At 44.9% G+C, this 72089-nt stretch overlaps 2 protein-coding genes across 3 annotated transcripts; both read right to left on the bottom strand.

Annotated features, from left to right (window-relative positions):
- Positions 1 to 31459: 31459 nt before the first annotated feature.
- CCDC97 (coiled-coil domain containing 97) lies at positions 31460 to 39114 on the bottom strand. Its single transcript, XM_077285695.1, has 5 exons — positions 38973 to 39114; positions 35581 to 36078; positions 34052 to 34303; positions 33513 to 33639; positions 31460 to 32078 (listed from the first exon to the last, which is right to left on the bottom strand). The coding sequence occupies exons 1-5, from the start codon at positions 39040 to 39042 to the stop codon at positions 31922 to 31924; spliced, it is 1104 nt and encodes a 367-aa protein (XP_077141810.1). The 5' UTR covers positions 39043 to 39114; the 3' UTR covers positions 31460 to 31921.
- A 2584-nt stretch (positions 39115 to 41698) lies between these two features.
- Positions 41699 to 65337, bottom strand: HNRNPUL1 (heterogeneous nuclear ribonucleoprotein U like 1). 2 transcript variants are annotated; one of them, XM_077285693.1, is made up of 16 exons: positions 65167 to 65336; positions 62183 to 62323; positions 61646 to 61790; positions 61428 to 61510; positions 55841 to 55980; positions 55661 to 55760; positions 55206 to 55318; positions 46834 to 47100; positions 46626 to 46748; positions 46096 to 46224; positions 45834 to 46002; positions 45402 to 45722; positions 44053 to 44252; positions 43641 to 43965; positions 43006 to 43483; positions 41699 to 42494 (listed from the first exon to the last, which is right to left on the bottom strand). In XM_077285693.1, exons 1-16 carry the CDS (start codon positions 65231 to 65233, stop codon positions 42308 to 42310), a joined length of 2988 nt encoding a protein of 995 aa, XP_077141808.1. In that variant the 5' UTR covers positions 65234 to 65336; the 3' UTR covers positions 41699 to 42307. The 2 variants fall into 2 exon arrangements, with proteins under 2 accessions (XP_077141808.1, XP_077141807.1); XM_077285692.1 differs by having other exon boundaries at positions 43006 to 43965; positions 65167 to 65337.
- Between the last annotated feature and the right edge of the window lie 6752 nt (positions 65338 to 72089).

The following is a 72089-nucleotide window of genomic DNA, read 5'->3' as shown; positions in this document are numbered from 1 at the left end:
AGCGAGAGTGCCGGGGTCAATGACCGCCGGTAAACTCGCTCGCGCATGCGCAGTGACACACCGACAGGAACTATGGCTCCTGTCAGTGTGTTGCTGCAGCCGTGGAGAGCAGACATATCTCTGGATGTGTCTGTTCTCCATGGAAGATCTTCGTGGGACCCTCGATGGATTTCTGCGGACAGGGCCAGGGAGTATGAATTTGTTTTTTTATTTTGCGTCTTTTTCAGGTCGAGGGTCTTCAGGACGGATTGAGCGTACAATAAAATATGGTCAAAAAGTGGGTGTCTTTATTTCATTAAAATATTTTTTTTCTAGTGTTTGTGGTTTTTTTTTAACCCTTTCATTGGATTAATAATGGATAGGCGTCTTATTGACGCCTCTCCATTATTAACCGGGCTTAATGCCACCTTACAATAGCAAGGTGGCATTAACCCCTCATTACCCCATATCCCACCGCTACACGGGAGTGGGAAGAGAGGGGCTAAGTGCCGGAATTGGCACGTCATTTTGATGCGCCTTTTCTGGGGCGGCTGCGGGCTTATATTTGTAGCCGGGGGGGGGGGGGCAAATATCCATGGCCCCTTTCCTAGGAATATCTAGCTATGAATAAAAGCCCACGGCTGTCTGCGTAGCCTTTCTCGCCTAAAAATATAGGGGGACCCCAACACTTTTTTTTTGGGGGGGGGGCTCTCCCTTTATTTCTGAGCCAGAAAGGCTACGCAGACAGCTGTGGGCTTCATATTCATGGCCTGGGAACAGCCATGGGTATTTTAACCCCTTCCCAGGCCACAAATATTGGCCCGCAGCAGTCTGCCTAGCCTTTCTGGCCTAAAAATATAGGGGGACCCTATGTCATTTTTTTTTTTTTTTTTGGGGGGGGGAGGGGGTCCCCCTATATATATTTTTTTAAAATCATTTTTTAAAATCATTTTAATAGCATTAATAATGGATAGGCGTCTTATTGACGCCTCTCCATTATTAACCGGGATTAATGCCACCTTACAATAGCAAAAATACATGCAACTGAAATACGTGGCACTTAAATACGTGATACGTGGCACTTAAATACGTGATACGTGGCACTTAAATACGTGGCACTGAAATACGTGGCACTGAAATACGTGATACGTGGCACTTAAATAGGTGGCACTTAAATAGGTGGCACTTAAATACGTGGCACTGAAATACGTGATACGTGGCACTGAAATACGTGGCACTGAAATACGTGATACGTGGCACTTAAATACGTGATACGTGGCACTTAAATACGTGGCACTGAAATACGTGGCACTGAAATACGTGGCACTGAAATACGTGGCACTGAAATACGCGATACGTGGCACTTAAATACGTTGCACTTAAATACGTGGCACTGAAATTCGTGATACGTGGCACTGAAATACGTGATACGTGGCACTAAGTCTACGTTCACATTTGCGGTCTGCGCCGCAGCGTCGCCGCATGCGTCATGCGCCCCTATATTTAACATGGGGGCGCATGGACATGCGTTGCACTTGCGTTTTGCGACGCATGCGACACTGCGGCGCACGCGTCCGGGCGCAGAGGACGCAGCAAGTTGCATTTTTGCTGCGTCCAAAATCAACCAAAAAAAGGACGCATGCGTCGCAAAACGCAGCATTGTGCATGCGTTTTGCTGCGTTTTTGTTTGCGTTGTGCGTTGCGTCGCCGACGCTGCGGCACACAACGCGAATGTGAACGTAGCCTTAAATACGTGGCACTTAAATAGCTGGATAGAGCTGGATCCGCGGGCTGTGATCTGGCCTACGCTCAGCACTCTGCGGAGCGCTGTCATTCAAAACACGTCCACTCATTTTGGTGTTTAGTCCCAAAATGGAGGATGGAAGAAAAAAAGGGTTGGACAAGGAAATGACATCATTTCTTTTTTTTTTTTTCCCCACTGCAGTTAAAGCTTTATTTGTGTCAAACACAGACAATCTGCAGAGAAAACTGCATAAAAAAAACGCACTAAAAACCGCATCAAAAACCGCACCAAAAACGCACCAAAAACCGCACCTGCGTTTTCTGCCAAGAGCTGCGGTTTTTAGTGCAGAAAAACAGCAGGGAAATCAGGAACGTGTGAACATGGCCTTAAGGGCCACTGTCACCCCCTTCCAGCCGTTATAAACTAAAAGAGCCACTTGTGCAGCAGTAATGCTGCATTCTAACAAGGTGGCTCTTTTAGTTTTAGGTTCAAGTATACCCAAAATAAATTTTGATACTTAAACACAATACCGGTCTTTAGCCAGGGAGGCGGGTCCTCACTCCCCAGCTTGAACCGCTACTCTGCCGTCACTCCAATCTTCATGGTCTTTCGGCGCCGCACCCTCAGCGCTGTTTACGTTTCAAAACCGGCGCCTGCGCTGTGTACTACTGTGCTGCGCAGGCGTAGTCTGCAAGCCTGGCTGGGACGTCAGACGGCCAGAGCTTACTGCGCCTGCGCAGCACAGTAGTACACAGCGCAGGCGCCGGTTTTGAAACGTAAACAGCGCTGAGGGGGCGGCGCCGAAAGACCATGAAGATTGGAGTGACGGCAGAGTAGCGGTTCAAGCTGGGGAGTGAGGACCCGCCTCCCTGGCTAAAGACCGGTATTGTGGCTAAGTATCAAAACGCTTTATTTTGGGTATACTTGAACCTAAAACTAAAAGAGCCACCTTGTTAGAATGCAGCATTACTGCTGCACAAGGTGGCTCTTTTAGTTTATAACGGCTGGAGGGGGTGACAGTGGCCCTTTAACATAGTCAATATCTTTATAAATCCGAACGTCTTAAAAAAAAAATAATTAATTCCTGCTATTCCATTTGATTGGATTAAACCTCTATGCCTTTAATGTCTCCTCCACCTCCCCCAATACATTCTACATTATTCTTAGTTGTTTTCCTTCATGTAGAATTAACCTACAAGGAAAGAAAGGGTTTATTTTTATTCCGATATTTGTGTCCCATTGACTTGCATTGGTTTCCGGTATCGGAATCGGCGATACCCGATATTTTTTGGGTATCGGTCCGATCCAATCCGATCCGATATTTCCCAATATCGGAAGGTATCGCTCAACACTAATGGTGACGCTTCCCACAGGTGAAGTGGGGTCCCCAGGGCTCCCAAGGTTTGTGGCAAGGATGTTGTATGCCGACGAATAAGTGGAGGATGCAAGTTGTAATGTCTTTACCTGGTTTACTGGTGGTAGTAGTCCGCAGTCCAGGGTACCAGGTACAGGTGTCCTGAGGTCCAGCCGGCTCAGAGGCAATGGGAGAATCTCCTTCCCAGTTGAGGTCCGTGAGCCTTTCCTCCTTGCGCTGTTGTATGAGGTCCCTGCTGCCTGAAGCTTACTGGCAAAGTCCTCTTTCCCCTGTCCTGGAACAGGTACCTGCATGACTGGCAGCTTGAACCATTTTACAGGGACTCTATCATGCCCCAGGCTCCTGACAGGTGCTGCTGCGTCTCAGGTGTGGTGCGGGCTGATCACTTAAAGTTCTTAGCCCTCCGGTTCTGCTAAGTGTCCTAGAATCCCAATAAAGCCTCGGGCTCCCGATGCCCGGTTGCTGTGCTCTGGTTCTGAGGGTGCCTGGTTCCCCTCAGAGCACTTTATATCTCCTCTGCTCCTTTCCTCTGTAGCTCCACCACATAACCCTTCGGGTTCTCTGTCCTTCCTGGAGCTGCAGCTCAATCCTGGCTGCCAGCTCTGCTGTCTGCTCTGCGTCTCTCCTAGATGTCTGCTCTCCTTGGCCTCCCTGGACCAACTGTCTAACTCCTCCTCCAGACCAGGAAGCCTATAGCTAAGGGAAGCTCCCCTGAATCCGGGTCCTGAGCATCCCCTTCTGGCCTTGATTTGGAATGTGTTGTGTGTGGGTGCCTTACCTGGAAAGAGAATCCCTCTTGCCTCCAAACATGATATTACCCTCCCCGAAGGGAAGGCAACATCACTGTAACAATGGTACCTGGGGTGTTACATCAGCTCTTATGGGAAGGGGACTCCCTCCTGTAGAGTGTCAGCTCTTATAGGAAGAGGTCTCTCTCCTTTAGTGTCAGCTTTTATGGACAGGGTCCTCTCTCTCCTGTGGAGTATCAGCTCGTATGAGCAGGACCCTCTCCAGTCTGCTCTTATGGGAAGGGGCATCTCTCCTGTGGTGTGTCAGCTCTTATAGGCAGAGGCCTCTCTCCTTTAGTGTCAGCTCTTATGGACAGGGTCCTCTCTCTCCTGTGGAGTATCAGCTCGTATGAGCAGGACACTTTCCAGTCTGCTCTTATGGGAAGGGGCATCTCTCCTTTAGTGTGTCAGCTCTTATAGGCACAGGCCTCTCTCCTTTAGTGTCGGCTCTTATGGACAGGGTCCTCTCACTCCTGTAGAGTGTGAACTTTTATGGGCAGGAGCTTCTCTCCTGTAGTGTCCTCTCTCTCCTGTAGAGTGTCAGCTCTTATGGGCAGGGGCCTATCTCCTGTAGTGTCAGCACTTATGGGAAGGAGCCTCTCTCCTGTAGAGTGTCAGCTCTTATTGGAAGAAGCCTCTCTCCTTTAGTGTCGGCTCTTATGGACAGGGTCCTCTGTCTCCTGTAGAGTGTGCACTCTTATGGGCAGGGGCCTCTCTCCTATAGAGTGTGAGCTCTTATTGGCAGGGGCCTTTCTCCTGTACAGTGTCAGCTCTTATTGCAAAGGCCTCTCTCCTTTAGTGTCAGCTCTTATGGACAAGGTCATCTCTCTCCTGTGGAGTATCAGCTCGCATGAGCAGGGGCCTCTCCCATCAGCTGATATGAGCAGGGTCCATTCTCTACTGTCAGCTCTTATGGGACCTCTCTCCTGTAGTGTGTCCTCTCTCTCCTGTCCTGTAGGGTGTGAGCTCTTATGGGAAGGAGCCTCTCTCCTGTAAATTGTGAGCTCTTGTGGGCAGGGGCCTCTCTCCTGTAGAGTGTCAGCTCTTATAGGAAGGGGCCTCTCTCCTGTAGCATCGGCTCTTATGGGCAGGTTCCTCTCCCTCCTTTCGAGTGTCAGCTCGTATGAACAGGGTCCTCTCCCTTCGGCTCCTATGGGCAGGGTCCTTCCTCTCCTGCTGAGTGTCAGTTCTTATGGACAGGGTCCTCTCTCTGGTAGACCTCCTCCCATATATTCATAAAACAGCTGATCCCATAAGACTGGGTAAGTCTCTATTGAGTGCAGCTGCCCCTTATACACAAACAGAAATAAAACCACATAAAAGAGGCACACCTGTCATAGTCAGAGGTCCAGACATTGTTTGATTATAGGAAATAAGACTTCAAAAGTGATTGTGACAGGCAGCCTTGCCGAACCCCCAGGAGTTTCACCCACATCTGTATGGAATTATCAGGCACGGAACAACTTCTTAGGTTTTCCAAGTAACGAAATCAGCAACGTGGATGTAGCGTGCGTGTCGTCATCATGTATACACTTACTTAGGACGGTGGAGCAAAAGCTATGTTGTGATATGATGTGTTTCATATACAATATGGCTGACCTTATGGCTATTAGGGCTCTTTGCGATATCTTCTTGTACCTTGATGATCCTGCCTTTGGATTAGCAAATAATACAATCATATAGTGCCTATATGATGCTCAATTATTCAGAGAAGTGTAGGTACTTGTGCTGTTACCGCATTTTCATAGGATTGGGCACATAGTACGGGAATAGTCGGCTGTTGAGGTCTTTGGTTTAGCATCTATGTTCCGGCCTAATGGCTGCGCTTTAGTTAAAGAGGCTTCTTCTCTAGACTCTGCAAATCTCACTAATGAAAAATATAAGACAGGAATCAACATGACTTTGTTGTTGCAAAGGTGCTTTAAAGCTTATCTGTCAGCACAATATCAATACCCACGGGCCTGTAATGAACAGCAATATCTGACAGTATGGTTTCTATGGATGTATTTCCTAAGAACCAGTCTTTTCAATGGGGTTAGGGAGCAGAACCATGTTATCTCACACCTTTAACGAAAAGAATTCCCAATGGACTTGAGCCGGCCATAAATGCGAGAAAATTGCTGGACAACCATTTGTACAAAAGGCAGTGATCTCTCCCGGCCCCTACACATATGCACGTATAGAGAGATGCCTTTGGCACAGGCTTATTTCCCCTGGAAACAAAAGGATCGGCTGTTGAAATTCCAAGATCCTTTCCTCCCCTAATAGATGAGGAGGTCCATGTACACATCAGGGATTTGGCCAGTCCCATCGAAATTGGCAATGTCATCTCTTTGTATCGAGGCCTTTAGCACTATTAAAGGGAAAGAAAGTTTATTAGGACCTAAGTCAGGCTTCACTTTATGTATTAGTCCAACCATATGCTTGTAAGAGAAGCAGGAGAACCTTTTTAAGAACCTGTACTATTTGCTACTCATAGGTGGATTAGAAAAACAGAGTTGGCGCAAACTGATTAGCACGACCAAGTCCACTGGCCATGACAGAGGTCTGTGACTGCTAGATAGGAGCAGGAGAATCACCTTTTTCCTTATGACATCCGCAGCATTCCTTTTGATTAGCTAACCTAGTGCGACGTCACACATGCCTCAAGCCTCAATGATGTTGGGTCATGCCGGCTAATCAAAAGTGTCGGGAGGTAAGCGGCTCTTCAGCTAGCTCAAACCTTTAAACGTCAATGGAACAGAACAAGGTACAATCCATAGACAAGTGTGAAAATGTTTTTTTTTTTAGGAAAAACGTAGTCATGTCTTAATCATGTACAGTCCCTTAAATGCTTTTGCAATATACTGACATTCATGATGAATACGATGGTCATATTCATCTCTGTGTACCGAGGCTAGTTAACCTAAATCAGGACAGAAAGTGGAAATAGAAAATGAGATTGATCTATCATAAAAGACAATGTGACAACAACCCAGGCGTATGGAGATTTGTCGAAAGCTAAATACCAAGGGGGATATGCTGCTTGAAAACAAGACTGATGAATGACGAATGAGATTACACAAAGGCTTGGAGAACTCCTTGAGAATTCTGAGCTGGAGACTTTGTGATTTCCTAACGACAACACATTTAGGCATTGTGTAGGTCAGTGTCATGATCAAATCAGACTATAGGAATGCTGTATTCCAATTCTTTCCCACATCTCCCTATCAGAACCACCAGCTGAGATCTTATCAGCTAATACTACTCTACCGCAGACCTCCTACATCTTCTGCTCCTTCCCTATAAGAAATCTCTGTTCTTCAACTTTAGAAAACCAATTCCTGAACCTTGAAATACAACATCTGTATTCTCGAGAACACTTGAAGAGTTAACACTCTCAACTTATCTGACCTCATGATGAGCTGGAGAGAGATCATTTTCTTTCCTAAATTCGCCTACTGTCCCCTCAAGGCTGTGAGATGTGAGGGCTGAGGTTTGCGAGGAGACATGAAACTTTCATTAGTTAATTATCAAAATTGTTTTAAGATATATGACACAGACATCATGTGGGAGACCACCCAACGAAACAGGTATTTGAAAGAAAGACCACCAACCACTGAAGCTTTATTTCCCACCAAGATACTGCCAAATTCCAAAACTCTTCACTAAAAGATTTAAAGTTCCAGTAACACCATCAATGGTAGTGGATTTAGGTAATACTTGGCAGGTTTGGGTATGGTTGATCTAGAGGTCTCTACAACAGCTGAGAATTTAATGTGGCCACATGTTAATATGTCCTCCCACATATGCCTGCAATATTGTAGTACAGGAAATACTGGACTTTCTATATTTCTTACATGGGTTCTTTGTCACTTATTCAAGAATAGTGCCACAACTATTTGTACACCAAACTTGCCAATTTTTCTGGAAGACTTCTTAGACTTTAGGGAGAGCTTGAAAATTGCACAGGCAGTGCCTAAACCTTCCTTGAAAGCAAGCAACTCTGTAAGGCTTCCCATTTGTGGCACTGGGATGCCCTATCATAAGATGCTAATTAATTATCTGGCTTCTGATGGATGAGTTTGGGTTTGATGACTGCCAGGAGAACGTTACCTGCACGACTGCATTGCGTCCACTGTATGGTTTGGTAGAAGAGGTGTAATGCTGGGGAGATCACGTATCATGCCTCTTGTCCAACATCAATGTCTGACCTTACAAATAATCTTCTGGATAACAAGGTAAAATTCCCACAGACATCTCCAAAATCTTGTAGGAATCCTTCTCAGAAGAGCAGAAGTTGCTAGGTCTACAGAGAGGCCAACTCCATATTAATGCCTCTGGATGTAGAATGGAAAGTCAAAAAAGACCTTGTTAGGGTAATGTATGGGTCTTCAAATACACTGCTCAAAAAAATAAAAGGGAACACTTAAACAACAGAATATAACTCCAAGTAAATCAAACTTCTGTGAAATCAAACTGTCCACTCAGGAAGCAACACTGACTGACAATCAATTTCACATGCTGTTGTGCAAATGGAATAGACAACAGATGGAAATTATTGGCAATTATCAAGACACACTCAATAAAGGAGTGGTTCTGCAGGTGGGGACCACAGACCACATCTCAGTACCAATGCTTTCTGGCTGATGTTTTGGTCACTTTTGAATGTTGGCTGTGCTTTCACACTAGTGGTAGCATGAGACGGACTCTACAACCCACAAAAGTGGCTCGCTCAGGTAGTGCGGCTCATCCAGGATGGCACATCAATGCGAGCTGTGGAAAGAAGGTTTGCCGTGTCTGTTAGTGTAGTGTCCAGAGGCTGGAGGCGCTACCAGGAGACAGGCCAGTACACCAGGAGACGTGGAGTAGGCCGTTGGAGGGCAACAACCCAGCAGCAGGACCGCTACCTCAGCCTTTGTGCAAGGAGGAACAGGAGGAGCACTGCCAGAGCCCTGCAAAATGACCTCCAGCAGGCCACAAATGTGCATGTGTCTGCACAAACGGTTAGAAACAGACTGCATAGGGACCGCTTTGGCAGTGGGTCAGTAATGGTGTGGGGTCGCATTTCTTTGGAGGGCCGTACAGCCCTCCATGTGCTCGCCAGAGATAGCCTGACTGCCATTAGGTACTGAGATGAGATCCTCAGAGCCCTTTTGAGACCATATGCTTGTGCGGTTGGCCCTGGGTTCCTCCTAATGCAGGACAATGCCAGACCTCAGTGTGTCAGCAGTTCCTGCAAGATGAAGGCATTTTAGCTATGTACTGGCCCGCCCGTTCCCCAGACCTGAATCCGATTGGGGCATCATGTCTCGCACCATCCACCAACGTCATGTTGCACCACAGTCTGTACAAGAGTTGGCGGATGCTTTAGTCCAGGTCTAGGAGGAGATCCCTCAGGAGACCATCCACCGCCTCATCAGGAGCATGCCGAGGCGTTGTAGGGAGGTTATACAGGCACGTGGAGGCCACACACACTATTGAGCATTATTTTCTTGTCTTGAGGCATTTCCACTGACGTTGGATCAGCCTGCAATTTGATTTTCCACTTTGATTTTGAGCATCATTCCAACTCCAGACCTCCATGGGACATTACACCGTGTTCCAAATTATTATGCAAATTGGATTCAACTGTCATAAAGATTTAATTGTTTTGTTTTTCAAATAAACTCATGGATGGTATTGTGTCTCAGGGTTCAATGGATCACTGAAATCAATCTTAAACACGTGACAATTAGTTTTCCAGGTGATTCTAATTAAAGGAAAACTACTTAAAAATGATGTTCCATATTATTAAGCAGGCCACAGTTTTCAAGTAACATGGGAAAGAAAAAGGATCTCTCTGCTGCCGAAAAGCATCAAATAGTGCAATGCATTGGTCAAGGGATGAAAACATTAGATATTTCCTGATAACTTAAGCGTGATCATCGTACTGATAAGAGATTTGTGGCTGAATCTGAGCACAGATGTGTTTGTGCTGATAAAGGCATAATGAGGAAGGTTTCTGGCAGGCAAGTTCATCGGATTAATAGAGCAGCTGCTAAAAAGCCATTACAAAGCAGCAAACATATATTTGAAGCTGCTGGTTCCTCTGGAGTCCCTCGAACCTCAAGGTGTAGGCTCCTTCAAAGGCATGCTGTGGTGCATAAACCTACTATGCGGCCACCCCTAAACAGTGTTCACAAGCAGAAACGGTTGCAGTGGGCCCAGACATACATGAAGACTAATTTTCAAACAGTCTTGTTTACTGATGAATGTCGAGCAACCCTGGATGGTTCAGATGGAAGGAGTAGTGGATGGTTGGTGGATGGCCACCATGTCCCAACAAGTCTGCGACGTCAGCAAGGAGGTGGCGTCATGTTTTGGGCCGGAATCATGGGGAAACAGCTGGTAGGGCCATTTAACCCCTTAATCCCGTATGACGCACTATCCCGTCAAGGTGACCTGGGACTTAATTCCCGGTGACGGGATAGTACGTCATACGTGATCGGCCGCGCTCACGGGGGGAGCGCGGCCGATCGCGGCCGGGTGTCTGCTGCCTATCGCAGCTGACATCCGGCACTATGTGCCAGGAGCGGTCACGGACCGCCCCCGGCACATTAACCCCCGGCACACCGCGATCAAACATGATCGCAGTGTACCGGCAGTATAGGGAAGCATCGCGCAGGGAGGGGGCTCCCTGCGTGCTTCCCTGAGACCCCCGGAGCAGCGCGATGTGATCGCGTTGCTGCGAGGGTCTCCTACCTCCTTCCTGGCTGCAGGTCCCGGATCCAAGATGGCCGCGGCATCCGGGTCCTGCAGGGAAGGAGGTGGCTTACCGAGTGTCTGCTCAGTGCAGACGCTGGTAAGCCTGCACCGATGTAAGTGAGATCGGTGATCTGATAGAGTGCTGTGCACACTATCAGATCATCGATCTGTGATGTCCCCCCCTGGGACAAAGTAAAAAAGTAAAAAAAAAATTTTTCCACATGTGTAAAAAAAAAAAAAAAAATTCCTAAATAAATAATAAAAAAAATATATATATTATTCCCATAAATACATTTCTTTATCTAAATAAAAAAAACAAAACAATAAAAGTACACATATTTAGTATCGCCGCGTCCGTAACGACCCAACCTATAAAACTGCCCCACTAGTTAACCCCTTCAGTAAACAACGTAAGAAAAAAAAAAAAAACGAGGCAAAAAACAACGCTTTATTACCATACCGCCGAACAAAAAGTGGAATAACACACGATCAAAAAGACTGATATAAATATCCATGGTACCGCTGAAAACGTCATCTTGTCCCGCAAAAAACAAGCCGCCATACAGCATCATCAGCAAAAAAATAAAAAAGTTATAGTCCTGAGAATAAAGCGATACCAAAATAATTATTTTTTCTATAAAATAGTTTTTATCGTATAAAAGCGCCAAAACATAAAAAAATGATATAAATGAGATATCGCTGTAATCGTACTGACCCATCGAATAAAACTGCTTTATCAATTTTAAAAACGCGGAACGGTATAAACGCCTCTCCCAAAAGAAATTCATGAATAGCAGGTTTTTGGTCATTCTGCCTCACAAAAATCGGAATAAAAAGTGATCAAAAAAGGTCACGTGTCCGAAAATATTACCAATAAAAACGTCAACTCCTCCCGCAAAAAACAAGACCTCACATGACTCTGTGGAGCAAAATGTGGAAAAATTATAGGTCTCAAAATGTGGAGACGCAAAAAATATTTTGCTATAAAAAGCGTCGCTGGTTTCACACTTGCGTTTTTGTCTGCAGCGTTTTTTGCACAAAAAAAACGCATGCGTTTTTTCCCTATATTTAACATTGAAAACGCATGCGTTTTTTGGTACGGGTTTGGTCGCGTTTTCAAATGCATGCGTTTTTTTTCTGCATGCGTTCATTTTCAGAAATACAACCTGCAGTATTTTCTTGCGTTTTTAAGCACATGCGTTTGCGTTAAAAACGCATGCGTTTTTATTGAAAAAAAAACAGAAAACACACTGAAAAGCCACCCACCACCATCAAGGTGATAAAGAGATCCAAACCCTAACCCTAACTCTACCCCTAACCTCACCCCTAACCGTTTAATGAACATTTTCTGACAGTCATAGTGCCACGTATTTCAGTGCCACGTATTTCAGTGCCACGTATTTCAGTGCCACGTATTTCAGTGCCACGTATTTAAGTGCCACGTATCACGTATTTCAGTGCCACGTATTTAAGTGCCACGTATTTCAGTGCCACGTATTTCAGTGCCACGTATCACGTATTTCAGTGCCACGTATTTCAGTGCGACGTATTTCAGTGCGACGTATTTCAGTGCCACGTATTTCAGTGCCACGTATTTCAGTGCCACGTATCATGTATTTCAGTGCCACGTATTTAAGTGCCACGTATCACGTATTTCAGTGCCACGTATTTCAGTGCCACGTATTTCAGTCACGTTTAGGGTTAGGGGTAGGGGTAGGGTTAGGGTTAGGGCTAGGGTTGGAGGTAAAGTTAGGGTTAGGGTTGGGGCTAAAGTTAGGGTTAGGGTTTGGATTACATTTACGGTTTGGATTAGGGTTGGGATTAGAATTATGGGTGTGTCAGGGCTAGGGGTGTGGTTAGGGTTACCGTTGGGATTAGGGTTAGGGGTGTGTTTGGGTTAGGGTTTCAGGTAGAATTGGGGAGTTTCCACTGTCCAGGCACATCAGGGGCTCTCCAAGCGCGACATGGCGTCCAATCTCAATTCCAGCCAATTCTGCGTTGAAAAAGTAAAACAGTGCTCCTTCCCTACCGAGCTCTCCCGTGCGCCCAAAAAGGGGTTTACCCCAACATATGTGTTATCAGCGTACTCGGGACAAATTGAACAACAACTTCTGGGGTCCAAGTTCTCTTGTTATCCTTAGGAAAATAAAAATTTGGGGGGCTAAAAATCATTTTTGTGGGAAAAAAAAGATGTTTTATTTTCACGGCTCTGCGTTATAAACTGTAGTGAAACACTTGGGGGTTCAAAGTTCTCACAACACATCTAGATAAGTTCCTTGGGAGGTCTAGTTTCCAATATGGGGTCCCTTGTGGGGGGTTTGTACTGTTTGGGTACATCAGGGGCTCTGCAAATGCAACGTGACGCCTGCAGACCAATCCATTTAAGGCTGCATTCCAAATGGCGCTCCTTCCCTTCCGAGCTCTGTCATGCGCCCAAACAGTGGTTCCCCCCCACATATGGGGTATCAGCGTACTCAGGACAAATTGGAAAACAAATTTTGGGGTCCAATTTATTCTGTTACCCTTGTAAAAATACAAAGCTGGGGGCTAAAAAATCATTTTTGAGAAAAAAAAAAAATTATTTTCACGGCTCTGCGTTATAATCTGTAGTGAAACACTTGGGGGTTCAAAGCTCTCAAAACACATCTAGATAAGTTCCTTAGGGGGTCTACTTTCCAAAATGGTGTCACTTGTAGGGAGTTTCAATGTTTAGGCACATCAGGGGCTCTCCAAACGCAACATGGCGTCCCATCTCAATTCCAGTCAATTTTGCATTGAAAAGTCAAATGGCGCTCCTTCCCTTCCAAGCTCTGCCATGCGCCCAAACAATGGTTTACACCCACATATGGGGTATCAGCGTACTCAGGACAAATTGCACAACATTTTTTGGGGTCCAATTTCTTCTCTTACCCTTGGGAAAATAAAAAATTGGGGGCGAAAAGATCATTTTTGTGAAAAAATATGATTTTTTATTTTTACGGCTCTGCATTATAAACTTCTGTGAAGCACTTGGTGGGTCAAAGTGCTCACCACACATCTAGATAAGTTCCTTAGGGGGTCTACTTTCCAAAATGGTGTCACTTGTAGGGAGTTTCAATGTTTAGGCACATCAGGGGCTCTCCAAACGCAACATGGCGTCCCATCTCAATTCCAGTCAATTTTGCATTGAAAAGTCAAATGGCGCTCCTTCCCTTCCAAGCTCTGCCATGCGCCCAAACAATGGTTTACACCCACATATGGGGTATCAGCGTACTCAGGACAAATTGCACAACATTTTTTGGGGTCCAATTTCTTCTCTTACGCTTGGGAAAATAAAAAATTGGGGGCGAAAAGATCATTTTTATGAAAAAATATGATTTTTTATTTTTACGGCTCTGCATTATAAACTTCTGTGAAGCACATGGTGGGTCAAAGTGCTCACCACACATCAAGATAAGTTCCTTAGGGGGTCTACTTTCCAAAATGGTGTCACTTGTAGGGGGTTTCAGTGTTTAGGCACATCAGGGGCTCTCCAAACGCAACATGGCGTCCCATCTCAATTCCAGTCAATTTTGCATTGAAAAGTCAAATGGCGCTCCTTCCCTTCCAAGCTCTGCCATGCGCCCAAACAATGGTTTACACCCACATTTGGGGTATCAGCGTACTCAGGACAAATTGCACAACATTTTTTGGGGTCCAATTTCTTCTCTTACCCTTGGGAAAAAATAAAATTGCTGGTGAAAAGATCATTTTTGTGAAAAAATATGATTTTTTATTTTTACGGCTCTGCATTATAAACTTCTGTGAAGCACTTGGTGGGTCAAAGTGCTCACCACACATCAAGATAAGTTCCTTAGGGGGTCTACTTTCCAAAATGGTGTCACTTGTAGGGGGTTTCAGTGTTTAGGCACATCAGGGGCTCTCCAAACGCAACATGGCGTCCCATCTCAATTCCAGTCAATTTTGCATTGAAAAGTCAAATGGCGCTCCTTTCCTTCCGAGCTCTGCCATGCGCCCAAACAGTGGTTTACCCCCACATATGGGGTATCAGCGTACTCAGGACAAATTGTACAACAACTTTGGGGGTCCATTTTCTCCTGTTACCCTTGGTAAAATAAAACAAATTGGAGCTGAAATAAATTTTGTGTGAAAAAAAGTTAAATGTTCATTTTTATTTAAACATTCCAAAAATTCCTGTGAAACACCTGAAGGGTTAATAAACTTCTTGAATGTGGTTTTGAGCACCTTGAGGGGTGCAGTTTTTAGAATGGTGTCACACTTGGGTATTTTCTATCATATAGACCCCTCAAAATGACTTCAAATGAGATGTGGTCCCTAAAAAAAAATGGTGTTGTAAAAATGAGAAATTGCTGGTCAACTTTTAACCCTTATAACTCCGTCACAAAAAAAAATTTTGGTTCCAAAATTGTACTGATGTAAAGTAGACATGTGGGAAATGTTACTTATTAAGTATTTTGCGTGACATATGTCTGTGATTTAAGGGCATAAAAATTAAAAGTTGGAAAATTGCGAAATTTTCAAAATTTTCGCCAAATTTCCATTTTTTTCACAAATAAACGCAAGTTATATCGAATAAATTTTACCACTAGCATGAAGTACAATATGTCACGAGAAAACAATGTCAGAAACGCCAAGATCCGTCAAAGCGTTCCAGAGTTATAGCCTCATAAAGGGACAGTGGTCAGAATTGTAAAAATTGGCCCGGTCATTAACGTGCAAACCACCCTCGGGGCTTAAGGGGTTAAAGTTCCTGAAGGTGTGAAAATGACCTCTGCAAAGTATATAAAATTTCTGACTAACAACTTTCTTCCATGGTATAAAAAGCAGAAACGTGCCTTCAGGAGCAAAATCATCTTCGTGCATTACAATTCACCATCTCATGCTGCAAAGAATACCTCTGAGTCATTGGCTGCTATGGGCATAAAAGGAGATAAACTCATGGTGTGGCCACCATCTTGCCCTGACCTTAACCCTATAGAGAACCCTTGGAGTATCATCAAGCAAACGATCTATGAGGGAGGGAGGCAGTTCACATCAAAACAGCAGCTCTGGGAGGCTATTCTGACTTCATGCAAAGAAATACAAGCAGAAACTCGCCAAAAACTCACAAGTTCAATGGATGCAAGAATTGTGAAGGTGACATCACAGAAGGGTCATATGTTAACATGTAACTTGGCCTGTTAGGATGTTTTGGAGTTAAATAGCTTTTTTGTTCAGTGGATGTGACCTCCTAATGCTGCAAATTCAACAAATGAGCATTTTCAGTTCTTTAAAACGTATCAAATGTTTAGAAATTCTACTGTGCCTAATAATTTGGAACAGTGCATTTTGAGTTTTTATTCATTTTGGAGATTATACTGTTATCATTGGGAGGTTTTTTCAATAAAATTCTATATATAATCTAACGGTGATGACTTTTATTAGACTGACTGTCATTTGCACCGACCATTTTGGAAAATCCCAGGAAAATATCATAATTGCATAATAATTTGGAACATGGTGTAGTTGTGATTTACAATGATCATTTTTAGGTTTTACTGTTCTCAACGCATTCCACTATATAATGAATAAAGAATGAATGAAGATTTACAACTGGAATATTTCATTCAGTGATATATAGCATGTAGGATTTTAGTGTTCCTTTTATTTTTTTGAGCAGTGTAGTTTGGTTCACACAATGTATATGTCTGAAGGTTAGTAGCAGATTTCTTGGCTGCACCATCCATGAATAAATTATATTTAGGAATATGCCTCTAAAGAGAATTACCGTACTCGAAATTAAAGGTTAATAGAGGGGGTCCTCTGTTCAGATACCTTATGTAGAAGCCAGGCTGAAGACTGGCTACAAAGAGTATCAAGCACGTCCGTACATTACGTGGACAGACGATTTAGCTCAATGGGAACTGTGAAATACAAAGTATTTCCTGTGGTGGCGCTGCAGGGACATAGAACATCTGCTGCCATAATTTATTAATTATTATTATTAATAAGACTATTGAAAATTGTCTTTCTACACCAGTCAACTCCTTTCATTTTCATCTTACAGCTCGTCATACATTGTAGGCTGTGGACTTCTACCAAGAGGCCATGTTTCATTCATTTGTCTCTCCCCTACAAAGCTGGGATGCCCCTGGCATCTGGATGAAAAGAGAAATGTGTCAGACCGGACAGAGAGACACGTGGGAGGCCGGGCAGGTCTCTCCCTGGTGGGTCCCAATCTTTGTGTATATACAGTCAGTCTGCGAGCACACAGATCAGACACCACCAAAGCGGAGGGGGAAAGGGTGAAGTCGTCATCGCAGGATGTTTCCCACAAACACAATTATATTCTGGCTTTTGCGGTAAAACAAACTCTTAGGAGAAAGTGAGAGCGGACAAGTAATACAAGAACTATACATTTACTGTACCCGCACACTTGAGTCTCACTTATATGTTTCTTCTCTATTCCAAAGGTGGACACAGAAAATTGGGCCATTATTGCTCCAGTGGGGGCTTGTCAGATATCAATCGATAGCTTTGCCCCTACTTCACTATAAGACCACATTATGTTGCCGTGCAGGCGTCAAGAAAAGGTTTAAAAAGAAGTGGAAGTTATCTACTATATAATTGCCTAAGGGGTACTTTCGTCTTTCTGTCTGTCCTTCTCTCTGTCTGTAACTTCCGTCACGGAAATCCCGCGTCGCTGATTGGTCTCGCCAGCTGCCTGTCCTGGCTGCCGCGACCAATCAGCGACGGCCACAGTCTGGCCGAGAATTAGTCCCTCCCTACTCCCGTCCAGTCAGTGTCCGGCGCCCGCATACTCCCCTCCAGCCAGTGCTCACACAGGGTTAATGACAGCGTTAACGGACCACGTTATGCCGCGGGTAACGCACTCCGTTAACGCTGCTATTAACCCTGTGTGACCAACTTTTTACTATTGATGCTGCCTATGCAGCATCAATAGTAAAAAGATCTAATGTTAAAAATAATAAAAAAACAAAAAACCTGCTATTCTCACCTTCCGTCGTCTGCCGATGCGCGCGCGGATGCCGCCAGCTTCCGTTCCCAGAGATGCATTGTGAAATTACCCAGAAGACTTAGCGGTCTCGCGAGACTGCTACGTCATCTGGGTAATTTCACAATGCACTAAACCACAGAAAAATAAAACCCTAAAAGCATGTTTTATTCATAAATATTTAAAAAGACCAAATGATCAACACTAGACAAATACATAAATTACCATCACCAAACTGAAATTGGGTATTGGTACAAGGGTACTAATCTGGAAGGTGCCAGATTAAAGATAATGGTGCACAAACCTAATGTGGCCCTAATAAAGTCCTACACACGCTGTACCTTCCTGACAGTGGAGGTTGGCACCCTAAGTTCGACACGGCGCCCCCACTCCGCGACGGCTGTCCCTTCTATCCCTGAAGGCCCTGTCAGCTACCCAACCCAAGACCCACCACCATGCACACAAATAGCTAGTTCCTTTGGCTATAAAAATATATAAAATAGCCTCTCCTAAGATAGAAAAATAGAAATAAACCCTCTAGTATTTGGGAGATGCCAAACAGTATCCATTCAAGGGCTACAAATTGCCCTCATATTAAAGGTTCATGCTGTAACTGTCATTGGCATGACTAAAAAAAAAAAAAAAGGCAAATCCAAAATGACTAGGTATATATTGTCCTCTAGTTTCAAATTAACATCCAGATCTACTCTTTAGTAAATTGTGAGCCAAAGGAATAGAAATAGTTTCATAGCAAGCTCTGGTACAGTCCAATAGATATATGCATTCACCAAGTTCTCCTGGTACCGCTATGCCACATGTCATGCACTTTAGGCCACTATGGCTTTGCCTCTATTGATGGTCCCCTGATGAGCCCCTATATCAGGAAGGGGTGAAACGCGTAGGGACGTGGACTATGAAACAATTTACGTGACTCAGATAAGTAACTTGTTTTAGTTTCTATAGCTTGCTGGCCACAAACATTTATGGCTATAGATTTGATACCATATGTGGCATAGCGGTACCAGGAGAACTTGGTGAATGCATATATCTATTGGACTGTACCAGACCTTGCTATGAAACTATTTCTATTCCTTTGGCTCACAATTTACTAAAGAGTAGATCTGGATGTTAATTTGAAACTAGAGGACAATATATACCTAGTCATTTTGGATTTGCTTTTTTTTTTTAAGTCATGCCAATGACAGTTACAGCATGAACCTTTAATATGAGGGCAATTTGTAGCCCTTGAATGGATACTGTTTGGCATCTCCCAAATACTAGAGGGTTTATTTCTATTTTTCTATCTTAGGAGAGGCTATTTTATATATTTTTATAGCCAAAGGAATTAGCTATTTGTGTGCATGGTGGTGGGTCTTGGGTTGGGTAGCTGACAGGGCCTTCAGGGATAGAAGGGACAGCCGTCGCGGAGTGGGGGCGCCGTGTCGAACTTAGGGTGCCAACCTCCACTGTCAGGAAGGTACAGCGTGTGTAGGACTTTATTAGGGCCACATTAGGTTTGTGCACCATAATCTTTAATCTGGCACCTTCCAGATTAGTACCCTTGTAAAAATACCCAATTTCAGTTTGGTGATGGTAATTTATGTATTTGCCTAGTGTTGATCATTTGGGCTTTTTAAATATTTATGAATAAAAAATGCTTTTAGGGTTTTGTTTTTCTGTGGTTTAGTTAATTTCCAATATACCCTAGTTACCATTTAGATTGGTTTGTCTAATTTCACAATGCATCCTGGGAACAGAAGTTGGCGGCAGCCGGCCGCACGCGCATTGACAGAGCTTCGCTGGACGCCGGAGGGTGAGTATATAACTATTTTTAATTGTAATTATTTTTTTTAACAGGGATATGGTGCCCACACTGTTAAATACTACGTGGGCTGTGTTATATACTACGTGGGCTGTGTTATATACTACAAGGCTGCTATATACTACGTGGGCAGTGTTATATACTACGTGGCTGTGCTATATACTACATGGCTGCTATATACTACGTGGGCAGTGTTATATACTACATGGCTGCTATATACTACGTGGGCAGTGTTATATACTACGTGGCTGTGCTATATACTACATGGCTGCTATATACTACGTGGGCTGTGCTATATACTACGTGGGCTGTGTTATATACTATGTGGGCAATGTTATATACTACACTGTGTTCCAAATTATTATGCACATAGAGTTTAGGAGTGATAAGGTTAGAATTTTTTTGTCATTTAAACTCATTGATGGTGATGTGTGTCAGGGCTCTTTATATCACTGAAAGCAATTGCAGATACCTGTGCAAATTAGTTTGGCAGGTGTGTCCAAATAAAGGCAAGACTACTTAAGAAGGCTGTTCCACATTATTAAGCAGCCTACATTTTTTGCCAAAATGGGAAAGAAAAAGGATGTGTCGGCTGCTGAGAAGCAACAAATTGTGGAGTATTTAGGTCAAGGCATGACTGCAATCAACATATCCAAGACACTTCATCGTGATCATCGCACAATCAAGAAGTATGTAGCTGATTCCCAGCACACACGCGTGCGTGCTGATGAGGAAAAATTGAGGACTTTTTCCAACAGGCAATTGCGTAAGGTTAAAAGAGCAGCTGCAAAAATGCCTTGTCATAGCAGCAGACAAGTTTTTGAAGCTGCTGGTGCCTCCAACATCCCCAGAACAACAAGATGCAGGGTCCTTCAGAGGTTTGCAGCTGTGCGTAAGCCATCCTGTCGACCACCTCTATCCACTGCAACAAGCAGAAACGGCTCCAGTGGGCCAAACGATACATGAAGACTGACTTCCAAACTGTTTTGTTCACCGATGAGTGCCGTGCAACGCTCGATGGTCCAGATGGATGGAGTGGAGGATGGACACCCCATGAAAACACGGCTAAGGCGCCAACAAGGAGGAGGTGGAGTAATGTTTTGGGCTGGAATCATGGGGAGAGATTGTCGGCCCCTTTATGATCCCTGAAGGGGTAAAGATGAATTCCATAATCTATGTGGAGTTTCTGAAACAACACTTCCTCCCTTGGTTCAAGAGGAAGAACCGTGCTTTCCGCAGCAAGATCATTTTCATGCATGATAATGCACCGTCTCATGCTGCAAAAAACACATCTGCATCTCTGGCTGCTATGGGCATAAAAGAGGACAAACTTATGGTGTGGCCACCATCTTCCCCTGACCTCAACCCCATTGAGAACCTCTGGAGCATCATCAAAAGGAGTGTCTATGATGGCGGGAGGCAGTTCACATCTAAGCAACAGCTCTGGGAGGGTATTCTGTCCACATGCAAAACAATTGAAGCAGAAACCATCCAAAAACTGACAAATTCAATGGACGAGAGAGTTCAGAAGCTTCTTTCGAACAAGGGGTCCTATGTGCAAATGTAACATCACCTAGAATAAAGTTTTCACTTGAAAATTGTTTGATTTCATTTTGTAATAAGCTGATAATGCTTATAGCTTCACAATTGACCATTTTTTTGTTCAAAATCAAAAAAAAAAAAAGGTTGAAAACTCTGCTGTGCATAATAATTTGGAACATGCATTTTGAGTGTTTATTTTTTTTAAAAAGATACTGTTTTCATAGGCAGTTTTTTCCAAAACATTGCGATTATACTAGAATAGTAGATGACTGGAAAATAACAATGACTGCAATTCAGAGAGGTAATTTAGAGAAAATATGAGGAAATATTATTTGCATAATAATTTGGAACACAGTGTATGTGGGCAATGTTATATACTGCATGGGCTGTGTTATATACCGTTTGGGCTGTGTTATATACTACGTGGGCTGTTATATACTGCGTGGGCTGCGTTATATACTACATGGCTGCTATATACTACGTGGCAAGTGTTATATACTATGTGGGCAATGTTATATACTGCGTGGGCTGTGTTATATACTACGTGGGCTGTGTTATATACTACGTGGGCACTGTTATATACTATGTGGGCAGTGTTATATACTGTTTGGGCTGTGTTATATACTGCGTGACCACTGTTATATACTGCGTGGCCTGTATTAACACATCGGGTATTCTGGAATTTGTTGTGGCCTGTGCAATATACTATGTGGCTGCTATATACATACATATTCTAGAATACCCGATGCGCTAGAATCGGGCCACCATCTAGTTGTATATATTCGCCAACAGAATATCTAGGAGACTTCCAGTAAAAGGGAAGATCTGTTAAATTCTGGGTAGAATCAGAAATATCGATATTCTTACCCAAGTCTTGCACTTTCCAAGTATTGATGTGAATACTTTTCTGCCCAATGATGACAAAAGTATTCTCAGAGTGATACCTTTATTGGCTAACCAGAAAATAATATGTTTGCAAGCTTTCAGAGAACAGTGGCTCCTTCTTCAGGCAAGATTACAAATAGATTAATAAGAAAAGAGCACAACATTTATGGTATTGTGCATATTTGCCAACTCTCCGATGCCGCCCAACAGGCTCTTCAAAAAAGAGGAAATCTCGTGGAAGGGTAAGATCGCTCCCTAAAGTCGCAAAGATAAAAGACCCCATACACATTGGACTAACGTTAGTCGAACACAACGAAATCCCAGATCCCAGATTCTGATTGTCCTTGCATGGATCCAAATCACCAAATGCCATAATTTTGAGATCCCAATTGGATTCAGTACTGTCAGCATCACCCTCCCCTGATCAGGGGACATATTGTATTTAGCAAATTTAACCGTCATGTTTGTGTCTGGAACTCCCCTCGCCCCCAATCCCATTGCCATGCGAGTGTTAACCATGGTGGGCACTTCTTTTAGCAGCGCTCTATTACAGGGGACCGGAGTGTGGCTTTTTGAGTACTTTCCACTGTTCCAAGAGGTCCATAGCAGGGATCTGAGGAAACTCTGATCCCTGCTGTTTAATCCTTTGATCACTGTGGTCCATGATTGTGGCATGAACAAAAGCGGACATCTCTGCCCCGAGAACGAACAAAGGACCACACGACTGTCTGTATAATGAGGGGACACTAAGTCTGTGTCCTTATGCCGCCACATCACATCCTTGGGATAGACGATAAATGTGCGTCTGACCACTGGGATCTTCACTTATCTCAAGAATGGGGACCCAAATCCTGTGAGAATAAAGCGGTAGTGAGCATGTGTGACCACCGCTCTCATAGACAGTGAATGGGGGCTATTATTGCATCCACTTGGGAGACCCAGGACCCCTATTTTTGTGATTTGGGTGGTCCTAGCAGTCAGAACACCCCACAGATTATGCATTTATCACCTATGCTGTAGACAGGTGGTAAATAGTGTAGGCCCTATTGACCACAATGGGAGCTGCATACAGAACACTCTCCCTAGAGGAGTTAACTGGCAGCGAAGATTTTTATAATGTATGTAATCCTATAATATATATTCGGAAAATGCCACTTAAGGTATACGTACAATCCTCTGGTATACATACAGTCCGCTGGTATCAGGGTTGTGGAGTCGGGAGTCCATTTTGGTGGAGTCAGAGTCAGTGTCATGGAAATTTCGGAGTCGGAGGTTTGGCTTACTGACTCCACAGCCCTGGCTGGTATACATACAGTCCGCTGGTATTGCAGCGTAGCCTCATTCACATAAATAGTGATGCAATACCAGACACAGCCTCGGGGTAAGAGTGGCACTGTTTCTAGGGGTAGAAAGCAGTCCTGTTTTTGTAATCTTGGAAAGCGCCTTAAAATATCTCCTAAACTAGCGGAACATGTTTCTACAAAAAAAAAAGAAACCGGTCGATACAACTGAAGTCTTCTGCAATATTTCGGCAAGCTGTGTCCGGACACAAGGTGGTTAATAACCTGCTGGATCCCATATCTATAAATATCCATTAATATGAGTATTTCATCATGTCACTCCGCTGATTCTTCCTTGGTGTTTGAAATAACTCAGATTCCAAAAATTCTTTAATTCCCACCCCGGGGCAGAGAAGGGGGGGTGTATTGAGGTACGTGGGGAAGGGGGGATATGTTCTGAATTCTCAGGGTTATATCATATTTAGTGGCTGGTTAGGCGTGGGCGGATAATGGAGATAATATGAATATATAACATTTAACCCTGCGTTACTTTTCAAGTGCTGATACTTTGGTTTTGCTGCGGTTGTGGGACTACAAGCCCCATCATGCTGACTCGAAATGGTCAATTCAGAATTACATTAGCTCATGAGTGGTAATGGACGAGGCGACCCATGGGACCTCATTGCTTAGTGCATGACACCAGGAGTGACTCAGCTGGAGGAGACTCAGGCCATGCAGGGGAACATTGCTGAGAGCTGTGCAATGTATCTGGACCAGACCGCACAATCCTAGGGACCTTATAACCCAAAAAGGAGAAATCCAGAACTGCAAAATTAAACCAGAGATAGGAAAAATGGCATTACACCCGCCACATCATTACAGCCGTCCGAGAGGTTTATACCGAAAGTATTAATAGCTTCCAGCATCATTATCTCGAGCTCCTGAGCCGAGCCGTCACATAAATCTCTGCCGATCTATCGGGTCATAAAGAGTATGGTCCTATAATGGGGGCCAATGGGCAAGCAATGGAGGGTGCCAGGGGCAGAGTTAAGGTGGAAGGGCAGAGTTAAGGTGGAAGGAGATACAGGAGATCGGGGGTAAGGAAGAAGGGTAAGAAAGATGGACGCCAATGAGGACAGGGGAATGAGGAAGACACACAAAAAAGAGGAATAGGTATGGCAAGACAAAAAGGTAATCAAAACACAATGAAGGGCATAAAGGCGAGAAGAAAGATGGAGGCAAGGAGGAAACATAGATAAAGGGCTATGGAGGAAACATGCACCTGAAAACAAGGAGGCAATACACAAAGATGAGCATGACGGCAAGGAAAAAAAAACACAGAGGGAGGTAACATACGGAGAGGGACATGAAGGTGAGTAGAAAAAGAAGAGAACACACAAGGGGGGTGAAGGCAAGAAGAAAAAGAGACATGGAGGTTACATAAAGAGGGAGATGAAGGCAAGAAGAAAAGGGAGACTTGGCCATTACACAAAGAGGGGGATAAAGGCAAGAAGAAAAGGGAGACATGGATATTACACAAAAGGAGGAGATGAAGGCAAGAAGAAAAGGGAAACGTGGAGGTTACACAGAGGGGGATGAAGGCAAGAAGAAGGGGAAAAAGGGGGTAATGGAGAAGACAAGGAAGAGGGGCCACAAGAGGATAGGAAAGTACTAGAAGAATAGAAACATTTCCTGTTAATCCCAAGAACTTTGCAATCACGGAATTGTTCCTTAAGATAGACATATATATTGAGAAAACACTAAAATCTACTTGGATCAGGTCATTTTTTGGGGATTGTTATTTAATATAATTATAGGAGAACATTGTCACTTGTGTGATCATCTTCAATGATTTAAAGGTAACCGTTTGTAATGCTTGTAAAAAGAGGAGACAATATCCTTCTCACTGGTGTATGAAAACGTCTCTGGACGTTCTCAGCCCTGTAGATAAGACTGATATAAATTGATTACCGGGGTAAGCCTTTTCTGGATTTCTTGTTATTAATTCCATTTACAACACCAAACGTGTCCCATGGACGTTATTCTAAGGCTGGCCACATATCATCAGTAGTCATCAGCCCTAAATACACAAACAGCTTTCGAACTTTTTAGGCAATGACAACAAAAAATAACCATGGATGGCAAGTCCAGAGAGAAGACTCTCAAAGTTGCCTTCTTCCCTCCCTTCTATTAGATAAGGTGATCCCACTGCAAAAATTGTCCAAAGATTATTGTCCAAAAATAAGTAATCCACAGCAGCATAGACAACATTGTCTCGTCTGCAGATCCTTCCTGTCGCCATACATCTCATATTCACACCAGAGATTTTGCGCTGTGGTGCTGAAGTCATTCCGTCCAACCACCCTCATAAAATCAGAGCGGGACTTTAAAAACCTCAGACGCTACAGAAAACCTTGTCTTGGACTGCTGAGTATGAAGTGATGGTTCTGTTTAATTCAAGCTTTGGTTGAAAGACCTCCCACCCAGTAATCTTAGTGTATTTGTGCCCACATTTTTCAGAAGCTGCCCACAAAAACCCACTGGTCTCTTACTAGCAGTGAGAAGAACATCTGATGCTTCGATACTGACCACAGATGAGAAAATATGGCAGAGTTCTAGAGATGAATACGACCATCTAAGAACGGCACAATGCTGCTATATACTTTGGACTTACTATAGAAGGTGCCCTCTCTAGGGTTCATTTTTTGGGGGAGACCCCGGTGATCCATGTCCCGTTGGCATAGTAAAGTATTTGTTGAATTATATACTTGATTGGGGGGAAAGATCGAGTGAACAACATTCCGTTTCTGAATAATAGGGTGGATTGTTTGGGGTAAAGGTGCCAGGGTGTAATGATCACGTACGGGCACAGACAGAATCCGCCTCTTAGTCAGGATTATATTTAGAGTAAAGTGCCAGTGTAATAACATAGCTAAACCACAAAGCCAGCTTGGCACGCCAGGAAAATATTCTCCTTCTGTGTATACAGCTCCCCCCGTAATACTGTACCCACGTGTTTACAAGTGATAGCCGGCCTTCTGTCTGTGACTACAGAGAGTCTGGTGCCCTGTCTGTGCAGTAGGGTGGCCATTTTCTTACACCCGATTAGTGAATTCTGAGTAATTAGGGTCAACTATTCTGAATCCTTGGCCAGATTGAAGATTGATTATGAAGAGTTCCTGGCCTGGGGATGCTTGGGAAAACGTATCCAACATTATTTCTGATTTATAAAATATGGGGTAAGAGAGTTAAACAAATTCGTGGGGATACCTGTCTTACCAGGTTCTCTCCGCTGTGGTTTAATAATATTGGTAATCTACCGGAGTTTTTGGCAATGGGATGCATATCAGAATGGCAAGCTAAGGGAATTCGATATGTCTATTAGATTCTGGAGTGGCGGGAGCTGAAACCCTTTTCCCAGCTGCAGTCGGAGTATGATCTTAAGACATCCGGGGGGTATCAATATGCACAAGTCCGACATGCATTTGTAGCTCAGAATAAGGGGCATTGTCTCAAAATCCAAAGTGACTTAGTATTGAAATACATCTGTGGAATGGGGACAACGAGGGGTGTTATCTCCTCCCTGTACGAAGATTTACTCCATATTCACTCATTGGGACATCCGATTGGCGCGAGGGCTAAATGGGAAAGAGAGTTGGGTCACTTAGAGAATGAAACGTGGGAATCTGTATTAGAATGGACACCAAAACTATCATTGAATGAGCCATGTAGACTTTCCCAGCGTTATATTATACACAGAGTGTATAGGTCCCCGGATGTCCTATACAGAGCTGGGTTGAGATCTGATTCGGAATGCCCTAGATGTAGGAATGATAATGCAGGAATGTTCCACATGCTCTGGACGTGTCCGAGATTGACTGCTTTTTGGTTGGTGGTTCTCAGCCGGATAGAAGGGGCATACAGATGTGTAATTCCAAGGGAACCAGTGGTGTGCGTGTTGGGATATGTAGGTCATAGCAAGAAATTGGATTAAAGAGGAGCCTCCCTCGAGGGGTGAATACATTAAATATGTGGGGCAGGTCATTGCCCTGGAAAAGGGAGTGTATCAGAAACGAGGGAAAATGGTCTTGTTTGACAAATTGTGGACGCCTTGGTTGGCACTGGGTTAGGAGGAGTTTAAGGGAAGACAGGCCTGAGGTGGTATCGCCTACACGATAATGTTCTATATGTCCATAATGGAAGACATTACATAATGCTAACGTATATACTGTTACAAGACATGTTAAGTGAAGAGCGTGAGCTGTCTAAATGGTAAGGAGGGGGGAGGAAGGGGAAGGGGGGGTTAATGTTGGGGAAAATTGGAATATACATGTATTAATGTCAAATGTTTTATTGAAATTTTATACTTAATAAAAAACTATTTGCGTTAAAAAAATGAAGTTTCTGGCTCTGGAGGACCCGTCCTACATTACATACCGTACATTGATTTTATTACATTGTGTAATTCTTCATTTCCCCTGTGGGAGTGCTGCAGGGAAACTAAACACTTTATAACCGGTTTCCCCACAGATTAGAGCTGTTCGCTGATGGTTCCAGCAGACTAGCAGAGAGTACTTTGTAGTCAGCTTTTATTTGAGCCATTCCATCCAGTAGGGATTGGCTGAAGTACAGAGGCCTCACGCCCAAGAGTGTCTTAAGATGATGGTACATATAAAAGATAACTGGCAGCTGAAGGGTCGGTCGACACACAGCCACCTCTCCACTACTCCCCCTTAGTTGAGAGGTCAGGTGCTTCTAATGGGGAGAGAGAAGAAAGTTGCTGCCAAGCAATGACTTCTCGCCCCTCAAAAAAAAAAGGATTTCTGGGTTGGATTTTTAGAGCAGGTAGTTGGTAAAGCTCTGATTTGAATTCATGATTTGCTGCCAATCATCTTATAAAATGGCGGCAAGATGACACTTCTGCCGTTCATATATTGACTAGTTGCCATCACGTTAACAACTTCTGTGTCCGTTCACATGTTCAGGATTCAATGTGAATTCCGCGCCAAAATCCAAGTCAAATGTTCAGATCTGCAGTAGAAGTCCAAGTGTCGGCCTTTATTGCAGTGAATAAATGTCAGATCTGCTTGTGCCAAGTCCAACACGTGTGAATATACCCTTAGGAGTGGGTGAGGTGCCCGCTGAATAATAGGGGAAGGCGAGATGCCCGAATCACCGTCTCGCTTCGTTTGCAGAGGTGATCGGCCAGGAATGAGGAGCTGTCTGTTTACTACGAAGGAAGGGTTGGGAGCGAAGGGTGAAGTTACATCTGTCGCTAATTAGACCTTAGTGACTCACCAAAGATGATGCCAGCTACGTTGGGGGCACAGCAGGGGGTATGAGAAAAGAGTAAAAGGAGAAATGATTTTATTATTCAGTTACATTTACCAGGAAACATGCGCTCCATACCAGGAGGGGTGGGCTGTCGACCACATGTGTTTCTGCTTTAACCTTCTGGATCTCCTGGTGTGAACGAAAGGCGCAGGTCGCCTACAACCGTACATACATCATGGATTTTACTGTGACCCCCTTACATGTCTCATCATACAAAGCCACTCACTATTACAGGCAACTTATCCCTCATCTCTGGCCTAATAGATGATCCAACAAGTCACTTCAATTTTATTAAGGCTCAGGTTTACCATTTACAGCGATCACCCCTGCTAAATATTACATTGATCCACTCTGTGCCATTAAAAGAGCTTTCAGACCTGGACTGTGGAAGATCTCTGAAGTCTCCTGTGATATCAGCACTAAGACGTTATCAGCAAATCTAGAAGTCCTATGCGGCCTCCATGGATCAGACTTGGGTTTCCCGCACATCCCACAGATGATCGATTGGACAGAGATCTGGGGTACATGAAGACAATTCATCAGCTTGATCTCACTCATGTTCTTCAGACCAATCCTGACCGACGAACCATTCTCCTGCTAAACGAGGCACTTCCATTAGGGAATACCTCTATCATGACGGGGGGCACTCGGTCTTTATAGTGTTAAGTAGATGGTACGTGTCACATTCACATGAAGCCGAAGTTTCCAGCAGAGCGTTGTCCCATGACACTGCCTGCGCCAGCTGATGTTCTTCCCACACTGGTGACATATGTTGTAGGAAGTAACAAAATCAATTTGACCAGACCTCATTCTTCTATTGCTCTATGGTCCGTATCTGATGCCTATTGTAGCTTCTCTTGGCAGCGGTCAATATGGCCACTCTGACCGGTCTGTGACTACAAATACACAGTAAGCTGCGATGCTCGGTCCCTTCTGACACCGTTCTGTCATTGTCATCAATGTCAGCTACAGTCGCTCTTCTGCAGTTGTGTACAATACAGGCCTGCCTTTACTTCTTAAACGCATGAGTAACACTTGGCCGTCCATGTCTCTTCTTCTTTGAAGCACTTTTTGCTAACTACAAACTGCAGGACATCGAGAACATCCCTCAGTATCTGCCATATTGGAGAAGCTCTGAACTCTGTCTAGAAATCACATTTGGCCCTCATCACTGTCGCTCACGTCCTTACACTCGCCCATTTTTCCTGCTTCAACTTAAAGAACTAACCGCTCGCTTGCTGCTTGATCAGTCCCATCTGACGGTAGCCATTGTCCCCGGATAATCAGCACTAATCTCTAATATCGCACTTGCTGTCATTAAGCACCGATACGGGGGATGGTCGTCCATGCAGGAAAGATGATTTATATAGGATGTGCTGAAAGTCCTAGCAATAGTGAATTCAGTATAGCTCCCTCCATAAGGCCTCGACGTGCCCGGACACTGCTTCCTGCTGTGGGTTAGCAATGTCTGATCTAAGAGTCCTTGATCCATTAAATCAGCAAGCTAACAACTACTCTCACTAATGACGCCGCCTCATTGGGGAAGGAATTAAACTCATTCTCTATGTGCCAGTAACTCCAGGTTCCACAACCCATTTTAGTGTTATCACATGGTGTCCAGTTTTTGGTAAATTTCTTTGAAATTGTAAAGTCGTGTTCATCCCTTTCTGGCAAAAATTTGCAAAATAATCGATGACCTGCAGCCATGAATTAACAGGAGTGAAGTCAGAAACCCTGCAATTCCCAAGTTATGTATAAAATGGATCTTTGTAGGACCCCAGTCTTGGCCGATATCCCTTGTCATGGTTCAAGGCTCTTTAGCAGATTGGACATGGACTGATGGGATACATACCTATAAGCACTAGAGACACAACCTTCTGGCTGGCAGGGAACATTGGTGCCTGCTGAGGCTACACAAATGTGCCATCAAGGATCTGACCGAAACATATGTGGTCATCTAGGATCAGAAGTTGCCACGACAAACAGGTTACTAAATAACCCCAAATCATTTACATAATTTGCAACTTGCATGTCATGGAGGCCTCAATACGACCTCATTCTGCACAATGCGATGTAACGGTGCCGCCTGTGATCTTTAGCCATTTTTTCCATTGCGCAAAAAAAATAAAGGGAACACTAAAATCCCACATCCTAGATATCACTGAATTAAATATTCCAGTTGCAAATCTGTATTCATTACATAGTGGAATGAGTTGAGAACAACAAAAATCGACCTGAAAGGTGTTGGGCTGTAAGCACAACACCCACTTATGGATGTTGGCCTCTCATACCACCCACATGGAGTCTGTTTCTGGAAGTTTGAGCAGACACATGGATATTAGTGTCCTGCTGGAGGTCATTTTGCAGGGCCCTGGCACCCTGGTAGCGGTCCTGCTGCTGGGTTGTTGTCATCCTACGGCCCCCTCCACGTCTCCTGGTGTACTTACTTGCCTGTCTTCTGGTATCTGAACCATGCTCTGGAAACTGTGCCGACAGACATAGCTGCCCTACTTGCCACAGCTCACACTGATGTGCCATCCTGGATGAGCTGCACTACCTGAGCAACTTATGTGGGTTGTAGACACAGCCTCATGCTACTGTACCTCTAGGGGTGAAATCAATGCCAAAATGACTAAAACAACAGTCAAAAAGTATGAGGACAGAGAAATGGTCTGTGGTCACCCCCTGCAGAACCACTACTTATAGGGGTTGTCTTGCTAATTGCCTATCATTTCTACCTGTTGTCTGTACCATTTGCAAAGCAGCAGGAGAAATTGATTCACATTCGGTGTTGCTTCATAACTGGAGAGACTGATTTCACAGAAGTGTGATTGACTTGGCGTTACATTGTGTTGTTTAAGTGTTGCCTTTATTTTTTGGTGCAGTGTATATAGGAAAGCTGTGTGACGATCTGTGGGGGTGGCAATGGTGGTCACATGGGATGTCCCAGAGAACATAAAAGATTGGACATATATGGAAATGATTCAGAATTTTACTTACCAAATCAATTTTTTTTATTTACTCCTATGCTTTTGCAGTTGTAGAAACTTTATCGAAGAGGCAGCAGCACAAGAAGACAATTCTTGCTGTTTCCTAGCAGGATGCTGCAGAGAAGTTGAAAGCGGCTGCCTCTTACCACATGGAAGAATATAATAAAAAGAACAGTACAACTAACATATGATCCGGCGTCTTCTGTACAAGTTGTGAGCAGTCATTTTCCTCATTGAAACGTTCCAACTAAATTCAGAAATCGTTTCCAAAACTATTGTGAAAGTGACGAAAACAGTGAAAAGTCCAAAATACCTGTACTATGGATCGGCCAATAAGAATGAGGCGGGTGTGTGCTGCCCTCCAGTGGCCGTCCCAGTGCATAGACTCTGAACAGGAGCTTCTCTGTTACCAGCGCCTCTGGTTCCTGTCCATGTAATACTAGTTGGTGGAGGATGATATCATCACTCGCTGCCGACCCTTTCCTGTCCGTTTGCCCTGTGATCATCCTCTTCTTCCATCTCGTCTATTCCTTCGTCTTTGTCATCATCGAAGTAACGTTCTTCTTCATCCCGATTGACAATGTCCAAATTATCGAAGTCCGGGTTATCGTCGACCTCACTAAGAAAAACACAACACAGATCAACATCTTCCTCCCCTCCTTCCAGGAGCCAGAGCAAATTATTTTTCCATTCCCATAACTGTATGGGGGGCTTGTTATTTTTTAGTGTGGGACGAGTTGTACTCATTAATCACTTAAGTAAAAAAAAAAAAAAAAAAAAGCAACTATGCCATTATTTCTTTATTTCTTGATTTTATGGCATTCAATGTGCAGTAAAAATGACCTGATGGTGCAATTCTCTTCGATACTAAACTTTTAACGCTTTTTTTTAAATATTTTATTTGCTAAAAATATATATATATATATATATATATATATATATATATATATATATATATATATATATATATATATATATATATATATATATATATATATATATATATATATATATATATTTAAAATTTTGTTAAAAAAAAAACAAACAAAAAAAAAAAGCAAAAACTTTTGTTTGTGTCACCTTTTTCTGAGACCATAACATTTTTATTTTTCAGTTGAAACTGTTTTTTTTTGTGCGGCGAGTTGACAGTTTTTTCCAATACCATTCTGGGATCCATATGGTTTTGATCACTTTTTATTGGGTTTTTAGCAGGAAGTACAGGGACTGAAAAAAAAAAACGGCAAAAAAAGGCCATTCTGGGGGGTGAAGAGGATTGTTTTTCTTTTTTTTTTTTCTTCTTTTTATGCTTCCGCAATTTTAAAATAATAATAATAATAATAAAAATAATTTAATATTTTTTATAGATTTTTTTTTTATAAATGCTTATTTATTTTCCAACTGAAAAAAGGGCGCGATTCATAGTTTATTTGTTTTTTCCAATTTTTTCTGTAAAACTTTTTGTTTTAATTAATTTTTACTGTTTCTGGTAGGTTCTGGGAAGTGGAACCTATGATCGTCTGTCTGACTGCAGTATTACAGTAGAAGTGATGAATTATGAAGCCCATCTGGAGTCTGGGCTTCAGAGACGTACAAAGATGGTGACAGGAGTCATCAGCAGCTGCAGGTCCACAGCAAAACACCAGTGATCGGAGCTGGCACTAATGTTAAGACTGTATAGAGCGGGCTCTGGTTCTGAGCCTGTAACATACATCTTCAATGGGTGTGCACCTCAAGTTAGGAAGAGGTTAATTACCGGAACATCCCTTTCCTCTACTCTCTTTTCTGAACATTTTTCACCTATACATGGGCTAAGTGTTAAATGTTAGATCTCAGGGGGTCCGATTGCTAAAAATTGGATCCCACAGTAGGTCCAGAGATGCATGGAATGTGCGGGCAACCATGTGCATATATGTGAGCCCCAGAAGAGGGCGCTCTAGTAATACCCAACAGCTAATAAATGAACCTTTCCTTGGTTGCCGCATGTAACAATCATTCTCTACATGTATTAATTATAATGACTCTCCCCCGCCGCGTACAGACGCAGCTCCCTTACCTGTAGTTGAAATCCCAATCTTTTCCATCCAGAAACCTCTGATGCATCCGGCTGACGAACTCGTCCCTCATCAGAGCCTTTTCCTCGTTGTCCACCTCTTGCTCCTCTTCAGACTGTACTTCAGACTCTGAATGATAAAGGATCCAGGATTCATGTGATGTTCTGACCCAGTGTGACTACTAAAGGTAAAGAGGTGGTAAATAAGAGAAAGGACGTTCCAGCACCTATAGGGCTTACAGAAAGGAAGTTCCAGCATTCTGTCAGTACTATAGGTGCTGGAATGTCCTCTTATTTACCACCTCTTTACGTTTAGTAGAGCCACCCACTCAAAAAGAGAATTTGTACAGTAACCAGGACATTTTAGACTGGTACCTGCACCAACAACAGTTTTAGCTTTCTGTAGGGTCTGGGGGCAAAGAAACCATTTTTTTCTACAGGATTTGTGTTTAGGACCGGTACTCTCTAAAAGTGCCCACCCAAAAGAATTACAGGAATTAATTTCATGAAAAGGTCTGGAGGTTTGAGAGTGTGTGACTCACCTTCCTCTTCACTGTCCTCATCCTCTTCTTCCTCCTCACAGTTCTGCTCCATCTCACGCTGGGCCTCCAGCCTCCTCTGTAGGGACTGCTCCTCGCAAGAGTTGAGGAGGACATCAGACAGGGAAGTCGCCTGCGCCATATCCCGACTATTCTGTGACATGATCTCCTCCTCGCTCTGGTACTGGCCCACATAGTGCTCGTACATCAGGGGGTCCCGAGCTCGCATTTGCTCGTCGCTGAAATAGTCCCCGGCTGTAGGAAATAAGGGATATGAGAACTTCAGGAGGGTTTGTGGCCCTGTACCAGGCACACGTCCAGACACATGATGCACAGCAAAGAAACGGAGGTCGGACCCCACTAATCAAACTTTGAGCTTATCAATGTCCAAGTACTGGAAAATTGCTTACAGATTTAATCCCTTACACTCGATGATGTATTTATCATGGAGCAGGTTCAGGAGCTGCACCCGCTCCATACAGAGCAGGTGGCTGCTGTGTAAAACAGCCAGCCCTTGCCTCTAACAGCAGCGACGGGAACTCGCTGCTGTATAACTATGTAAGTGATGCATCTTTTTTGGGCGTCCATCATTCCCTGTGTGACACAATTAATGGGTGCTTATGGTGGGGGCCTGCTTGGCATATTAGACCATGATTTTATGATACATTAAGGTTTCAAGCCCCCTATGAGGAATAAAAAATAAAGTGAAAATATACAAAAAAATTAAAAATATTTGTAACTTTTTTTTAATTAAAGTTTAAAATCACGCAATTCCATAATAAATAAATGCCAGAATTGCTGTCGCAGAGCACCGCAATTTCCTCCAAAAACGAAATACAAACCGATCAAAGCGGTACCAATAAAACGACAGCTCAGCACGCAAAAAAAAAACCAAATCCGTCACATTGTTCCACATCCCGAAAAATAAAAGTTACGTCTCTCATAAAAAGAGTATTTTACCCTGAAAAATAATAATAAATCACAAAAAAAACATATGTTTGGTACGGCAGCAATCGTACTGACCTGGAGGATCGAGGTAACAGGTCATTTTTCCGTGAAAACTGTAAAAACTAAATTTAAAAAACCAATGGCAGAATTGCTGTTTTTTTACCATTTCAACCCATTTTCCATTTTTCTGTTTTTTTTTTCCAGTACAATTATATGGTAAAATAAATGAGGTCTTTCAAAGCTACAAACCTGTCCCGTGAATACAAGCCCCATATGGCTATGGGTTGAATTAAAATGGTTCTTCGAAGGAGAGGAAAGACTGAAAAGGTAAAAACAAAAATTGTCTTTATGTGGACAAGTGCTCATCTGCTCTACTAGGGGGATGATGGACCTCACAGAGACCACTTTAGTAGACCAGGAGGACGCGGCCTGACTTAGTATTACACGGTCACCCCTTCACCCCTCATACGAAATCTGCTGCAGGGAAAACACATGACTGTCCGCAGCTCTCACTGGAGATGACAGATTTTTCACGGTCCCTGCCATCGTCCATACGGAGCAGTGAGCGATGGTGACTGTCGTACCTGAGATCAGCTGCTGGAGGGCGGCGTACCTCTTGTTCCGGACCCTTGTGTGATGGACTTTCTTGAGTGATGCTTTGCGGATCTCCTTGAAGTAGAAATCGGCGGTGTAGTCACCAGATAAGTGACTGAAGCTTTCCAGATGTTCTTCCTTTAGAACCTTCCGAAAACGCTCAAGAAAGATGAGAGGCTTCGTCTTGTACAGGTCCAGAAGCAACGCCATCTTCTGCTCGTGGCTGAACTCGGGCTCTCCAATCTGCTGGCTGCGGATGGGCACCTGGCTCGCAGCAATCTCAGTAAACATATCTAATAGAGGGCCTGTAACGGGGGCCGGGTCCTGCCTTACGGGGTCTTCGCGGCTACCCAAACACCTGGCCACTTTTAGGGCCTTGGCCAGCACTTTGCCATCATCTACAATGATGTCCATCTCATCATCACATGTGGGTTTCTCATATTCTGGTTTTTGGTTCTGGACCTCATTGGAAGGTTCCGATGCATCAACTAAAAAAAAAAAGATAGATAGAATAGAGGTGTTATCAGTCATTGTACAGGAGGAGGAGGTGAGCTGTGACATCACCTATTGTGAATGGGGATCGTGTGTTATCTACTGTATATAGAGGTGTTATCAGTCATTGTACAGGAGGAGGAGGTGAGCTGTGACATCACCTATTGTGAATGGTGGATCCTGTGTTATCTACTGTATATAGAGGTGTTATCAGTCATTGTACAGGAGGAGGTGAGCTGTGACATCACCTGTTGTGTATGGTGGATCCTGTGTTATCTGCTGTATATAGAGGTGTTATCAGTCATTGTACGGGAGGAAGAGGTGAGCTGTGACATCACCTATTGTGAATGGTGGATCCTGTGTTATCTGCTGTATATAGAGGTGTTATCAGTCATTGTACGGGAGGAGGAGGTGAGCTGTGACATCACCTATAGTGAATGGTGGATCCTGTATTATCTACTGTATACAGGGCCGGCCCGAACGTATAGGCGAACTAGGCGGCCGCCTAGGGCGCCAACCCTAAGGGGACGCCAGAGAAAAAATAGAAAAAATTATAAAAAATCTTTTCAAAAGGCAAAAGGTGTATGGAGCGGAGCTGAATGTGTATGAGGTGTATGGAGCAGAGCCGTGTGTGTATGAGGCGTACGGAGCGGAGCCATGTGTATGAGGTGTATGGAGCGGAGCTAAATGTGTACGAGGTGTACAGAGCGGAGCCGCGTGTGTACGAGGTGTATGGAGCGGAGCACGTGTGTACGGAGCGCAGCCGCGTGTGTAGGAGTAGCTATGTGTGGCCATTATACGGTATGAAGTATCATGTCCAGCCAATATACAGTATGGAGCATCATGTGTGGCCATTATACAGTATGGAGCATCATGTGTGGCCATTATACAGTATGGAGCACTGTGTGGCCATATTTTTTTGTTTATAATTATTCTTTAAGAAACAGTGTGATCAGCAGTGCTAAATGGGTGTGTTTGGGACGTGGATATGGGTGTGGCTAGTTATGAATGGGTGTGGACAGAGGTGTGGCCTAAAATCTGCCGCGGCGCGCAAAGCACGCCGCAAACTTTGTCCCGCTTTCCCATCTTCAAAAGTTGGGAGGTATGTTAAAAGTAGTAGGGGCGCAACAAAATAGTTTCGCCTAGGGCGCCGCAATCTCTCGGGCCGGCCCTGACTGTATATAGAGGTGTTATCAGTCATTGTACAGGAGGATGAGGTGAGCTGTGACATCACCTATTGTGAATAGTGGATCCTGTGTTATCTACTGTATATAGAGGTGTTATCAGTCATTGTACAGGAGGATGAGGTGAGCTGTGACATCACCTATTGTGAATGGTGGATCCTGTGTTATCTACTGTATATAGAGGTGTTATCAGTCATTGTACAGGAGGAGGCGGTGATCTGTGACATCACCTATTGTGAATGGTGGATCCGGTGTTATCTACTGTATATAGAGGTGTTATCAGTCATTGTACAGGAGGAGGAGGTGATCTGTGACATCACCTATTGTGAATGGTGGATCCGGTGTTATCTACTGTATATAGAGGTGTTATCAGTCATTGTACAGGAGGAGGTGAGCTGTGACATCACCTATTGTGAATGGTGGATCCTGTGTTATCTACTGTATATAGAAGTGCTATCAGTCATTGTACAGGAGGAGGAGGTGAGCTGTGACATCACCTATTGTGAATGGTGGATCCTGTGTTATCTACTGTATATAGAGGTGTTTTCAGTCATTGTACAGGAGGAGGTGGAGGTGAGCTGTGATATCATCTATTGTGAATGATGGATCCTGTGTTATCTACTGTATATAGAGGTGTTATCAGTCATTGTACAGCAGGAGGAGGTGAGCTGTGACATCACCTATTGTGAATGGTGGATCCTGTGTTATCTACTGTATATAGAGGTGTTATCAGTCATTGTACAGGAGGAGGAGGTGAGCTGTGACATCACCTATTGTGAATGGTGGATCCTGTTATCTACTGTATATAGAGGTGTTATCAGTCATTGTACAGCAGGAGGAGGTGCGCTGTGACATCACCTATTGTGAATGGTGGATCCTGTGTTATCTACTGTATATAGAGGTGTTATCAGTCATTGTACAGGAGGAGGAGGTGAGCTGTGACATCACCTATTGTGAATGGTGGATCCTGTTATCTACTGTATATAGAGGTGTTATCAGTCATTGTACAGGAGGAGGAGGTGCGCTGTGACATCATCTATTGTGAATGGTGGATCCTGTGTTATCTACTGTATATAGAGGTGTTATCAGTCATTGTACAGGAGGAGGTGGAGGTGAGCTGTGATATCATCTATTGTGAATGGTGGATCCTGAGTTATCAGCTGAATATGGTCGCCCTGGTCATTATAATCCTGCCTCTGAAGATAAGGAGCCTTCTGAAAACTATTCCTGAAAGTACAGGATGTGTGAGCCTATAATGCTCGGGGGGGGGGGGAGAGCATAAAGAGAAAGATTACAAATTTTGTTTTTTTAAGTAAAGATTGTAATATGACTTTTTTGTGGTTTGGAGAGAAAATATGTATGTGACATAATAATAATACCGGCCCCGGTCGTTTTCTGGTGACACACTGCCTTTAAGGTCTATCTAGCTGTGTAACTAAGGACCGCGCGCGGTCTCTCTGCGATCCGCAGAGGTTTGTGGTGACCATCCCCCGGCTTAGCACACCCCTGTATGACAGACGGGGACCCCGGCCTCCCCCACACGCTGCCTGGGCCGCACGGAGCTGACGTCGTCCATAGAAGTGGATGTAGTTGGAGTCACGAGGAGAAAGACATCATGTGCGCATGAGGCTGTACACCTCCATATCGTCAGATTCTGCAATGGCGCCCCCCACCGGCTAGGAGGAGACCCTCAGCTCCTCACTTACCGTCTGCCTCCTTCTCTTCGGACTCCGTTTTCTCAGTCGCTCCCTGACAAACCTGACTGGACGCCGCCATCTTCCTCCTCCCGGATGTTGAGTCTTCTTATCCAACCGGAAGTTCGACCACAACCATCTTCCTACACCCGCAAAGCGATTTGGCCAGGCCGGCGCCATCTTGCTACTCCAATTTCTTCCGCGGCCTCTCGGGCTTCTGCCGTTCGTGATTTTATATTTATGTAAATCATATACACTATTAGCTACGTGTAATCCCCGACTATAACTACTTCAATTCCTTCCTGTAAGTACGATTTTTAATGGAAACTTTATTGAAATAAAAATATACCTTATATATATTTTTTGGGTGTTCTCCCTTGTGCCAATCAGATCGTGTGTTTCATTATCAATGGGGCTTACGAGAAATGAGAGCTGGCATCTGATTGGTTGCTATAGGAAACACCTCAGTTTTTGTTTCCTGTGTAACTGTTCTGATGGCCTGTGTAATCCTGTGGGCATTTTCTTAGCAATTGTCCACAAAAAGGGAAATAAAATCAAAACAAATCTGCCATTTGTGCTTTATACACAATTTGAGTCCTTAATGTGTGATAATCTGGCACGTATCAGGCACCATTGTTACCCATCTCCCCGTCGGAGGATTGCAGTGAGTGACATTCCGGATCTGTTTGACTTTCTAATCCAAGATGTCATCAAATCTCATCCACATCTGGAAAAACCGCCATGCGTACGCTCCGTGTAAACATCGCCTTAAAGGGTAGTTCCAGGAGTGAAAGCTCTCCCGTGCGAGGGGCTTCTGCCTGCATCTCAGCATTGCAGGGGGTCTCTGTGACCAGGAAGCTCTCCTTTATTGTAGAAGAAAAAAAAAGAAAAAGAGAAAAGAGAAAAAAAAAAAAAGGAAGAGAAAAGAAAAAGGAAAAAAAAATTGCCCTAAAGGAGTAGTTCCAGGAGTGAAAGCTCTCCCATGTGAGGGGCTTCTGCCTGCATCTCAGCATTGCAGGGGGTCTCTGTGACCAGGAAGCTTTCCTTTATTGTAGAAGAAAAAAAAGAAAAGAAAAAAAAAGAAACAGAAGATAAAGAAAAAAAAAAAGAAGAAAAAAAATGAAAGAAATAAACTAGAAGAAAAAAAAAAAATTCACCTTAAAGGTGTAGTTCCAGGATTGAATGCTCTCCCCTGTGTGAGGGGCTTCTGCCGGCATCTCAGCATTGCGGGGGGTCTGTGATCAGGAAGCTCTCCTTTATTGTGCTGATGGGGGACAGCCCTCAAGTCCTTTTAAAGGGGTTTTCCGGTAGGAAGACGATAGGGATAGGTGATGGCTTCTTTCTTGGTGGGGGTCTGATAGAAGAGAGCAGCCATACATAATCCTGACCGCTGCTTCATTCACCCTCTATGGGAGTGCCACTTCTCCCAAGCCTCTCTTAACTCGCCCTGCCCAGTTCACATGTACACCGCTGCAGCCAATCAGGATGTGCAGCAGCTCAGTCCACATTGGCGGCACACTCCATCGGTTGTCTGCAGCGCCATCCTCAGTGCTGCAGACCATAACAGACACAAACAGCAGCAGAGGAGACTCAATGCTGGACCTGGGGAGGGCGAGTAACAAAATCTGCATGCACCGACAGAAGTTTTCTGAAACTGGAAAACCCCTTTAAGATGGAGTGAACTGTAATAACAAACAAGCGCTGATCCATGGGTGACATCCAGATCGGCCGGCAGGGGACAGGTACCAGTCTGGAAGGTACTTCCTTTTGGGTTTTTTTTTACCTCCTTGGGTCTTTTAGTAAGTTTTTCAGTAATGGACAACTCCTTGAAATAGAACCCTGCCATGAGGTTTCCTGTTCTAGGATGCGGCCTCTACATCTGTCCCATACGTCTGCAGCTGATGGGCAGAATCATCAGGGGTCACACCAGGGGCCAAAGTTAGTCTGTACACATCTGTCAGGGGGCGCGTGGCCCCCACTAACAAAAGCTTCTTTATGGAGGAGTGTGGGAACCTTATGTTTAGCTATAGGGCATCTTCATATAGTGATTGTTAAAAGGGGTCAAGATTGTCAAAGTTTTTTTGGGGAGGCTAATTATAAGAGGGTACATATTAGTAAAGTTTGGGGCCCACCTATACACATGGCTGCTTGTGGTTGGGTAAGGGCCATAGGGACTGATGATAATTCAAGCATCACAAGCTATTTAGAGCTTCTTTGTTCCATTACTCATTTTGCACAGTTTCCCTTCTACAGCCTCTACGGCGCAGAATTGCTGGCTGCAGAATGAGTAAACTAAGACTCCAACAGTGAGCTCATTTTGAAAGAGTTTGTAATTCAGGTCTTTTTTTTCCTGAACTCTGTGCAGATTTATTTCCAGTCACTATACAGTCATAAATCAGCTATGAAACGTTCAGAAAAAGACATCCACAAGAGACACAAACTCTCCCGTTAGAAAGAGCTCACTGAGAGATTCTCCGTTAACTCATTTATTAGCCCAAGATATATGAAGAGAAAATTAAACTGCTCCTAAATGTATCCCATAAAAAGCAATGATGAGGGCGTTCTGGAAGTTGTTCATGGGAAATAAAGTCGCTGCAAAATAGATGTATGTTTCTCCCTGTGTCCCCCCCCAATGATCCACTTTCTGGATGTGATAAAGATATGACCTCCCCCCTATAATGTGTCAGCCCCCATCCTAATAACTGAGCAAATAAAAACCACAACACTTTTTTTTCTTTCAAAATTCAATACTCGCTTCCATCCAAATAAAATAAACAAAAAAATGTTCAAAATGTCTGTAACACGGAAATGTGCAACGTAACTGATGGAAAGGAATATGGCAGCTGCAGCCGCTCGGCTACGAACGTCAATGAAACTCATAAAAACAGGAATAATCTGCAATCAAATAACCAAAACACTAAAAAAGGTAAAAAAAAAAACAAACCAAAGTCAGAGCTGCGGAGTGGCCTTCGGATCGAGGCTCCATGCAGACGGCAGGTCTCTACACAAAATAAAAGAACAGAACAGAAAAGGAGGGGAAAAGAAAGAAAATCAAAAACATTAAAAAGTCTACGGGCAGCTGCGAGGCTGACGGGCGTGGAATGCGAGCAGAGAGAAGGGGTCGGGGATTACGGGATTTTTTTTTCCTAGTCAGTTACTAGCTAATAATAATAATCATTTATGTCACCCTCTTTGTCGGACACAGTAATAGTAGACGTGTATACAGTACTCGGTGCTCACAAACCGGCGCCCCGGGCACGAGTGTCCGCAGAAATCAGAAAAGGAGGAAGTTTAATCCAATGTGGTTGAGGATCTCGATCAGTCCTGGTGTGAAACCAAAACAAATGTCACTTTTCCTGTAGAGGCTCAGGGGGCTCCTCCGTATTTGCCGGGCTGGTCGTATCCGCTGCTGCTGCCGCCACCGCCGGCCCCGTAGTTCCACTGGCTCCACTGACCTTGACCCTGTGGGGGGCCAGGGCTGGGGTTTGGGGCCTGTCCAGGGCTTTGGTACTGGCTCCATTGCTGATTGCCATACTGGGGAGAATAAAAATTATTATATATTACCCATCCGATTCATTTACAATGGCGTTCATTTAACCCCTTCCCGACAAGATGTATCAGTGACCGCTAACAGCAGCGACTAGCGCTAGCTCTGGTCACTGCTGTGTAACCCCTTATATGCCACAGTCTATCTCTGACAGTGGAATTTATCAGCGATTGGTAGCGGCATTTAATATGTTAACAACCGCGATTGGATTGCGATTCCACCCGCAGCTGTTAGGGGCATGTGTCAGCTGTTCAAATCAGCTGACATGTGTCGGAAAAGTTGCGGGCTCACCGCCGGAGCCTGCAGGAAACGGGGGGAGCCCACCTTAGAAGTAACTATACGGTTAAGGTGGGAAAGGGGTGTGGTGTCGGCGAGGCGTCTATGCCGGCATTCATCACATCCCGCTATGTCGCAGGGAGTATCACAGTGTATTGTACAAGCGATCAAATTATCACAGGGTCCAAGTCCCCGAAAAATAAATAATACACGGATACTCACCGGTTGCTGGTATTGTTGACCGTAGCCCCCCGGACTATAGGAGGGCTGAGACGAGGCAGTGCTGCTCTGGGTGCTCTGGGGCGGAGGTTGGTTGTAGCCTTGACTGTAGCTTTGTGCTCCACTTCCGTAGCTCTGATTGCTGCTATCGAAGCTTTGGCTGCTGTATCCGCCTCCGGCACCACCTTGGTTGTAGCCTCCACTTCCTTGGCCGTAGCCACTGCTGCTTCCAGGACTCTGGCTATAACCACCTCCACTGCCACCTTGGCTATAGCCTCCTGCGCCTCCCTGCCCATAGCCACCGCCACTTCCTCCACTTTGACTGAAATTACTGCCACTTCCTCCACTTTGGCCGTAGTTACTGCCACTTCCTCCACTTTGACCGTAGCTACTGCCACTTCCTCCACTTTGACCGTAGCTACTGCCACTTCCTCCACTTTGGCCGTAGCTACTGCCACTTCCTCCACTTTGGCCGTAGCTACTGCCACTTCCTCCACTTTGGCCGTAGCTACTGCCACTTCCTCCACTTTGGCCGTAGCTACTGCCACTTCCTCCACTTTGGCCGTAGCTACTGCCACTTCCTCCTCCCCGGCTGTAGCCATCACTGCCACTTCCTCCTCCCCGGCTGTAGCCATCACTGCCACTTCCTCCTCCCCGGCTGTAGCCATCACTGCCACTTCCTCCTCCCCGGCTGTAGCCATCACTGCCACTTCCTCCTCCCCGGCTGTAGCCATCACTGCCACCTCCTCCTCCCCGGCTGTAGCCATCACTGCCACTTCCTCCTCCCCGGCTGTAGCTATCACTGCCACCTCCCCGACTGTAGCCATCACTGCCACCTCCACCCTGGTTATAGCTTCCCCCACTGCTTCCGCCTTGTCCATAATTTCCACCACCTCCGGACCCATAACTTCCACCCTGGCTGTATCCTCCAGAACCACCGTAACCTCCTTGTCCGAAGTTTGACTGTGGAGAAACACAAAAAGACAATGAAATGTCTGACCTGCTGGACAGTAGTGGTCACTGACATATAGTAGAGATATAACTGTATACCTGTCCTTGACCATAGCTGCTGGCTCCACTATGAGAAGGGAGATTTGACAGTCCACCACCATAACCGCCACCTCGGCTGCCGGAAGGACTGTAGCTGGATGATTGACTATCGGGACCAAAGCCACCTCGATGCTCTGAACCATTATCCTGCGAGCTCCCGGACCATCGGCTTTGTGAATTGTTTCCTCCACGGTTAAATGCTGCATTACCAAATGGATGAGATGAGCGTTATCCTGCATGTTCTACCACATAAAGCACAGCAGATCTTTCTAGATCTCTTATTTCGCAGGATTCAGATTCTAGATTCACTGTTCAGTTCATTGCTGATGCTGCTGTGATCACAGGACTATTACTTAGCAAATTCCCACTACAGAAAGCATGAACTCTGCTGAAGAGTGCACCCCTGGACCAATAATTTCAAAGCGAAACACGCATCAGGTGTGGTGGGTGCCTGGAAAACTTAACTTTTTAAGGTAGTATTAGCTGTCTAATAAATGTGTGTGATACAAGGTCAATAGACATATGGGTTTAATAGGCAATACATATACCTCATATAGTATGATACACATGAGGGTCATATTGCTACTATAGCTTTGATTTGTTGTGAGAGGTCATTAATTTTACTTTATATTTCACCCTATATCTTATTACTGACATACTAAGCATACCCTAGTGTGTCTCATTACACTTGGCGATTAGTACGTTTATATTATTATTATTTATTATTATAGCGCTATTTATTCCATAGCGTTTTACATGTGAGGATCAACTGTCTACATCCATCATATGAGGTGTAGAGAGAATTCATTTTATTATACTACATAAATGCCTTTTATGTAACATTTATGCATTTAGGACATGCATACATTTTATAGTATAAATAACATGTACCAGTCTTTACAGTTTTTCTTTGTACCATTACTAAACTCCATTGATATTCTCACTTAGCATACACAATAATATAAATCATATATATATATATATATATATATATATATATATATATATATATATATATATATATATATATATATATATATATATATATATATTTTATATACACACACACATACATGCACATAATTATGATGTATGTTCCCAGTTTACCCACCCATTGTTCCATTTGTTGTGTTTTTTCGGTTTTAAAATATTCACATTATATTTTGATGTTATACTTTATTTTCTAAATAGAGCCTTTTTATTCTTGGACTTTAAGGCTCATTTGGTATCTTAACAGAAAATTACCCAAAAGAATCTTTTTGCTGCGAGACCTATACCGTGGCCAGAGTGGCAGTGTTGCCCCAGCCTATACGTACACGTTCCCAAAAGGCAACTATAGTAATACTCACAACCGCCACCTCCAGGGCCACCTCCTCTGCTGTATCCACCGCCAGCGTTGCCACCACGACCTTGGAACCCTCCCCTGCTTCCTCCAGGAGGGCCCCGATTATCAAATCTCTGAAAATCACCACGTGGTGCTTCTCCCCTGCCAGCTCCTCCACCACCAGGGGGCCCCCCGCCGCGGCCTCGGAATTTCTTTTCTGGGGGCGGCCCCGACCGCTTTCCTTCCTCGTTATATATGCGGATCAGCTTCTCTGCCTCCTCCTTCTGCAGCTCGATGAAGATTACCTCTTCTAAGAAGTCCCCGGGTTCGGGCAGACCAAAATTTGCTGTAGAGTGATTGGGAAAATTAGGAAATTAAAATTCTTTGTTTTTCCTTTTGGTGGCCATAGCTGCAAATAATGGCCACAGCTTCACGCCAATAGGTAAGAGTAATTCACCTTTCATCTCCAGCACAGCATGGTCGGGGACATCCTTTCCTTCCTCGTCGGTGCGCTTCACTATACGGTCCTGGAGATCATCATCGGTGGGGCAGATTACGATACCTTTGCGATGAAAGCCTTCAAATGGTCGCATCTTCCGGCGCTGGGCTGTGGGGTAGACGTTTGTCTGAGGAAGGAAGGAAGTTGGGACAAGTGGATATTTCCAAGACCTCTACATAAGTACATAGTGTAGTCCCAACAGCCCTGTTCTCCCACTTACCTGATCCAGTATGTAGTTGCGCTTTCTACGGGAAGCTATCTGGATAAGCTGATTCAGACACTTTGTGGCCTGCTGGATGAGGACGTCCCAGCGCCCGGCATAATTACGCTGTCTCCGAAGACCCATGACCTGAAGGTTTAAGATCAAAATTAATCTATGAAATCTCTAGATCTTAGTTAGCAAGACCACTTTAATCCCCTCTGGACATGGACATACTCCAATTACTGCCGTTAAACCCTTAAGTCTTGGTGCCAATCTAGAGAGCAGCACTTATGGTGCATGGTCCAGGGGTGCACTGTTCGATGCACCCAAGTTTAGACCCCTTCTCAGCGACTGTTGATGGGTTTGTTTTGCCAATCGGGGGTCTGCTGGAGGCCCCCCATCCCTTGCCATTCTAGAACTCCAGTGACGGTGGGAGATCGTGATTCTAGCTACATATTGCAATTTATGTAACACTACACTACAATTTCAATTTATTTCCAGGTGGCCATCAGGGGATGTGGGTCAAGAAGAAGCCTCCATCATCTTACCTTCATCTTCTCCATAATAGTGTTGGTCCCAAGGATGTTGTATTTCTTTCCTGGATTCCCCGCTGTGTGCTTCATTGCCCAGGTCGTCTTACCCGCTCCAGGTAGTCCCACCATCATTAAAATCTGAGAAGCGTACAGAAATATTCACAGTGTGGCAACTTTGAATTTATATCTCAAAAACTGAAAAACCCCACAGTCCAATGCTCACCTCACACTCCGCTTTGTTCTTTGGGGGTTCTGTTCCCCGTATTCTCTCGAGGTCGGGCACATTCTGTATGAATGTAAACCCTGGGGGACAATTGCAGAAGGACTCGTCTTTTTGGCCGAAATTAAACTCGACGCTGCAGTTCTTTACTAAAACGTGAGGGAAGAAGGCCTGATTTCCCACAGAGCCCCTGCTGACGCGGAAGGCTGTGCCCATATGATGCCCGTTCTTGGAGTACGATATCTCTATGTCGCCACGAACTTCAAAGTCCTGCCGAAAGAAACAGAAGCAAAATTAAGAAAAAAGCTAAACTGACAAAAAGGATGAAAGAAAAAGAAGGATTTTCGGTGCCCACTGTAAAATCTTTGTCGGAGCCTTCATTGGGGGACACTGGTAGCCATGGGTGTACGCTGCTGACACTAGGAGGCTGACACTATGCATAAAGAGTTAACTTCTCCCCAGCAGTATATACCCACCGACTGGTACAAAGCAAAAAGTAAGAAAGCAGGAAAAGCAACGATAAAGCAGTCATAAGGCTATGTGCAAACAGTGCGTTTTTCATGCGTTTTCACAGTGTTTTTTCTGCTCTGAAATGGGCCAAACACACTATGGAATCCTTATGCAAGTTAATTCAATGACAATCCTGAAGTGTTGTGCAGATGATCAGTAAATGTCCTTTGAGTATTTGCTGTGCGTTTTTTCCTGTAGCATGTCAATTCTTTGTGCAGATTTGTAGCGTTTTTCACACATTGACTTCAACTGAGTCAGTCAAATCCGCAGGAAAAACACAGGTATAAAAATGTTTGTGGATTTGCGGAGTTTCTGTTTTTACCGGCTTCCTATGGCGTTTCCCACACTCATCTGTGTGACAAAGTGGGAAACACCGGCGTGGTGGTTCTTATCGGCGGTAACACTACCGCTGGTAAGACTGTTGGTCAGAGCGCTGCGGGCTCATGTTGTTAGATGTCAGCGTAACCCCGTAGAGATACGGTGACCTGCGGTAAAACGCTTACCGCAGGTCAGCAGGCATGGGCTGATGAGACTACTCTGCTGTCACTGATAACGGTGATGGCAGGAGCTGCTGATGGGAGACAGTCACATCAGCCGGCGCCTGTGCTCACAATTAAAAAAACAAACATGTATAATAATTACATACATATGCAAATAAAAAAACAAACACAAAACACATTATACTCACCTTAACGCCCAATCCCCATGTCTCCTAGAAAAAAAAAGTGAAATAAACCATATTCTCACCTGTCCGCCTTAGTCCACGTAATCCCGAGTGTCCAACGCAGCAGCGGTGGTGCCGTGAGAGCACCGGAGCTGATCAGCTGATGAACTCCGGTGACTTCTCTCACTGCAGCTCAGTGACAACACTGCTGGAGTTATTACCTCATATCGCCGGTGGCTGGGTAGAGCAGTCACAACTCCCGATATGACTGTTCTACATGTGAGATCGCTATGGGACACTCGGGATTACGTGGACTATGGCAGACAGCTCAGTGATACACTAACAGGAGGTAATCGCTCCCGCAGTATATCGCCAGCTGTCTTTGAGAACAGTCACATCAGTTAGGGTCTTATTGACGCCTCTCCATTACTAACCCATGGGCTTGATGTCACCTGATAATACAAAGGTAACATCAACCACCCCAACTATCACCCCACTTGGCACCACTACAGGGCAAGTGGGAAAAGAGAGGTTAGGCGCCATATTATTACAGATGCACCTTTTTTTGGGACGGCGGAGAGCTGATGTTTTTAGCCTGGGCGGGGGAGCAATATCCATGGCCCCTTCCTAGGCTATTAATATCAGCCCGCAGATGTATGCCTAGTAGTCATGAGCAAATATACTCGTTACTCGAGATTTCGCTCGGGTGTCCTCCGAGTATTTTTTTTTAGTGCTCGGAGATTTAGTTTTCATCGCCGCAGCTGAATGATTTACATCTGTTAGCCAGCATAAGTACATGTGGGGGTTGCCTGGTTACTAGGGAATCCCCACATGTAATCAAGCTGGCTAAGAGATGTAAATTATTCAGCTGCGATGATGAAAACTAAATCTGAGCACTAAAAATAAATACTTTGACACCCAAGCGTGCTCGGGAAATCTCGAGTAACGAGTATATTCGCTCATCACTAATGCCTAGCCTTTGCTGGTTAGATTTTATAGGGGGCTCCATGTCAATTTTTCTGGGGTCACCCTGTAAACTAGCCAGTAAACACTAAGCAAACAGATGTTAACTGATATTAATAGCCTGGGAACCTTTATGGCTATTTGCTCCTTCCCAGAATATTAACATTAGCCCTCAGCTTTCCTTCTGCTGGTTATGATAATTATGCAGGAGCCCAAGCAATTTTTTTTTTTTTAAATTAAGAGTTGCTGTTTTATTACAGCCTACATAGGTTGATTCTGTTAATGCTCCTACATAGGCTGGTGACAATGTGTGTGTGTTTGTGTTTACTTACTGACTTAGTAATGAGGGTGTTGGGCTGACACCTTTTCATTACTAAAGGTACCTTCACACGAAACGACTTTGTAACGATATCGCTAGCGATCCGTGACGTTGCAGCGTCCTCGCTAGCGATATCGTTTAGTTTGACACGCAGCAGCGATCAGGATCCTGCTGTGATGTCGCTGGTCGCTGAATAAAGTCCAGAACTTTATTTGGTCGTCCGATCGCTCTGTATCGTTGTGTTTGAAAGCAAAAGCAACGATACCAGCGATGTTTTACACTGGTAACCAGGGTAAACATCGGGTTACCAAGCGCAGGGCCGCGCTTAGTAACCCCATGTTTACCCTGGTTACCAGCGTAAAAGTAAAAAAAACAAACAGTACATACTCACCTGCGCGTCCCCCAGCGTCTGCTTCCTGACACTTACTGAGCGCCGGCCCTAAAGTGAAAGTGAAAGCACAGCGGTGACGTCACCGCTCTGCTGTTAGGGCCGGAGCTCAGTCAGTGTCAGGAAGCAGACGCTGGGGGACGCGCAGGTATGTACTGTTTGTTTTTTTTACTTTTACGCTGGTAACCAGGGTAAACATCGGGTTACTAAGCGCGGCCCTGCGCTTAGCAACCCGATGTTTACCCTGGTTACCCGGGGACCTCGGCATCGTTGGTCGCTGGAGAGCGGTCTGTGTGACAGCTCCCCAGCGATCACACAGCGACGCTGCAGCGATCGGCATCGTTGTCGCTATCGCTGCAGCGTCGCTTCGTGTGAAGGTACCTTAAGCCTAGAGCTTGGCATCAATGACAGCTGCCAACACCAAGCCCTAATCCCATTACCCTGATGCCACAGCATCAGAATGAAAAAGGTGGTGTTGAACCAAGAAATTACATCACAGAACTTTTTTTTTTTTCAAATATTTTTATTTAGCTCAAAAAAACCTTCACATCTGTACAAAAATGCATGCAAAAAACGCATGCAAAACCATGGCAAAAAGGCACCCGAAATAGTGGCAAAATGCGCATTTTTGAAGCAGCATTTTTGCTGCTAAGAGATGCAGAAACTTTGCAGAACCAAACAAGGGTGCTGTGTCCCTAATGAAGGCTCCAAGAAGACATTATGGGGGTATCCAAAATCCTTCTTTATCGCTTCATTGGGGGACCCAAGAAACCATGGGATGTCCCAAGGGATAGAACAGAAGAGAACATGACCAGTTCAGGTCGGGCGATAGACAACCAGAGCGTGCAGAACCTTTCTACCTAGGTTCGGGTCAAACGAGGTGTAGGTATGCAACCTGTAGAATCTTGAAAATGTATCAAGGGAAGACCAGGTAGTGGCTTTGCAGATCTACGTCGTAGAGGGCTGTTGGCAAACCGCACAGGTGGAGTGCGCCCTCACTCCTGGTGGGGTGTTCTAGTCTTAACTCAATAAGACTCCAGTATGGCAGAGCGGATCCAGTGAGCGATAGACCAAGAGGACCTTACGACCTTTGAGGATCACAAACAAGGCATCGGAGAATCTTAAATGATGGTGTCTTTGAGACGTACAGACGCACGGCTCTGCCCAGGTCCAGTTTGGGGAAAGACTGTTCCAGGGGACGCACGGTGACGATCAAAAGGAAAGACTACATCCTCTTTGAGATGAAATGGGGAAACTACCTTGGGGAGGAAGGAAGGAACTGGTCATAGAACCACCTTGTCTTGGTGGACAACGAGGAAAGGAGAGAGGCAAGAGAGGGTCGCTAATTCCGAGACCCGCCTGATTTAAGTTATCACAACGAAGAATGAAACTTTCCAGGAGAGAAAAGAGCGATAGGTTGAATGGGTTCAAAGGGAGATCCCTGAAGGACGCGCAAGACTAAGTTAAAGGGAGCCTGTCAGTTTTTTTTTAGTGTCTCAACAAATGCCACCACCTTTTTTTGTTGCAGTTATGCATTTCACAAGTTACATTGCCTACTCATGTACACCTCAAAAATACTATTTGATTTGCTCCTGTGCTGCATTTAAATATGAGGCTGGTCCAGTCCGCTGGGCATCTTTCTTGCACCATCTGTTCCTCCTCTATTTATGTGGATGACATGTCCTGCGTCATCCACATAGCTGAAAGAAGCCTTGCGCCATCGTAATAGCATCGCTGGCCACGCAGGCGCACTATGCTCTGCCCTACTGCAGGCATGCGCATTGATGTCCTTTATACTGGACTCCAGGCCTCTTTGTAGAAAGGCCTAGAGGGATAGGAGAGATAAGGGCATGGGTGCTCTGTTACTGTCCTCACACCATCGAAAAAAGACTTTCAAAATCCGATGATAAATGTGAGAGGATGAGGGTTTCCTCGCCTTGATCATGGCTTGGAGGACCTGGGATGAAAAACCTGCCTCATTCAAGATTGTGGCCTCAACTGCCATGCCCTTAAATGGTGACCCTGAGAGAGTAGGTTTGGAAGATCCAGGAGTTTCCAGTGTACGTCTGCGAGCAGGTTGACTAACTCTGCGTGCCAGGCTCTTCTGGACCAGTCTGGAGCCACAATGACTGGTTGGTTTCATAGAAGCAATCACCGAACGGAGTGACTCCATTCTGAAACGACGGAGACGCACCCACCGGTTTAGGAACTTGAGATCCAGGATCAGGTGGACTGAGCTGTCCTTCTTGGGACCACAAAAAGGTTTGAATAGAAACCTGTCCTGAGTGGGGACAGGTACAATGACACCTGCCCAGAGGAGAGAGAGGAAAGAATCTAGGACCTTGGGAAAGGACCCTTTTGAGGTGGGACAGGATGAAACGTCAGGTGAGAGAAAATTCTCTTGTAACCGGTGCTAATGATCTCTCTGACCCAGTCGTCGATTAGAGAGCCACGCGTGCCGGAAGATAAGGTGGCGGCCACCCACCACGAGAGGATTCCCAGGTGGGCTCAACCCGTCATGCTGAAGAAAATCTATTAGATCGAGATCTTGACGACTTGGCAGCCTCTTGGGGCAGGTTTAAATGAAGGCTTCCTTTTCTCCCGTTGGGCAGGGGAGTTCCCGGGGGACAAAATGTTGAAAGGAGCAAAAGTGGACAGGATCTCTCCTGGTGGGGTTACGTTTAGGCCTTTGCCGGGGAAGAGGTGCTCTTACTACTGGTGGCATTGGAGATAAGCTGGTCCAGCTCAGCTCCAAGTTGTCGAGACCCCTGTAAGGGGAGGCTGGTAAGAGACTTTTTTTTATGTCATGTTCCAAGCCTTAAGTCAGAGGACTTTGCATATGGCTACAATATTGCTTGCGACAAGTGGAATAACTGGAGGTGTCTAAAGATGCAGCGAGTAATTATTTTCGTGCGTGAAAAATCTGGTCCACAAGATCAGCCAGTGTCGGACGAGGTCCTGGATAGGATGACCTGTCAAGAGGTGGTTAGCCCAGGCGGACACAGACTTGGCTACCCATATAGGAGAGAAGGCGGGACGGAGAGAAGCACTCGCAGCCTCAAAGGCAGACTCGGCTAAGACTTCGATACGCCTATTGGTAGGATCCTTAGGGGAGGACCCCTTTGGCAGTGACAGGACAACGCTGGCGGACAGACTTGAGACGGGTCCACAGCCGGGGATTCTCCCCATTTGTTGAGAAGGTCAGGCCAGAAAGGATACAAGATATTCAACTGTTTCCTATCCAGGAAGCGCTTTTCCAGGTGTTCCCACTGTTTGGCAAAGATTCTGTCAAATTCCCTGTGATTGGAAAACACCCAGGGAGGGCTTTTTACCTTTTCGAATATGAGAGTGATCCGGGGGAAGGATAATCATCTTTTTTCACCTTGATGATCCGACTGAGATGAGGTAATTGACAATGTCCTGGAGTTTGATTAGGGTCAAGATCAGAGTCTGACTCAAAACCTAGGTCGGACCATGGGGCGAGCTGAGGAGTGGGATACAGAGGCCATCCTGGAGGATGTGGAAGATGAGAGAAATCCAGGTGAGGAGCTAGAATGAGCCAGCTTACTGGACCTTGTCTGCCATTCTGAGGGAGTGGCTGGGTGCATGCAATCTGTCCTGAGGAAGGATTGGCACACCGGTGGCTGGAAGGTTAGGCAGATGCTCTAGGAACTGTATCAGGGCTGACATACCTTTTAGTTAGGTCAGCTACAGATTGAGATATAGCAGCAGCCAACTCTAGAGGACAGGATGCTCTCATTCCAGGCGATTCCAGTGAGGCCTGCATGGTGGGTGTGAGGCTCTCTGCTGAGGGCTGACCTGTGGGCCACTTCTTTTTGCATTAGAAACAGGCGTAGTGAATAGTGGGGGTGAGACTCCTGAAGTCTCTGCATAGGGAGCGGCCTGGAGCCAAAGGTGGCCGAGTCTATGAAAAAAAAAAACACAGCCTGGACAAAGCCTACCCAGCCACAGAGGACGCTCCCTGCAGGCACTGTCTCTATAGGAGCTACGACTGGAGCAGAGTGACCGCGATGCTGAAGCTGGGAGCAGAGGGAGGAGCCAGAAGAGGCGCATTCCAAGCCCACACTGTGAAACAAATGAGCGCTCCCATAATAGGAAAAGTGTGCTGATTGGATGAAGCGTACAATGGTGCCACAAAGTGGAGGTTTCGGGAAGCCGGTGACATTTTTTTTTTTTTTTTTAACAGTATGAGTACGATGGAGGTTCCAAAAAAAAAGGCATGACATCTGCGCTGGAAATGTTGAAATAAAAAAACTCCCCCATCTAATAGGAATCCTGGCAAGTACTTATCTTAGTTCCTGATTTTGGAGAGCCCCTGTCGTTATGAAGAGGGACGGTAGAAGGAGTAAGTGCCTGCTCCAGACATGCTCCCGACTCCTTCACAGTCCCGAGGACGGAACCAGGAGCCCACAGGTGGGAGTCACTAGAATGGGCACATCCTCCTTCCCGCACTGTCATGGTCTTGGACGGTGCAGAAGCCGGCATCAGCACTGGATGAGGAGGGGAAGTGGTCTTCCTCCAAGCATTGCTCACAGAGGAGTAGGCTGGGGGGAATGGCAAGTACCGGCCTTAAACACGATTGCAGTGTTGGGGAGATTGGGTCCTGCCTCGCAGACCAGAGAGGGTACGATGTGGATCAGACCACACTGTTCTCTCAGTCTCTGAGGTGGGAGATCAGGGTAAGAAGTTACACCCTGTTGCCCTGAAGAAGAATCTTAAAAACAAAGTAAAAGGATTAATAACACACAACACAGTGATCTAGGAAGAATGGGGTCTGGGAGCCCCCGATGTGTCCGCCTCCTACTGACACGAAGCTAAAACTGATGAGAACTTGACTGGCACAAAGCTAACTATTTTTTGCCTACTGTCAGCTCCTAGTGGCAGCAGCGTACACTCATGGTCTCCTGTGTCCCCCAACGAAGCGATAGAGAAAGAAAAATCTCTTCCCAACAGTATGTCGGCCATGTGATTGCCCAGTGCTCTGTATGTTATGGATACAGAAATGTGTGCTTGTGCCCACTGTCAGACTCCAATAACTACCGATTCTGGCAATTGATGGGGGACCTGCATCTATCAGATACTTGTGGCACATCCTTTGGATATGCCCTTCTAACTGCATGGTCACCATTGTACGCTCATTACGCTGATGGCTATGCCACCTTACTGCCTTCATGTACACAGAAAGAGGGGAACCAGCTGCTGACGGACCTACGCAGCAGTTTATCTGCCATAAAACAGAGGATCAGACTTGTCTGCCATCACGACCCTGTACACAGTAGATGTTCGGCCAAAGTGTAATATGTACTGATGCCTTTAGAGCTGTATTCCCAATTCTGCTGGTTTCTGAAACAGTTCACAAATGTATACTGTATTTTCATTAGCACATTTATGTTGAGCCCTGTCAATCAGGATATTTAATGCTGAAGGGATAGAAAAAAAACAGAAATACCGCAAGTCTTCAGACTATGTGACCTGCGCAAAGATAGAAGAAACGCTACAAATGGACCTACAATGAAGCAGCCGATGACGTCGTTCTCTGCAAAGGTTTCCCCGTAGTTCTCAAACTTGCTGTTGGTGGATTTCTTTGCCGTGCCCCCGTAGCCGTAAGAAAACATTTCCTCTCCTGTAAATTCAGAAGGCAGAAATTTAGGAGGTATTCCTTTGAGAATAATACATTTCTAATATGTGGAGGATGGACCCCATTTATGGAACCACGACTAGCAATAGTATCTATGAGGGGGAAGTAGGGTCTCACCTCTGATGGAGGCGCATTAATGGTCTCATGTCAGAAGGGACTCTGCATGCAGGGCCTAGATATCCCCCTGCGACCAGCACCATGCAGGCGCTGCACTGGGTATGTCACCATCAGTTTTAGATGGGGGGGGGTTAAGGAAAAAGCAGCAGCGGCAGATGCAGAGACATTACAGACGCCTCTTGTCTCATCGGCCCATCCTATATCCCTCACCTAACTGTGTACTACAACTGTCCAAGGACCAGCCCACGCGGACGACATGAGGATCCGGCTCGCTAGCGGGGAGATCCTCCACTGCAATTTCTTCTGTAATCTGAAGGAAAACAAGAATTACTATGAATGTCGTCGCTCAGCCTGAGAGAGTGAATGGGAGATTTTATCAACTAGTCTCACCTTCATCTCGAAACACACCCGGCCCTTGTTCACCCCATGTGTAGCCCGAGCTCCAGACCAGAGGTAAGCAAAGCCCTGCTTGGTGAGGGGGAAGCCAACAGTGCGGTCCTTGCTGAGCTTGAAATGCAGGTCGCTGTTATCTGGAAAACCACCAGGATACAAGATGAGGACATGCTTGGGCCCCTATATCAGGGCTGTGGAGTCGGAGTCGTGGAGTCGGAGTTAGTTTTGGTTGGAGTCGGAGTCGGTAGAAATGTACCGACTCCAGCTTTAAAAAAAATGTATTAATATTTCATAATTGAACTTTCATATGAATTTTATAAATGTTACTCAAATATATATGTTCTATCAAACTATGAACAACAGTGATAAGTCTGTGGTGTGGTTCCATGAGTTGGACTGCCAAGCTTTGTGGTACCAATGGGTTCTGGTTGTGCCACATTGTCGGAAAGAGAAAACATCCAAATTGATGGGTCTTGATGTTCTGAACAACTTGAGGGTATGTGACACCATGGTGGCAGCAAATCTAAAAATGTCTCAAAAGCACAAGACAATAGAAAAGAAGAAAGTTTGTGAGGTTCCCAGATATAAAAAGGTGCTATGCCCATGATAATGTCTCATGAGTCACAACAGCTGCTACAATGAAGAAACTACTGATGCTGGAGATAGAGACATTTCTTACTTCTTGTGTGTCAGGGTATGTGCACACGTCAGGATTTCTTGCAGAAATTTCCTGAAGAAAACCGGAAATTTTCTGCAAGAAATCCTCATTTTTTTTTTGCGTTTTTTTTTAGCATTTTGCAAGCGAAATTAGCTTGCAGAATGCTAAAGTTTTCCAAGCGATCTGTAGCATCGCTTGGAAAACTGACTGACAGGTTGGTCACACTTGTTAAACATACTGTTTGACAAGTGTGACCAACTTTTTACTATAGATGCTGCTTATGCAGCATCAATAGTAAAAAGATATGTTAAAAATAATAAAAAAATGGTTATACTCACCCTCTGCAGACAGCCGTTCCTATAGATGGTGTGTGTGTGCAGGACCTTCGATGACGTCGCAGTCACGTGACGTCATCGCAGGTCCTTCGCACACACCATCTATAGGAACGGAAGTGGCAGCATGCACCGCTGAGGCGGGAAGACTCCGGGGGCCATCAAAGGTGAGTATATCACTATTTTTTATATTAATTTTTTTTTTTTTTACCAATTATATGGTGCCCAGTCCGTGGAGGAGAGTCTCCTCTCCTCCACCCTGGGTACCAACCTCACATGATCCGCTTACTTCCCGCATGGTGGGCACAGCCCCGTGCGGGAAGTAAGCAGATCAATGCATTCCTAGGTGTGCGGAATCCCGCAATTCCGCAAATTTAATGAACATGTTGCTTTTTTTTTCGCGGAAAAAAATACAACATTTGCACAAGAAATGCGGAATACACTTAAAATAATGGGAGGCATATGTAAGCGTTTTTTTCGCGTTTTTATCACGTTTTTATAGCGAAAAAAACACAAAAAAAAACACGAAAAATACTGAACGTGTGCACATGCCCTCACTGTTCTCCACTGCCCTTATCTAATCTTATACTTGGTTAACCTCATGCTGCCCCAACCCCCCTACTTACAATGTATGAAACTGAAAATGTGTTGCAAATTCTTAGTAGTAAAGCTCCTCCTCTAGACTAGATGTTTACCAGGTGTGCGTCTTCCAAGCATCTCACAGCTGCTACTCAGAAGAGGAAGACTGTAAGGCTTCTTTCACACTAGCGTCGGGCTGAGGTTCCCGACGCTAGCGTTGTCTCCGCCGCACAACGGGTGCAGCGGATGCATTTTTCCAGCGCATCCGCTGCCCCATTGTGAGGTGCGGGGAAGTGGGGGGCGGAGTTCCAGCCACGCTTGCGCGGTCGGAAAAAGCGGACCGTCGGGAGCAAAAAACATGTAACGTTTTTTTGGTCCCGACGGTCCGCCACAGCACGGCGCAACCATCGCACGACGGTTGCGACGTGTGGCAATGCATCACAAATGCGTCGCTAATGTTAGTCAATGCTGAAAAAACGCATCCTGCAAGCACTTTTGCAGGATGCGTTTTTTCTGCAAAACGACGCATTTGCGACGTATTGCAGTTAACGCTAGTGTGAAAGTAGCCTAAGAAGTATTATCCTTTCAACAAACTTTGCATCAGTTAACTGAGTACATGAGGAATAACAGTATTACTGACCACTATATCAGTTGTACGACCTGGCAATAATTTTGTACAATTGTTTTTAGGAAAAACAATTGTCATTTGGATTGTGAATGCAGAATTAAAAACCTGAGAATGTCAAAGAAGCGTCACATTAAATCAGCTGTATTTGAACATTTCACCATCACTCAAGATAGAAAACATTATGTCTGTCAGTGTATGACAAATGATCCAGACGAAAACAAATGCTGTGAAGCCAAGATCAGTGCATATTCAGGCAAAGATAAAAATGCTCCTATCAGAGCTCCTAATCTAAAGAGACATTTACAGCGCTTTCATCCAGAAGTACTGAAAGCAGTGGATGAGAAAGACTGCATCCAAACCAATGAACCAGTGCCCAGCTCTTCCAGCCAAACAAAGGAGCAGAGAACTTTGCAGCCATCAGTTGCAAGATATTTTTCAGTGACAAAGTTACTGTGACAATGACAGTAGATAAAAAACAGATCATAGAGCTTGTTGTAAAGGATAGTGTGCCTATTTCATTATTTTCACGACCAGCTTTTGTGTCTGAATGGGGAAATGGCCCGCAAGCTTGGTGTTTCTCTGGAGAGAGTATTAGAAAAGTAGTAATCGAAGCTTTTAAACAAAAGGAAGAACTTAAAAAAACTCTCAAGGGATGCTGTTTCTTAAAATGGATGCCTGCACACGTCACAGAGTGAACCATTTTGCAATCAATGTCTGATTTGTTTGTGACAAAAATGAAATAGTTACCAAGACATTGGCAGTAAAAGACACCAAAGCTCATCACACCAGTGAGTTTCTCCAGGTCTTGGTGGAAAAGGATCTGCAAGATGAACTTAAAAAAGAGCAAGTTCTTTCTGTCGTAACTGACAATGCTTCAAATATGATAAGTACTATTAAGCTAATGAAAGAGTAATGATGGTGACCAGCAGCTAGAAGAACATTCTGGGTCCACAGACACAGAAATGTTTGAAATAGAGGAACACAGTATGTAACTGAGGAGCAAACTGAAGTGGCTTCAGATGAACAGCAACATGATAGTTTAGATGATCTTGTTGAAACTGTGTCAATACGTTCTTTCATTCATCACATGCGCTGTGTTGTGCATATGCTACAGCTGGCTATAAGAGACAGTCTGCAAGAAGGACATGCTGCTGCACTGATTGGCAAGGTGAGAAAATTGGCTACTGTTGCCAGAACCCCTAAAGTTGACTCAATTTTGAAGAGACGTGCTGGAAAAGGGGCAATTATTGATCAAGCCACACGATGGGGCAGTACTTACTTAATGATTCAGCGCTTGGTTGAACTGAAACCTTTCTTGTAGACATGGCTAACCCTCAACTAACGTTAAATGAAAGTCAGCGGAATCAGGTGACCGAGCTGGAAAAATTGCTAGAGAACCCATTTACAGTGACTAAAAAATTACAAGCAGAGGACTTAACTCCAGGTATTTTCTTAAAGGAGTGGAAGAACCTGATGTTTCGCCTGTCCCAAAGAGGAGGGTTAATTGCAAGTGGCATTGCTACATCAATGAAAAGGAGAGAGGAGCTACTATTACAAAACATCATTCTTTTGGCAGCTGTTTATGTAGACCCAATGCATCGGATTCTTCTAGATGATCAACAGCTAACTAAAGGAAAAGAAGCTCTGTTTGAAATAGCAGTAAGGATGAAAGGGTTGCAGAACAGTCAGGAGGAACAAGAAGAATTTGGTCGTCCTGCCACATCTTCACCCTCATCAACTGATGAAGAATTTAATTTCAAAAAGTATTTGGATCACAAGGACCGTGCAAAGCGTTCCCGCATAGAAGAGTCATCCCCATCAAAGAACACAGCCAGTACATTTCAGCAGAATTTTTCATGTGCACTAAAAGAAATTGAGAAATGTGACCGTTCATCAAAAATAACAGTGCAACAAGCGATTCCTCTGTATCCTGACATTGTCAGAGATGTTGCCCGAGTGGTTACTGCTTTGCCACCAACCCAAGTTAGTGTAGAGAGGTTGTTCTCTGCTCTCAAAATAATTAGATCAGATTTGAGGGCATCCATGGAGGAGGATCTGACAGAGGCAATACTTTTTCTGAGGACAAATTTATAGATTTCTTCTTATTAACTGCATAACAGTGTTTATTGCATATTTACTTACAAGAGTTTAGAAAAGTTTATAAAAGTTATTTGCTATATTCTAATTGTATTCTAATAAATATAGTTTTTGCTCTAAGTGGTCTGATTACTTATATGATGGTGAGAAACTGAATAAGCCCGATGTTAATATTTTACAACAGTAAATTTATTGTTACGAATTGGCCATTTATGAAGGAGTCGGAGCCGGAGTCGGAACCTGATAAAATCCAGGAGTCGGAGTCGCAACTGTGGCTTACCGACTCCACAGCCCTGCCCTATATGCACTATGGGCCCAAAGTCTAGTGAGTTGGGGGCCTCCTTGCTCTCCCTCGACAAATGTCAGGGAGCGAATGACCCGGCACATCTGATTTCCAACAACCCATCCTGGAAATGACACTTTCATGGAGAACATCAGAGCTCACAGCCAAGTGGTTCTGTGTGTGGGAGCGTGAGAAAAATACCCATCGGCCAACAGCTACAGATTGTGTTTATGGGGGCTTAAGAGAAGGATCAGAAATCAGATCCAGGGCAGCAGGGATAGTCAGCCGCTTACCTTAAAGGGAATCAGTCAGCAGGTTTTTGCTATGCGATCAGACAGCAGCCTGATGTAGGGACAGAGACCCTGATTCCAGCGATGTGTCACCTTAGTTTACTAGGTGCAGCAGTTGAGATACAATCACCGATTTCTGTGCTGCAGATCTAGGAATGTTAAGCCCTGTATAACCCCTCCCTCACCCCCGATTGGTTGCTTCCTGTGTGAAAGGACAGAAAACTGCCAATCGGTGCTGGGGACGGGGTTACTCAGAGCAGGATGACTAGGAGGCATGTGACATCTAGTCCTGCAGTGAATCTCCTGCTGAGAAAACTGATTTTATTCAAACAGTCTAGTAAGTGACACCGCTGGAATCAGGGAGTCCGCATCTACACCGTGCTTCTCTCAGATTACATATCAAAACCTGCTGACAGATTCCCTTTAAAGGAACTTTCCTATTTCTACATACACTTCTAATAACCTATGTCCATCCTCAGAATCAATTTTCCAATTTTCAAGTTTTTTTTGTCTACAGTTTCTATACAGACCTATTTGTTTCCTTAGCTACAAGCCACGAACAACCAGTGTATTCTGAGCCTTTTAATAGCCACCGTCCTGCCCCTGATAGAGTTCAGTGGGTCCGTCCCTCTCTGTTCCCAGCCTTAATGGTCTATGGTTACATTTCTTCTATTACGTACGCCAACAATTGAGGACACAACTTATCACTTTACTTACAGTTATCCAGGACGACAAAGCTCTCATCAAACACGTCGTCCTCGTCATCATGACCCCCTCCGCGACCCTGGGGGAACCTGGTTCTGGACGACAGACACGTATATCAGACCCAGTGTATAACCACACAGGCTTGTATACCTATACATCAATTCTGAATCATGAGGTTATTACAGGTGACCGGCACACAGTCATCATCGCAGTGACACATATCCATGTACCTCCTGTCCTCTCGATGCTCGTAGAAGCCTCTGCCTCTGTCATCAAATGATCGCTTGCGATTGGTTAAGGACTGCGGAGGACCCCCAGCGTTGGGACCCTTGTAGCCAGGATCAGGCTGCTCCTGTTTTAATTCGTTTTTCAAACCTGTGGATAGAAATAGAAAATCAATTAATCACTCACTATTCATTCGAATGAAGAAACTCACGAATATCATGAGACGCAGCCACCACTACATGAAGACATCCTCCTCAGAATACAGTGTGGCCCGCAGGGCGGTCAGGTCCCCGATACAACTCGGGCTGCACAGGGCCACAACATGGCGAGTTGTAGAACATAATTTGCATTTCGATGTCTCAGTATTCTTCAAGATCTCCGTCTTCAGTCAAAGACTAGAACCCTCCAGCTATTGCCAAGTACAACTCCTAGCTCGTCCTGACAGCTGGCAGATGATTGGAGTTATAGTTGTACCAGGATACACAGCCATACCGCAGGTCAGAGCCTGACGACATCCACGGAGCCATTAATAATTAATTTACCCGTATCGTGCAGAGGAAGAGCCGGCTCCACGGGTCGCCTGTCGTAAAGCAGGTCTCGCTCTTGTTTGATCTCCTGTCTGGGAGGTGGTGGGTACCCTCCGCCTGGGGGGCCGTACTGATCGGGTGACTGGTGACCATAATCTGGAACCAGAGATATCAGAATACAAATGCATATTTAGAGAGTCACAATCCAGTAATCACTTTCCAGCCACAAAAAAAAAAAAAAAAAAACTAAAAAGGGTTGTCCACTACGATATTCTACAAATGGGCCCATGGTGGTCTTAAAAGAAATATACCTACCAGCCCCCTGCTGTTCTTCCGTAGGAGGGTAGCAGGGCTCCTGCCCAGTGGCCATGGCTACTGATATTACCACTGGACTGGGGCCCTAGAAATCTTTTTCGCTCAACAATATTCCATTTTTGTAGGAAGAGAGCTCAGAGACCGTCTCTTTGGGCTCAGTCAGATACTGCCCATATTAGTCGGACCGGCTGACCAATGTTTTGGGATAGCCATCTTTTGACATCAGCAGGGCCATCTGATGTGTAAGATGGCCTAAAGGGGTTTTCCAGGCTTGTAGTTCATGCCTGCAGTCACTTTTTGATACATGTGGTTACGTGCAGACTAAACGTACGAGAGGCCCGACACGTCTAGTTGGAATGTGGCAGGGAGTATGCAAATTGCCTTCTGACAGCACGACATTGTGAGGATTCACAAGTCTCCAGTCACATAGAACCACAAGCCTCAACATCCCCTTTAAGCCATTTTGGCTGCACCCTATCTAATTTGTATGGCCACCTCAAGCGGGGACTACTTCTGCTACCTGGTGATGAAATCTGTCTTGTGGTTATTGTGTAATCTTTATTTTCAGTTTTGAGTTAATGATATGCTCGTGCTCCAGGGTGGCCTGTGGGGGTCTTCATGATGGGCTCTGATTAGGTATTCACCAGTATGGCTTCAGACAGGTCACTGATCCCTCACTGACCTGCGCCTTAGTTTACATAATAAATATTATATGTCTGTAGGTTACTGAGCACCATCCTGCTGACAGGTTCTCTTTAAGGGACGTCACTGCTCAGGCCTCCTCCTCCTGTATCAGAGCCTGGCAAGATGGTGGTGAGAGGTGACATCCACACAGGCGGCTCTTACCAGCAAGAGATTAGGAGAAAACCACAGTGGAAAACCAATCTGCTCTAAAATTAAAACTTTATTCCCCTCTTGCCCAACTTAAGTGTTGGGAGCATTTTAAGAGATTAATTTAGGGTGGTTGTTTTTTTTTTTTTTTTTTTTAAACACCCCATTCCAGCTGTGGCCACCAATTTAAATTTTTTTTTTCTATCCCCCATGACCTTTTTTTTTTGCATATATAAGAGGGCGTGGCTCACAGGCTGATTATGCGGAGCAGCCTAAAGACACCCCCCCGAGGATCCTGTGAGCCACTCCCTCTTGTAAAGTAGCACTAAATTAAAAGTTCCATATTTCTGGAACCTGAATTTAAAGGAAAAAAACACAACACTAAGGCCAGGTTCACATTACGTTTTTGGCGTCCGTTAGACGGACTACGTTACATCGCGGCATAACGCAGTCCGTTAACCCCGCCATTTAGTCCAATGTCGGACGCAGCGCTAGTGATGTGCCGTCATTGAGTGACGGACCCTGGGACGGGGGCTGCAGCGTTTCCAGGTCCATCACTGCTAGCGCAGATAGAGAATCTGCTAGCTCTATCTGCGATAACGCAAGTGCCGATATGTCGTCGCGCTAACAGCAGCCCGTTAACCCATGTGTTGAACGGGCTGCTGTTAACGCAATGCGAACCTAGCCTAAGAGGAGTAGTGGCAATAAAATAAGAGCAAAATCTGGTCTCTTTTTTTATCCTGGTGTCAGATCCGATCTATAAAAGGGAACCCATCACTAGATTTAGCCTTTTAGACCCCTTTACTTGCACATCCGGCAATCACCCTCTCACCAGCCTCGATTGAGCCCTCCTAAGTCATCGCCACATAGACCCTCGCTCCTGCAGACCGTTACCGTAACGAGCGGCGCTGGCACTACAGGCCGTCTGGACTATGTCAATCAAGGCAGGAGAGACGGCGACTGCTGGGACAGTGGAGAGGAATTTAAAGATGGTGACGACGAGATCTTTTCACCAGGCCCCCGGCTACTATGGCAAACACAGCTGGAGCTCGTGACGGCAGCGCCAGGCGGGTGACGTGGACATGGAGCCTGGCACCTCACCTGGACTGCGCCTCTTGCATTTCATTGTCAGCGGCGCTTAAACAGTCGCGATCGGAGCTCACTCAGATCGCTGCTGGCTGTAAAACACCCCTGAGCTCACCCCAAACACCTGCGCCCACCTCTATGACGGATATGTGTGCGTCAAGGTGCAGGAAGGAGTTAAAAGGGCGCTCCCGCTGATGGGAATGATCGGTGGGACCCCCGGAGAGTGAAGAGGGCGCGGTGTAGCAGCATTTTTACTCCTACGTCCAGGCCTTTTTCCAGGGTCAGTGAGGGGTCCTAGAGTTGAGACCCCCACCAATCCCATAGTAGCAATCTACCATCACTTTATGTCATGGGACTAGTGGGCGATCCACTACGGGACGGGGTGCCGAGGGTCCCACAAGCAGTCATTTTAACCCCGGAAGACCCCTTTAATACCATAGCCTCTCTGGGTGGCACATCTGTCCGTATACTGGATACACCGCTGCCCCCGGATTACGGGATAACGCATCACGCCGCCATCACCGGTGACTACGGTAACGGTCTGCTCAGTGGGTATTGCATTAGGAAGGGGGGTAAAAAAAAAAAAATGGAAAATTCCTTTAAGTCCTGAGGTCCCCACAAAATAAAGCGATAAAGCGCAGCTAAGTCGCATCATGTGACCGGAGTCAGACAGTGAACTCGGCGCCTGTGATACCCCATCCGCCGCCGCCCCCCACAACCATCAGCTACGGCTTTGTGTTTGCCCTCGGCCCATGCCCAGCGCTTACATCGACCTTCCCCGTCCCTCCGGAAATCCCTGGGTGGGTATCCGCCTCGATGGAAGTGATCCCCCATCCTCTTCTCTCAGCTCCCAGCAGCGCGGGTATCACAGTCAGGAGAGCGGACAAAATGGCGGCCCCTAACAACCCCCTCTCTCTATCTTCGCCATCCACTCGCGTAGCAACGCCCTCTGGTGACAAATTACAGTGTGTTTGTAAATCCAGCCAATAGGTTTCCTCATCCTGTGTCTCCGGATTCGCTGATTGGTTAGAATTTGATGGGCGGCAACAAGAACTACCAATTGAGTTAGAGACCGCCGTCTCCTATAACAACGCCCCGAAAGATTAGACGAGAGTGTCAGCCATCTTTGTCCACCCTAGGCTTCGCTAGCTATTAAGAGCTTTTGGAATGTCAGCCATCTTGGCACTCTCAACATGCCGGCGCGTTTGTATAATGCAGGTGTAACAGTCATTTCACCATTTACCACAAATTATCGCCAATTTCACATTTAATTTGTAAAAATTTAGCCCCAGTTTGTTTACTGTGGAAACGTGTATCAATATTAAGAGCAGCAAGTCAATGGGCCTCATTGATCAAAATTAGTTGCTCATAGCAACCAATCAGAACAGAGCTTTCATTTTATAAACAGCTCTGGCACAATGAGAGCTGCACTGATTGGCTGCTATAGGCAACTACAAGAGTTTTGATAAATTTGTCTCGCCGTGTGTCAGGAACTAACTGCGTCATTTTTCTCCATCAGTATCTGAGGCGTTTTATCATATTTGACACGTAACGAAAAGTTGCAGTGTTGCATCCTTTGTATTGTGAAACTATAGCAAAAAATGGAGACGTGTTAGTAGTTGTGCAAAAATGACAATATGGCGCACCGCATTTTTAGAATTTTTTCTCTGAATCTGCCATTTTTGGGTGGGGGAGCAATGGCAATCATACACCTGAAGTCACAAGCGCCTACGATATAAAAGAGGCCAGCGGCGCTGTGAGCCAATGCTCAGGATCCATCGCAGGAATATTTACACTCCGGTTTTTCTGAAAAAACTGTATGGAGTAAGTAAAGAATTTCCTGCAGCTTTTAAAATGACTAGTGCTTCAGATTCTGCACAGAAAAGCGGCAGATTTGCTCCACTAAAGGGGTTGTCAGGTGAAAACATACTGATTGGTGGAGGTCCGAGCGCGGGGACCCCCACGGATCAACAGAAAAGGAATTTTTATTCCCAATAGGACACTTTTCTCCTTGTCACAAAATGACACGGTAGGTAGGACCCCCTATCCCTGTACAATTAATTTTCTATAAATTGAGTGCAGCACTCGGCAGCCACGTAGGGAATAAACGGAGCAACGGCTGAGCGTCCATCCTGCCACTCCTTTCGTTCTGATGAGGTCGGACCCTACTTTTAATCGTTTCAGGCTGCTAAAGAGTCAAAGAAGTGACCTGACCATTGTTCTGGCTGCTCCTGCACACTATTAATATATACATTTTAGGGCGCAGTCAGACGGACGTATAGCACGACCGATGATCACATCGCAATCCTCGGACTGGCTGGCGGCTCTCCTGTCCAGAGTGTGACAACTGCATAGAAATACATGACGCTGTTACGCTCAGGTCAGGAGAGCCGCCAGCCAGTCCGTGCACTGCGATTCCAAAAATTGTAGAGGTTTCAACGTGGTTTATTCTACGCGTTTCAGGGTTCAGGTGACCCCTTCATCAGGACATACCACAAATATTGTACCATATTTTTGAATTTTTGGAATTCTTCTTGCGGCAGCGCGGGGATGATCCTTTTTTCTCCTACCTAAGTGTGTATTTCAATCAGGTCCTGCACTGACCTGTGGATCTGCAGCAGCCGCCATTAATATATGTCCTTCCTTCAATCTCACCAGGTGAGTAGTTCTCTTGATGGGCAACTTTGTGTAACGTTTGATAAGACCCTATTTGCGCTTTTGTGTCTCCCTCTTTTCTCTGACTCACCCATTTGATTAGCAGATCAGTTCGACCCATGTCATCTGCTGCTCCTCAACAAGATCTTGTGCGCTAACGCAGGCATTGACAACTCTTCGATGAGATCTCGGCCTGTTGCAGAAGATGGCTGGGTCTGGACTGACCTGTCAATCAATGCAGCAATCCCAAAGCTTTGACACTCCCCCAAAGCACTTGCAGCTAATTTTACATATAAATTCAATCTTGGATTTCTCAAGAATTCCAGGAAAGATTTCTACTAGAAACTTGTCGATTTACTCAATGTAAAAGTGCCCGTACAGCCCAACATTTAGATTTAGGAAGAAATGGTTCCTGACTGGTTCCCTTTAATGACACAGTAATTTTTCAATTTTGTATTTTAATTTTTTTCCACCAAAGTCTTACAAAAGCCATACTTTTTAATTGTTGCACTGACATAGCCGTACGAGGGCTTGTTATTTGTCAGGATGGATTAGTTGTAGTTTTGAGTTTCAGTACATTCACAATGTACTGAAAATGGGTCAATAAATTCCAAGTGGGGTGAATAGACTGTGATTCCGACATTGTTTTTGCATTTTTTTTTAAAGGCCATTCATTTTTTCAGTAAAAATTACCGTACTTGACGACTCGATTGTTTTGGTCAGGACAAATACGCCAGTACCAAACTTATATAGTCTTTTTTATTTATTTTTTTATTTTAATAGTTTTGAAAAGTTTAGAACTTTGTAAAAAAAAATTTAATTGTGTCACCATTTTCCTAGATGCATAAATGTTTAACTTTTATGTTAATGGAGTTGTGGGGTGGTTATTTTTTTCTGCTTTTCAAGCTGTATTTTTTGCACAATTTTGAGGTCCATTCAACATCTACACTTTGATCGCTTTATATTGCATTCTGTTTGGGAAGTGCACTGACCAGAAAATGCCAATTCTGAGTTTCAATTTTTTACTTTACAGCCGGGGTGGGGAACCTCCAGCTCGCGGGCCGTATGATCTGTTCTGCAGCCCGAGACACCACAGTGCTCGGGCCGGTAGCTGCTGTCCACCAGCCCTTTAATTTCTTCTTGCACTGTGAACACGCACACACAGTATTCAGTACTGAATTCTGCGATGCATACAATGAAGGATTACGTCCTGACACTGGTCATTGCCAGCGTTTGGACGTACTTTGTGGGCGCAGTTAGCTCACAATGTGGGAACAAATGAAGACCGCAGTGGCAGCGCCAGCATCTCCTGTGATATACATTCTGCATCCCCAGTGTATGTGCTTCAGACCTAATGTCTACTGTGATGCATATGCTTCAGCCCCAATGTTTCCTGCTATAAATATATACACACTTGCCTCAATGTCTCCTATGTGATGTATATGCACCAGTCCTGGTGTATATACATTAGTCTCAGTGTCTCCTATGTGATGTATATACAGCAGTCTCAGTGTCACTTATGTGAGGTTTATACAGCAGCCTAAGTGTCACCTATGTGATATATATACAGCAGTCTCAGTGTATTCTATGTGATGTATATAGCAGTACCAGCGTATCCTATGTGATGTATGCAGCAGTCTGTGTATCCTCTGTCTCAGTGTATCCTATGTTATGTATATAAAGCAGTCTCAGTGTCTCCTATGTGATGTGTAAACAGTGGTCACAGTGTCTCCTATATGATGTATATGGAGCAGTCTCAGTGTCTCCTATGTTATGTATATACAGCAATCTACATGTCTCCTATGTGATGTATAAACAGCAGTCTCACTGTCTCCTACGTGATATATATACAGCCATCTCAGTGTGTCCTATATGATTTATACACTGCAGCATCATTGTCTCCTACGTGATGTATATACAACAGTCTCAGTGTAATCTATGTGATGTATATAGCAGTTGCAGTGTTTCCTATGTGATGCATATATACTGCAGTCACAGTGTCTCCTATGTGATGTATATACAGCATTCGCTGTGTCTCCTATGTGATGTATACTGCAGATCTCCCAGTGTTTGAGTTATGAGAGCAGTGATGAATTTCCACTGTGAGCAGTCATGCAGTATAATATACATACAGTACAGACCTAAAGTTTGGACACACCTTCTCATTTAAAGATTTTTCTGTATTTTCATGACTATTAAAATTGTACATTCACACTGAAGGCATCAAAACTTTGAATTAACACATGTGGAATTATATACTTAACAAAAAAGTGTGAAACAGCTGAAATTATGTCTTATATTCTAGGTTTTTCAAAGTAGCCACCTTTTGCTTTGATGACTGCTTTGCACACTCTTGGCATTCTGTCACGGGGGAACTGGGTAGACTGAGGTTGGTTACCCGGGCCCCTGCGATATCCCTCAGGCTAGGGAAACCCTGTCTGTCCCTTTCCCAGAAGTTACACTAAAGGTGTGCATGTCTGGGCCGCCAGGCCTGACCCTGACTCCTGTTTCAGCCCTAAGCTGAAACCACCACCCGCCACTCAGTGAAGAGACCACACACCAATCCCCACAGAAAGCACAGACAGGGAAAACTGAAAAACGCACCACGCCGCAGACACACAGGAATACACTATAATGTGCACAGGGCAAAACAAATACAAATAGGAAGGAGGAATATGACAAAGGATTATACACCACCAGATGCGAAATTCCTACAACGAGACTACCACTCCAGACCGGAATCACCAGGCATAAAGCACAAGCTATAATCGGTGACGCCCAAAGTCCAGCGCGACTATTTAAAGGCCGTGGGCGTGACCCAGCCTCCAACCTGATTACCAGCTAGATTAACCCTGAGCAAGCTGGATAAAATCTAGCCAACACCACTGAGCGTGTAGTGGACGTAAGTGGAATTACTGCTGTCTGTCGGACTCCCTAGTGTGAACAGCGTCCGACTTGACAGTACCCCGCCTTCTACGAGGGACCCCAGGGCCCTCACGACTTATAGGACCCGGCTTGTCCAGATGGTGGCGGTGAAACATACTGACCAGCCGGTCCGCATGTATGTCCGAGGCTGGTACCCAGGACCTCTCTTCCGGCCCATAACCACGCCAGTGTACCAGGTACTTTAATGTGCGGCGCACTACACGAGAGTCAACCACCTTGGAGACTTCAAACTCCAAATTGCCATCCACGAAGACTGGAGGTGGCATAGGCGCCGTGTCCACAGAACCCACCACCTTTTTTAATAAAGATCTGTGGAACACGTTGTGTATTTTATATACCGTAGGGAGCGCCAAACGGTAGGCTACCAGGTTAATGATGGCGGCAACCCTAAATGGACCAATAAACCTTGGACCCAATTTCAAGGATGGAATCTTGAGATTTATGTTTTTTGTGGACAACCACACCCAGTCACCCACACTCAGGTCCGGACCTGTCACACGTTTACTGTCAGCCACTCGTTTGTACCTTGCACCTACGCTTAGCAAGCGCTGTTTCACTCTCCTCCAAACGGATGACAGTTTTGCTCCTAACTGGTCCTCCTCCAGGACGCCAGTAGAGCCCCCCTGACGCAGAGTACAAAACTGAGGATGGAGCCCGTAAACACAAAAGAACGGGGACTCCCCAGATGATTCCTGACGGTGATTATTTATAGCAAACTCAGCCAAAGGAAGGAACGTCGACCACTCCTCCTGATTGTCAGAAACAAAACAGCGTAAGTACTGCTCCAAATTCTGGTTCATACGCTCGGTCTGACCATTTGACTGAGGATGAAACGCAGAAGAATGCGACAACTTGATCCCCAGTCGTGAGCAAAAAGCTTTCCAAAATTTTGCCACAAACTGAGTACCCCTATCGGACCCGATGTCAGACGGGACCCCGTGAAGTCTGACCATCTCCTGCACAAAAACCTGAGCCAGAGTCTTAGCGTTAGGCAACGAAGGCAAAGACACAAAGTGCGACATCTTTGAGAACCGATCAACAACCACCAGAATGACCGTGTTCCCAGCAGAGGAGGGCAAATCTGTGATAAAATCCATGGAAATCTCCGTCCATGGCCTACTGGGTACCCCGAGAGGATGTAGTGTGCCAGTAGGACGAGAGCAGGACGTCTTAGCCCTAGCGCACGTGGTACATGCTGATACGTATGAGACCACGTCCTGTCGGATTTTGGGCCACCAAAACTGACGTGACACCAACTACAAGGTACCCCTAACTGTAGAGACCGAACATACCAACAAGTGATATAAGATATTGGATTATAATGTTAGAAATGAAATACTATTATATCAAAGTGACAGTGCACATAAATCCAAACTAGACCGGGGGAGCTACAACTACAATACTTTATTATGGAAAAACATCACAAAATGAATAAATACAAGAGACAACAGCAAAGAGTGGCAGAATAACAGCCAAACAATAGGCGCCTCAGATGGTATAAAAGGCGCTAAAAGATGACACATATAACTCCCCGCTGCAGGGACCGCAACAACATAACTGCCGGTGCCATATATAAATAGAGTGGCAGTAAATCGCTGCTAAAGAATATTGCATATATGCACAAACATAATATGGCACTAAATGCCTAGGTCCTCAGTAGATGTGATAAGGGGTGGTAATATACAAGAGAAATGCTGGACATAGTGCCAAATCTGGCTAATTCATATTACCTTGGGAAGTCATGGCAGCAGAGGAGTGCGGGCATGCAGCGGGGTGTGGAGAGCCTCGACGCGCGTTTCACCGCCTTGGCTTCATCACCGCCCTGACGAAGCCAAGGCGGTGAAATGCGCGTCGAGGCTCTCCACACCCCGCTGCATGCCCGCACTCCTCTGCTGCCATGACTTCCCAAGGTAATATGAATTAGCCAGATTTGGCACTATGTCCAGCATTTCTCTTGTATATTACCACCCCTTATCACATCTACTGAGGACCTAGGCATTTAGTGCCATATTATGTTTGTGCATATATGCAATATTCTTTAGCAGCGATTTACTGCCACTCTATTTATATATGGCACCGGAAGTTATGT

Source organism: Ranitomeya variabilis, chromosome 2 (assembly GCF_051348905.1).
Source record: "Ranitomeya variabilis isolate aRanVar5 chromosome 2, aRanVar5.hap1, whole genome shotgun sequence".
Classification (NCBI taxonomy): Eukaryota; Metazoa; Chordata; class Amphibia; order Anura; family Dendrobatidae; genus Ranitomeya; species Ranitomeya variabilis.
This window is presented reverse-complemented; position numbering and strand designations above follow the sequence as displayed.

Coding starts and splice junctions, on each gene's coding strand:
- CCDC97 (XM_077285695.1), bottom strand. CDS start 39,042: ATGGCGGCGTCCAGTCAGGTTTGTCAGGGAGCGACTGAGAAAACGGAG. Junction 36,079..38,972: donor CGAAGAGAAGGAGGCAGACG/GTAAGTGAGGAG, acceptor TTTTTTTTTTAG/TTGATGCATCGGAACCTTCC. Junction 32,079..33,512: donor GATTGGGATTTCAACTACAG/GTAAGGGAGCTG, acceptor TGTTTTTCTTAG/TGAGGTCGACGATAACCCGG.
- HNRNPUL1 (XM_077285692.1), bottom strand. CDS start 65,233: ATGGGGGATCACTTCCATCGAGGCGGATACCCACCCAGGGATTTCCGG. Junction 55,981..61,427: donor CTTTGTCGTCCTGGATAACT/GTAAGTAAAGTG, acceptor GTGGTTTTCCAG/ATAACAGCGACCTGCATTTC. Junction 46,749..46,833: donor AGAACAAAGCGGAGTGTGAG/GTGAGCATTGGA, acceptor TACGCTTCTCAG/ATTTTAATGATGGTGGGACT.